Source organism: Mobula birostris, chromosome 25 (assembly GCF_030028105.1).
Source record: "Mobula birostris isolate sMobBir1 chromosome 25, sMobBir1.hap1, whole genome shotgun sequence".
In the NCBI taxonomy this organism is placed as follows: Eukaryota; Metazoa; Chordata; class Chondrichthyes; order Myliobatiformes; family Myliobatidae; genus Mobula; species Mobula birostris.
The window spans coordinates 2,719,379-2,781,849 of NC_092394.1; the positions used below are offsets into that span (position 1 = coordinate 2,719,379).

At 53.1% G+C, this 62,471-nt stretch overlaps 1 protein-coding gene across 1 annotated transcript; it reads left to right on the forward strand.

Moving 5' to 3' along the window:
* The first annotated feature begins 20,310 nt into the window (after nucleotides 1-20,310).
* Nucleotides 20,311-59,622, forward strand: wdr81 (WD repeat domain 81). Its single transcript, XM_072242853.1, has 12 exons — nucleotides 20,311-20,404; nucleotides 28,307-31,621; nucleotides 32,058-32,165; nucleotides 39,059-39,246; nucleotides 39,834-40,015; nucleotides 40,353-40,518; nucleotides 46,190-46,340; nucleotides 47,862-48,515; nucleotides 50,598-50,743; nucleotides 52,093-52,272; nucleotides 54,182-54,512; nucleotides 57,662-59,622. The coding sequence occupies exons 2-11, from the start codon at nucleotides 28,384-28,386 to the stop codon at nucleotides 54,500-54,502; spliced, it is 5,334 nt and encodes a 1,777-aa protein (XP_072098954.1). The 5' UTR covers nucleotides 20,311-20,404; nucleotides 28,307-28,383; the 3' UTR covers nucleotides 54,503-54,512; nucleotides 57,662-59,622.
* The last annotated feature ends 2,849 nt before the right edge of the window (nucleotides 59,623-62,471 follow it).

A 62,471-nucleotide genomic window follows, 5' to 3' on the forward strand; every position in this document is an offset into this window, starting at 1 on the left:
TGTCTGGATTAGAGAGGGTGCAGAGGAGATCTACCAGGATGCTGCCTGGATTAGAGAGGGTGGTGAGGAGATTCACCAGGATGCTGCCTGGATTAGAGAGGGTGCAGAGGAGATTCACCAGGATGCTGCCTGGATTAGAGAGGGTGCAGAGGAGATTCACCAGGATGCTGTCTGGATTAGAGAGGGTGGTGAGGAGATTCACCAGGATGCTGTCTGGATTAGAGAGGGTGGTGAGGAGATTCACCAGGATGCTGTCTGGATTAGAGAGTGTGGTGAGGAGATTCACCAGGATGCTGCCTGGATTAGAGAGGGTGCAGAGGAGATTCACCAGGATGCTGCCTGGATTAGAGAGGGTGGTGAGGAGATTCACCAGGATGCTGCCTGGATTAGAGAGGGTGGTGAGGAGATTCACCAGGATGCTGCCTGGATTACAGATGGTGCTGAGGAGATTCAGCAGGATGCTGTCTGGATTAGAGAGGGTGGTGAGGAGATTCACCAGGATGCTGTCTGGATTAGAGAGGGTGGTGAGGAGATTCACCAGGATGCTGCCTGGATTAGAGAGGGTGCAGAGGAGATTCACCAGGATGCTGTCTGGATTAGAGAGGGTGGTGAGGAGATTCACCAGGATGCTGTCTGGATTAGAGAGGGTGGTGAGGAGATTCACCAGGATGCTGCCTGGATTAGAGAGGGTGCAGAGGAGATTCACCAGGATGCTGCCTGGATTAGAGAGGGTGGTGAGGAGATTCACCAGGATGCTGCCTGGATTAGAGAGGGTGGTGAGGAGATTCACGAGGATGCTTCCTGGATTAGAGAGGGTGGTGAGGAGATTCACCAGGATGCTGCCTGGATTAGAGAGGGTGCTGAGGAGATTCACCAGGATGCTGTCTGGATTAGAGAGCGTCGTGAGGAGATTCACCAGGATGCTGTCTGGATTAGAGAGGGTGGTGAGGAGATTCACCAGGATGCTGTCTGGATTAGAGAGGGTGGTTTATGAGGGTAGGTTGAGTGAGCCACGGCTTTTCTGTTTGGAGAGGAGGAGGATGAGAGGTGATTTGATAGAGGTGTTCAAGATGATAAGAGGTGAAGATAGAGTGGAAAGTCAGAGACTTATTCCCAGGGTGGAAATGGCCAATATGAGGGGCCATAATTTTATGGAGATTGGAGGGAATTACGAGGAGGATGTCAGAGGTAGTTTTTTTTACACGGTGAGTGGTGTGTGTGTGGAACTCCTTGCTAGGGGTGGTGGTAGAGGCAGATACATTATGGACTTTTAGATAGGCACATGGAAGACAGACAAGTAGAGGGTTATGTGGGAGGGAAGGGTTAGATTGATCGCAAAGTGGGTTATAAGTTTGGCACAACATTGTGATCTGAAGGGCCTGTACTGTTTTAAATATTGTTATTGTCCCTGCCTTAATCATTTCTGGCAACTCGTTACGTACACTGACCACTCCCTGGGTGAAAATGTTGCCCCTCAGCTTCTCTCCTCTCCTACTTTAAATCTGTGTCCTTCAGTTCTTGATTTCCCAACCTGGGAAAAACATTGTGCCCATTCACCCTATTGACTTCATACACCTCTATAACGTCAGCCCTCATTGTCCACAGTCCAAACCTGCTCAACCTGTCCCTGTAAGTCAGTCACTCGACTACTCGAGTGCTGGCAACATCCTGGAAAATCTCCTCTGCACTCTTTCCAACTGAATATTGAATTCCAATAGCCAGTACTGAGCACAGCTTTCAACCTCAAGTTCAAATTCATTCTCATCTGAGTGTACAACCAAATGAAACAATGTTCCTTCAGGCCACAGTGCACCCACAAAACATAACACACACCTAAACCAAAATACTACCAGAAATGTTCGTAAAATATCATTCAAAGTGTACAGCACAGGTAAACATTGAACAGCTCACTGTCTGAGTGACAAAACCTTGGTGGTGATAGGGTATTCATTAATCCCACAGCATGGCAGAAGAAGCTGTTACCCAGTCTGGTGGTCCGCGGCCTAATGCTCCTGTACCTCCTTCCTGACGGTAGTGGGTCAGAAAGATTGTGGGCTGGGTGGTAGGGATCCTCAGCAGTGTCTCAGGCCCTTCGTCTCTAACATGTGACAATAAGTGAGCAGGGACACCCGGTTTGACTACTGTCTTTAAGGGCTACGTGCAGCTTCAGGTTCTGAGAGTGAGAGTGGATTGACCACCCCCCTCAGTCACTGCTCGTTCTTGTGTGTTAATCAAGTGCCAGCCTCTCATGGTGTTTCAGAACATGCTTCACGTTCTGCTTGGTGTCTGGAAGAGCCACGGGAGGTGAAGGGTGCATGGAAATGAGAGAGTTAACTGGCTGCACAGCGGTGGACGTGAAGTTTTGTCCTGCACTGGACAAAACAACAGATTTCACGCTGCACGTCATTGATAATGAACCTGATTCTGATGTCAGCAGAAAGTGATGTTGCCTTTTGGATGGGACAGAGGGCGATTAAATCCCAGGAGTGGGTGGGCAAAGTCCACATCGTCACAGTGACCAATCCATGTTCTTCTGGTGTGTCACCAAAGACTCCAGCAAATTTCTACTGAAGTACCATGGAGAGCATTCTGACTGGTTGCATCACCGTCTGGAACGGAGGGGCCACTGCACAGGATCAGGAAAAGCTGCAGAGGGTTGTAACCTCAGCCAGCTCCATCATGGGCACCAGCCTCCCCAGCATCGAGGGCATTTTCAGTAGGTGATGCCTCAAAAAGGCAGCATCCATCATGAAAGACCCTCAGCATCAAGAACATGCCTTCTTCACGATACCACCCTCAGAGAAAAGGTACAGAAGACACCACACTCAACGACCGAAGACACACACTGAACAATTCAGGAACAGCTTCTTCCCCTCTACCATCGGATTTCTGAACGGACATTGAATGCATGAACACTTCCTTACTACTTTAGCTCTCTTGCACCAATTATCTTGAAATTCAGCTACAGATTGGTAAGTATGACGTTGTGCCCATCTCTGAAACTCGGCTAAAGGATGGGAGCTGAACGTCCAAGGATATGCAATGTATCGGAAAGATAGGTTAGTAGGCAGAGGGGGTGGTGTGGCCCTATGTATAAGAAATAATATTAAATCATTAGAAAGGGATGACATAGGATCGGAAGGTGTAGAGTCTCTATGGATTACGTTAAGAAATGGCAAGGTTAAAAGGACCCCAGTGGCAGTTGTATACAGGCCTCCACACAGCAGCCAGGGCGTGGATTACAAATTATAGCAGGAGATAGAAAAGGCGTGTCAGAAAGGCAACGTCATGATAGTCATTGGGGATTTTAACTTGAAAGTGGATTGGGAAAACCAGGCCAGTACTGGACCTCAAGAGAGAGAATTTGTAGAATGTCTATGGGATGGCTTTTTAGAACAGCTTGTTGTTGAGTCCACTAGGGGATCAGCTTTACTGGATTGGGTGTTGTGCAATGATCCGGAGGTGATAAGAGAGCTTAAGGTTAAGGAACCCTTAGGGAACAGTGATCACAATATGATCGAGTTCATTTTGAAATTTGAGAAGGAGAAACTAAATTCCAATGTGTCGGTTTTTCAGTGGAACAAAGGAAATTACAATGGCGTGAGAGGGGAACTGGCCAAGGTTGACTGGAAAGGGACACTAGTAGGAAGGACAGCAGGGCAGCAATGGCTGGAGTTTCTGTGAAAAAAGAGAGAGGTGCAACACAGATATATTCCAAATAAGAAGAAATTTTTGAATGGAAGAAGGACACTACCATGGCTGACAAGGAAGCCAAAGCCAGTGGGAAGATAGAGGATTGGGAGGCTTTTAAAATCTTGCAGAAGGAAACTAAGAAGGTCATTAGGAAGGAAAGGGTGAATTATGAAAAGAAGCTGGCGACTAATAGCAAAGAAGATACTAAAAGCTTTTTCAAGTACTTAAAGAGTAAAAGAGAGTTGAGGGTGGATATAGGACCAATAGAAAATGATCCTGAAGATATTGTAACGAGAGATGCAGAGATGGCAGAGGAACTGAATGAGTAGTTTGCATCAGTCTTCACAGTGGAAGATTTCTACAGTATACCAGACATTCAAGAGTGTCAGGGAAGTGAAGTATGTGCAGTGACAAGTATGACTGAGAAGGTGCTCAGGAAGCTTAATGGTCTGAGGGTGGATAAATCTCCTGGACGTGATGGAATGCACCCTCGGGTTCTGAAGGAAGTAGCTGGAGAGATTGCGGAGGCATTAACAATGATCTTTCAAGAATCGATAGATTCTGGCATTGTACTGGAGGACTGAAAAATTGCAAATGTTACTCCGCTATTTAAGAAGGGTGGGAAGCAGTAGAAAGGAAACTATATACCTGTTAGCCTGACGTCAGTGGTTGGGAAGTTGTTGGAATCGATTGTTAGGGATGAGATTATGGAGTACCTGGAGGCACATGACAAGATAGGCCAAAGCCAGCATGGTTTCTTGAAAGAAAAATCCTGCCTGACTAACCTACTTCAATTCTTTGAGGAAATTACAAGCAGGGTAGGCAAAGGAGATGCAGTAGATGTGGTGTACTTGGATTTTCAGAAGGCCTTTGACAAGGTGCCACAAATGAGGTTGCTTATTGAGTTAAGAGTCCATGGAATTACAGGGGAGTTACTAGCATGGGTGGAGCATTGGCTGATCGGCAGAAAACAGAGAGTGGGAATAAAAGGATCCTACTCTGGCTGGCTGCCGGTTACCAGTGGAGTTCCACAGGGGTCAGCGTCGGGACCACTGCTTTTTACGATGTACGTCAATGATTTGGACTATGGGATTAAAGGATTTGTGGCTAAATTTGCTGATGATACAAAGATAGGTGGAGGAGTGGGTAGTGTTGAGGAAACAGAGAGCCTGCAGAGAGATTTAGATGGTTTGAGGAAGTAGAGAAGCTGCAGAAGGACTTATACAGATTAGGAGAATGGGCAAAAAAGTGGCAAATGAAATACAATGTTGGAAAGTGTATGGTCATGCACTTTAGTGGAAGAAATAAACAGGCAGACTATTATTTAGCTGGGGAGAGAATTCAAAATGCAGAGATGTAAAGGGACTTGGGAGTCCTTGTGCAGGGTACCCTAAATGTTAACCTCCAAGTTGAGTCGGTTGTGAAGAAGGCAAATGCAATGTTGTCATTCATTTCTAGAGGTATAGAATATAAGAGCAGGAATGTGATGTTGAGGCTCTATAAGGCACTCGTGAGACCACACTTGGAGTATTGTGTGCAGTTTTGGGCTCCTTATTTTAGAAAGGATATTCTGAGATTGGAGGGGGTTCAGAGAAGATTCATGAGAATGATTCCAGGAATGAGAGGGTTACCGTATGAGGAACGTCTGGCAGCTCTTGGGCTGTATTCCCTGGAGTTCAGGAGAATGAGGGGGGATCTCATAGAAACATTCCAAATGTTAAAAGGCCTGAACAGATTAGAAATGGCAAAGTTATTTCCCATGGTAGGGGATTCTAGAACAAGAGGGCATGACTTCAGGATTGAAGGACGTCCTTTTAGAACTGGGATGTGGATAAATTACTTTAGTCAGAGGGTGATAAATCTGTGGAATTTTTTGCCATGAGGGGCTGTGGAGGCCAAGTCATTGGGTGTATTTAAGGGGGAGATAGATAGGTTCTTGATTAGCCAGGGTATCAAAGGGTATGGGGAGAAGGCAGGGGAGTTGGGGACTGGAAGAGTGGATCAGCCCATGATTGAATGGTGGAACAGACTCGATGGGCTGAATGGCCTGCTTCTGCTCCTATATCTTATAGTTTTATTATTTATTTTTAATACATTACTTATTGTAACTTAGAGTGATTTTCTGTTACTATAAGCTCCTAATACTGGACTGCTGGCATAAAACAACAAATTTCAGGTCGTGTACCTGTGACATTAAGCCTGATTCTGATTGTCAGTAACAAGTCATGGTACAAAACGCAAGGCTGTGAGGTTACAACGGGACATTCTGCAGCAATAAAAGAGTTAATAAGCACAACTATCTCTGGTGTGTGAACTCGAGTGGAAAGCATGAGTCCCTGCCCTGTGCACAGCCTCGATACACGCTGATGTTAACTGAGATAGCAAGAGAGCGAGCATGGTGACACAGGATGTGGGTTCTGTCTGCCAGGTGACCGCTTTATAATTCTGACCCCAGATACATATATCCCACACTCACTCACAGGGTGCCCAGATGCACACGTTCCTTGCAACCCCCAGAGATATCTAGGACAGTGACGTGGGTCACATAGGCCTGGTCTGGGACAGTGATGTGGGTCAATAGACAATAGACAATAGGTGTAGGAGTAGGCCATTCGGCCCTTTGAGCCGGCACCACCATTCACTGTGATCATGGCTGATCATCCACAATCAGTACCCCGTTCCTGCCTTATCCCCATATCCCTTGACTCCGCTATCATTAAGAGCTCTATCTAACTCTTTCTTGAAAGCATCCAGAGAATTGGCCTCCACAGCCTTCTGGGGCAGAGCATTCCACAGATCCACAACTCTCTGTGTGAAAAAGTTTTTCCTCAACTCCGTTCTAAATGGTCTACCCCTTATTCTTAAACTGTGGCCTCTGGTTCTGGACTCCCCCAACATCGGGAACATGTTTCCTGCCTCTAGAGTGTCCAATCCCTTAATAATCTTACATGTTTCAATCAGATCCCCTCTCATCCTTCTAAATTCCAGTGTATACAAGCCCAGTCGCTCCAAACTTTCGACATATGACAGTCCCGCCATCCCGGGAATTAACCTCGTGAACCTACGCTGCACTCCCTCAATAGCAAGAATGTCCTTCCTCAAATTTGGAGATCAAAACTGTACACAATATTCCAGGTGTGATCTCACCAGGGCCCTGTACAACTGCAGAAGGACTTCTTTGCTCCTATACTCAACTCCCTTTGTTATGAAGGCCAGCATGCCATTAGCTTTCTTCACTGCCTGCTGTACCTGTATACTTACTTTCAGTGACTGATGAACAAGGACACCTAGATCTCATTGTGCTTCCCCTTTTCCTAACTTGACACCATTCAGATAGTAATTGGCCTTCCTGTTCTTGCCACCAAAGTGGATAACCTCACATTTATCCATATTAAACTGCATCTGCCCACTCTCCCAACCTGTCCAAGTCATCCTGCATTATCTCAACAACTGGGACAGTGATGTGGGTCAGACACAGACCTGTTCTGGGACAGTGATGTGGGTCAGATGCAGGCTTGGTCCGGGACAGCGATGTGGTTCAGACACAGGCCTGGTCTGGGACAGTGAAGTGGGTCAGACACAGGCCTAGTCTGGGACTGTGATGTGGGTCAGACACAGGCCTGGTCTGGGACAGTGATGTGGGTCAGACACAGGCCTGGTCTGGGAGAGTGATGTGGGTCAGACACAGGCCTGGTTAGGGAGAATGATTTGGGTCTGACACAGGCCTGGTCTGGGACAGTGATGTGGGTCAGACACAGTCCTGGTCAGGGAGAATGATTCGGGTCTGACACAGGCCTGGTCTGGGAGAGTGATGTGGGTCTGACACAGGCCTGGTCTGGGACAGTGATGTGGGTCAGACACAGGCCTGGTCTGGGACAGTGATGTGGGTCAGACACAGTCCTGGTCAGGGAGAATGATTTGGGTCTGACACAGGCCTGGTCTGGGACAGTGATGTGGGTCAGACACAGGCCTGGTCTGGGACCGTGATGTGGGTCAGGCACAGACTGATATGGGTCAGACACAGGCCTGGTCTGGGAGAGTGATGTGGGTCAGACACAGGCCTGGTTAGGGAGAATGATTTGGGTCTGACACGGGCCTGGTCTGGGACAGTGATGTGGGTCAGACACAGGCCTAGTCTGGGACTGTGATGTGGGTCAGACACAGGCCTGGTCTGGGACAGTGATGTGGGTCAGACACAGGCCTGGTCTAGGACCGTGATGTAGGTCAGGCACAGACTGATATGGGTCAGACACAGGCCTGGTCTGGGAGAGTGATGTGGGTCAGACACAGGCCTGGTCTGGGAGAGTGATGTGGGTCAGACACAGGCCTGGTCTGGGAGAGTGATGTGGGTCTGACACAGGCCTGGTCTGGGACAGTGATGTGGGTCAGACACAGGCCTGGTCAGGGAGAATGATTTGGGTCTGACACAGGCCTGGTCTGGGACAGTGATGTGGGTCAGACACAGGCCTAGTCTGGGACTGTGATGTGGGTCAGACACAGGCCTGGTCTGGGACAGTGATGTGGGTCAGACACAGGCCTGGTCTGGGACCGTGATGTGGGTCAGGCACAGACTGATATGGGTCAGACACAGGCCTGGTCTGGGACAGTGATGTGGGTCAGACACAGTCCTGGTTAGGGAGAATGATTTGGGTCTGACACAGGCCTGGTCTGGGAGAGTGATGTGGGTCAGACACAGGCCTGTCTGGGAGAGTGATGTGGGTCAGACACAGGCCTGGTCTGGGAGAGTGATGTGGGTCAGACACAGGCCTGGTCTGGGAGAGTGATGTGGGTCTGACACAGGCCTGGTCTGGAAAAGTGATGTGGGTCAGACACAGGCCTGGTCAGGGAGAATGATTTGGGTCTGACACAGGCCTGGTCTGGGACAGTGATGTGGGTCAGACACAGGCCTGGTCTGGGACAGTGATGTGGGTCAGACACAGGCCTGGTCAGGGAGAATAATTTGGGTCAGACACAGGCCTGGTCTGGGACAGTGATGTGGGTCAGACACAGTCCTGGTCCGGGAGAATGATTTGGGTCTGACACAACCTGGTCTGGGAGAGTGATGTGGGTCTGACACAGTCCTGGTCCGGGAGAATGATTTAGGTCTGACACAACCTGGTCTGGGACAGTGATGTGGGTCAGACACAGGCCTGGTCTGGGAGAGTGATGTGGGTCAGACACAGGCCTGGTCTGGGAGAGTGATGTGGTTTAGACGCAGGCCTGGTCTGGGAGAATGATTTGGGTCTGACACAACCTGGTCTAGGAGAGTGATGTGGGTCTGACACAGGCCTGGTCTGGGACAGTGATGTGGGTCAGACACAGGCCTGGTCTGGGACCGTGATGTGGGTCAGGCACAGACTGATGTGGGTCAGACACAGGCCTGGTCTGGGAGAGTGATGTGGGTCTGACACAGGCCTGGTCTGGGAGAGTGATGTGGGTCAGACACAGGCCTGGTTAGGGAGAATGATTTGGGTCTGACACAGGCCTGGTCTGGGACAGTGATGTGGGTCAGACACAGGCCTAGTCTGGGACTGTGATGTGGGTCAGACACAGGCCTGGTCTGGGACAGTGATGTGGGTCAGACATAGGCCTGGTCTAGGACCGTGATGTAGGTCAGGCACAGACTGATATGGGTCAGACACAGGCCTGGTCTGGGAGAGTGATGTGGGTCAGACACAGGCCTGGTCTGGGAGAGTGATGTGGGTCTGACACAGGCCTGGTCTGGGACAGTGATGTGGGTCAGACACAGGCCTGGTCAGGGAGAATGATTTGGGTCTGACACAGGCCTGGTCTGGGACAGTGATGTGGGTCAGACACAGGCCTGTCTGGGAGAGTGATGTGGGTCAGACACAGGCCTGGTCTGGGAGAGTGATGTGGGTCAGACACAGGCCTGGTCTGGGAGAGTGATGTGGGTCTCACACAGGCCTGGTCTGGGACAGTGATGTGGGTCAGACACAGGCCTGGTCAGGGAGAATAATTTGGGTCAGACACAGGCCTGGTCTGGGACAGTGATGTGGGTCAGACACAGTCCTGGTCCGGGAGAATGATTTGGGTCTGACACAACCTGGTCTGGGAGAGTGATGTGGGTCTGACACAGTCCTGGTCCGGGAGAATGATTTGGGTCTGACACAACCTGGTCTGGGACAGTGATGTGGGTCAGACACAGGCCTGGTCTGGGAGAGTGATGTGGGTCAGACACAGGCCTGGTCTGGGAGAGTGATGTGGGTTAGACACAGGCCTGGTCTGGGAGAATGATTTGGGTCTGACACAACCTGGTCTAGGAGAGTGATGTGGGTCAGACACAGGCCTGGTTAGGGAGAATGATTTGGGTCTGACACAGGCCTGGTCTGGGACAGTGATGTGGGTCAGACACAGGCCTAGTCTGGGACTGTGATGTGGGTCAGACACAGGCCTGGTCTGGGACAGTGATGTGGGTCAGACATAGGCCTGGTCTAGGACCGTGATGTAGGTCAGGCACAGACTGATATGGGTCAGACACAGGCCTGGTCTGGGAGAGTGATGTGGGTCAGACACAGGCCTGGTCTGGGAGAGTGATGTGGGTCTGACACAGGCCTGGTCTGGGACAGTGATGTGGGTCAGACACAGGCCTGGTCAGGGAGAATGATTTGGGTCTGACACAGGCCTGGTCTGGGACAGTGATGTGGGTCAGACACAGGCCTGGTCTGGGACAGTGATGTGGGTCTGACACAGGCCTGGTCTGGGACCGTGATGTGGGTCAGGCACAGACTGATATGGGTCAGACACAGGCCTGGTCTGGGACAGTGATGTGGGTCAGACACAGTCCTGGTTAAGGAGAATGATTTGGGTCTGATACAGGCCTGGTCTGGGAGAGTGACGTGGGTCAGACACAGGCCTGGTCTGGGAGAGTGATATGGGTCAGACACAGGCCTGGTCTGGGAGAGTGATGTGGGTCAGACACAGGCCTGGTCTGGGAGAGTGATGTGGGTCTGACACAGGCCTGGTCTGGGAGAGTGATGTGGGTCAGACACAGGCCTGGTCTGGGAGAGTGATGTGGGTCAGACACAGGCCTGGTCTGGGACAGTGATGTGGGTCAGACACAGGCCTGGTCTGGGAGAGTGATGTGGGTCTGACACAGGCCTGGTCTGGGACAGTGATGTGGGTCTGACACAGGCCTGGTCTAGGACAATGATGTGGGTCAGACACAGGCCTGGTCTGGGACAGTGATGTGGGTCTGACACAGGCCTGGTCTAGGACAATGATGTGGGTCAGACACAGGCCTGGTCTGGGAGAGTGATGTGGGTCAGACACAGGCCTGGTCTGGGACAGTGATGTGGGTCAGACACAGACTGATATGGGTCTGTGATGAGGCCACACTCAGGTTGGAGGATCAACACCTTATATTCCTTTTAGGCTGCCTCCAACCTGATGCATGAACATCAATTTCTCGAACTTCTGGTAAAGGTCACCCACCCCTCATCATTTCCCATCCCCTTTTCCCTCTCTCACTTTATCTCCTTGCCCACCCATCCCCTCCCTCTCTCTGGCACTCCTGTCCCCCTTTTCTTTCTTCCATGGCCTTCTGTCCTCTTCTGTCAGATTCCCCCTTCTCCAGCCCTGTACCTCTTTCACCAATCAACTTCCCAGATCTTTACTTCACCCCTCCACCTTCAGATTTCACCTATCACCTTGTGTTTTTCTCTCTCGTTCCCCCCCCCCTACTAAACCTACTCCTCAGCTTTTTTTCTCCAGACCTGCCAAAGGGTCTTGGCCTGAAACGTCAACTGTACTCATCTCTATAGGTGCTGCCTGGTCTGCTGAGCATTTTTCATCTTTGCTTGTAATAGTAACTGCACTCACTTCTATCTCCTCACACCCTTCAACACCTGGCACACTGCTGGTATCTTGCACAGTGAAGACTGATGCAAAATACTCATTTAGTTCATCTGCCATCTCCTTGTCCCCCGTTATCCCTGCTTTGTGAAATGTGTTTATGTGTATTGTGCTTTACATCCTGGTCCAGAGAAATGTTGTCTCACTTGGCCTTACTTGACCCATCCTGGTGGTGAGACAGAGACTGATGACTGTTTGGTTGTGACAACACACAGTCTGCTGAGGGATAGAGGGAGGGCCACGGTAGCAAAACGGTTAGTGTAACTCTGTACCGTGCCTGTGGCCCGTGGCCCTGATTCAACTCGTTGCTGTCTGTAAGGAGTTTGTACGTTCTCCCTGTGACTGTGTGGGTTTCCTCCGGGTGCTCTGGTTTTCTCCTACAACCCAAAGATGTACAGGTTAGGTTTAGTGCGCTGTGGGCGTGCAATTTTGGCGCCAGAAGCTTGGTGACACTTGCGGGCTGTCCCCAGCACAAGTTCAGACTGTGTTGCTCCTTGACACAAACCACACATTTCATTGTATACTTTGATGTACATGTGACAAACAAGAGTAATTTTTAATCTTTTGACATGACAGGGAGGTGCTGACTGGACCCAGAGTAGTGGGCACAGATTTAAGGAAACAGTGCGGAAGGGTGATGAAGCTGACATCGGGGGGTTGGAGTTGGGGAGGGTTTGCAGGCTGGGTGATCAGTGGGGGCAACTAGAACATCAGGGTTGGATCACTCGTGTCCAATGGTGATAAGAAGGAATTTCTTCCCTCTGAGAGTGGTGAGTCTCTGGAAATCTCTCCCCTGATGTCAATGGACGTATTCAAGAGCAACTGTACATCTTTGGCCCAAGTCAATTGGAAAAGTAAACTAAATGGAGGGACGGCAGAGCAGAATTGGATGAAATTCCTACAAGAAATAAGGAAAATGCAGGAAAAATATATTCCAAGAAAAATGAAAATCATGAATGGAAAAATGGCGCAAATGTGGCTAACGAGAGAGGTTAAGGCAAAAATAAAAGCAAAAGAAACGGCGTACAAGGAAGCAAAAATTAGTGGGAAAAATGAGGACTGGAAGACCTTTAAAAACTTACAGAAAGAAACTAAGAAAGTCATTAGGAAAGAAAAGATGAATTATGAAAGGAAGTTGGCGATTAACATAAAAAAGGATACTAAGAGTTTTTTTTAAATATATGAAGAGAAAAGAGTGACAAGGGTAGATATGGGACTGTTTGAAAATGATGCTGGAGTAATTATAATGGATAACAAAGAGACGGCGGAGGAACTGAATGAGTATTTTGCATCAGTCTTCACAGTGGAAGACATGAGCAATATACCTGATAGCCAGAGGTATCAGGGAATAGAACTAGGTACAGTCAAGATTACTAGAGAGAAAGTGCTTGGGAAGCTATGTGGATTAAGAATAGATAAGTCTCCCGGCCCGGATGAGGTGCACCCAAAGGTTCTGAAGGAGGTGGCTTTGGAGATTGTGGAGGCATTGGAAATGATCTTCCAGGAATCAATAGACTCTGGCATGGTTCCGGAGGACTGGAAGGTTTCAAATGTAGTTCCGCTATTTAAGAAAGGAAGGAGGCAGCAAAAAGAAAATTACCGACCTATTAGTCTGACATCAGTGGTTGGAAAGATATTGGAGTCAATCCTCAAGGACGAGGTTATGAAATACCTCGAGGTGCATGACAAGATAGGTCGAAGCCAGCATGGTTTCATGAAGGGAAGATCCTGCCTCACCAACCTTTTGGAATTTTTTGAGGTAATCTCGAATAAGATTGACAAGGGAGAGGCTGTGGATGTTGTGTATTTGGATTTTCAAAAGGCCTTCGATAAGGTGCCGCATATGAGGCTGCTTAATAAGATGAGAGCCCATGGAATTACAGGAATGATATTGGAATGGGTGGAGCATTGGCTGATAGGCAGAAAGCAAAGGGTGGGAATAAAGGGATCCTATTCTGACTGGTTGCCGGTTACCAGTGATGTTCCGCAGGGGTCGGTGTTGGGGCCGCTTCTTTTTACGATGTATATCGATGATTTAGAGTATGGATTAAATGGTTTTGTGGCTATGTTTGCGGATGACACCAAGATAGGTGGAGGAGCAGGAAGTGTTGAAGAAAGGGAAAGGTTGCAGAGAGACTTAGTCAGTTTAGGAGTGGGCAAAGAAATGGCAGATGAGATACAATGTTGAGAAATGTACGGTTGTACATTTTGGAAGAAGAAATAATCGGGCAGATTATTATTTAGATGGGGAGAAAATTCAAAAATCGGAAGTGCAAAGGGACTTGGGGGTCCTCGTGCAGGATACTTTAAAGGTTAACCACCAATTTGGATTGGCGGTAAGGAAAGCGAATGCTATGTTGGCATTCATTTCAAGAGGAATAGTGTATAGGAGTAAGGAGGTGTTGATGAGGCTCTATGGGGCATTAGTGAGACGTCATTTGGAATACTGTGTGCAGTTTTGGGCCCCCTATATTAGAAAGGATGTACTGATGTTGGAGAGAGTTCAGAGAAGATTTACGAGAACGATTCCTGGAATGCAGGGGCTAACATATGAGGAGCGTTTGTCGGCTCTTGGATTGTATTCATTAGAGTATAGAAGAATGAGAGGGGATCTCATAGAAACGTTTCGAATGTTGAAAGGGTTGGACAGAGTAGATGTGGAAAGGTTGTTTCCCTTGGTGGGTGAATCCAGGACAAGAGGCCATAGTCTTAGAATTAGAGGGTACCCATTTAAAACGGAGATGAGGAGAAATTTTTTTAGCCAGAGGGTTGTGGATTTATGGAATTCGTTGCCACATACAGCTGTGGAGGCCCGATCATTGAGGGTGTTTAAGGAGGAGATTGACAGGTATCTAATTAGTCAGGGTATCAAGGGATATGGGGAAAAAGCCGGAAATTGGAACGAGATGGGTGAATAGTTTGGCTCATGGGGGAGCTGCGCAGCAGACTCGATGGGCCGAATGGCCTACTTCTACTCCTTTGTCTTGTGATTTTGTCTTGTAATAGGTGGGATCACTGGACAAAGGACAGGGAGCGATTTGGGAGAAGACCCTGACCCGAAGTTTCCCCTCTTGGTCTAGGGCTGATTAACAGGGTGGAGTAGTCAGAGCCCTCCCCCAATCACCCCTACCCTTTCCCTTATTTGGCAGACCACCTCTCTGTCTCTTTCTGCCCCCTCCTCCCTATCCACCATCCCTGACTCCTCTCGGCAGGAATGCAATCACTCCATTTGAGCACGATGTTCTCACAGGGGGTCTATTGCTGTGTCCTCGGGAGCTGTAGAGGCCGATCCAGGATTCACGTACTTTGGTGTAATGTGGGCAAGGGTAAGTGGTGGCCATGGTCAGTGTTTGGGTCTTTTGGTTGCTCAGTCTCTCCTTTCTCAGCTGCCGCCTGTTCCCAGCGGCGCAGAGGAGGTCGCTCTCCTGTAGCGCAGCTCCCTCTTGAACAGATTCCTCCAGGTGAGTGCAATGTCTTCCCGGTTTTTGGATGTAATGTTGAATTTCTTCAGGCTGATTTTGACGTTATCTTGGAAGCGTTTCCTTTGCCCACCAGGGGCTTACTGACCTTCCTTCAACGGGGAGTAAGGGATCTGCTTGGGGAGACGCGGGTTTGGCAGCCATAAGATAAAGTAGCAGACGTGACCTATCCATGTGCTGGAAATGTTGTTCATATTGGCCTCCTCCAGTCAGATCCCCGCCAAACGTGTCCCACCCTCCTCTTCCGCTTTCCCCTCCACCGAGTTCAGACAGCCCGCGGGAGGCTCGGCGGCCCGGCGCCTCTCATCTGCTTCCGAGTTCCGGGTCACGTGCCCCTCTGGAGCGAGACTCGTGTCACGTGACCAGTCATCTGAGCTGCTCTCGCCAGCGGCTGTCCCAGCTGCGGAATTAGCGGCGCTCGGTGAGTTCCGGAGGGGTGGGGGGTGCAGACAGGCCCGGAGAGCGGATTGTGCGGGACGGGACCCGCCAGGGTAGGAACCATTAGAGAGAGAAAGACACGGCAGCTTCACACACTAATCTGTGCAAAGCACACCCCGGGACTGTGACATGCAAGTAGCAGCTTCACTGTTTGTGTACGCCAGGAGTGTGTGATGGGACAGTGTAAAGGGAGCTTCACTCTGTGTCTGACCCCGGGAGTGTGTGATGGGACAGTGTGGAGGGAGCTTCACTCTGTGTCTGACCCCGGGAGTGTGTGATGGGATGGTGTAAAGGGAGCTTCACTCTGTGTCTGACCCAGGGAGTGTGTGATGGGACGGTGTGGAGGGAGTTTCATTCTGTGTCTGATCCCGGGAGTGTGTGATGGGACTGTGTGGAGGGAGTTTCACTCTGTGTCTGACCCCGGGAGTGTGTGATGGGACGGTGTGGAGGGAGTTTCACTCTGTGTCTGACCCCGGGAGTGTGTGATGGGACGGTGAGGAGGGAGATTCACTCCGTGTCTGACCCTGGGAGTGTGTGATGGGACGGTGTGGAGAGAGCTTCACTCTGTGTCTGACCCTGGGAGTGTTTGATGGGACAGTGTGGAAGGAGTTTGTGATGGGACGGTGAGGAGGGAGCTTCACTCTGTGTCTGACCCCGGGAGTGTGTGATAGGATGGTGTAGAGGGAGTTTCACTCTGTGTCTGACCCTGAGTGTGTGGAGCTTCACTCTGTTTATCTTTTCCTCTCAACCCCATTCATCTGCCTTCTCCCTCTAACTGTTGACACTCTTAAGGACCTATTAACCTCTATTTTAAATATACCCAATGACTTGGCCTTCACAGCTGTCAGTGGCAATGAATTTCACAGATTCCCCACCTTCTGATAAAACAAATTCTTCCTCATCTCTGTTCTAAATGGATGCCCCTCTATTTTGATACTGTGCCCTCTGTTCCTCGACTCCCCTGGTATCAGAAACTTCCTCTCCACTCTATCCAGGCCTTTCAATATTCAATAGGTTTCAATGAGATTCCCCTCATTCTTCTAAACTCCAGCGAGTGCAGGCAAAGAAGTGGCAGGAGTATAGGGAAGGGCATGGTCATGCACTTTGGTAGAAGGAGCAAAAGTGTGGACTATTTTCTAAAGAGGGGGTGAATTCAGAAATTGGAGTTGCAAAGGGTCTTTGGAGTTACTTGTGCAGGATTCCGTAAAGGTTAACCCACCAGTTGAACTGGTGGCAGGGAAGGCAAACGCAATGTTGGCATTCATTTTGAGAGGACTAGAATATAAAAGCCAGGATGTAATGCTGAAGCTTTGGTCAGACGCAGTTTAATGTGGATAAATGTGAGGTTATCCACTTTGGTGGTAAGAACGGGAAGGCAGATTATTATCTAAATGGAGTCAAGTTAGGAAAAGGGGAAGCACAACGAGATCTAGGTGTTCTTGTGTATCAGTCACTGAAAGCAAGCATGCAAATACAGCAGGCAGTGAAGAAAGCTAATGGCATGCTGGCCTTCATAACAAGGGGAATTGAGTATAAGAGCAAAGAGCCCCTTCTGCAGCTGTACAGGGCCCTGGTGAGACCACACCTGGAGTACTGTGTGCAGTTTTGGTCTCCAAATTTGAGGAGGGACATTCTTGCTGTTGAGGGAGTGCAGCGTAGGTTCACAAGGTTAATTCCCGGGATGGCGGGACTGTCATATGTCGAAAGATTGGAGCGACTGGGCTTGTATACTCTGGAATTTAGAAGGCTGAGAGGGGATCTGATTGAAACATATAAGATTATTAAGGAATTGGACACGCTGGAGGCAGGAAGCATGTTCCCGCTGATGGGTGAGTCCAGAACCAGAGGACACAGTTTAAGAATAAGGGGTAGGCCATTTAGATCGGAGTTGAGGAAAAACTTTTTCACCCAGAGAGTGGTGGATATATGGAATGCTCTGCCCAGAAGGCTGTGGAGGCCAAGTCTCTGGATGCTTTAAAAAAAAGAGATGGATAGAGCTCTTAAAGATAGCGGAATCAAAGGTTATGGGGATAAGGCAGGAACTGGATACTGATTATGGATGATCAGCCATGATCACAGTGAATGGTGGTGCTGGCTCAAAGGGCCGAATGGCCTACTCCTGCACCTATTGTCTATTGTCTTTTGTCTGTAGATCACACATGGAACATCGTGAGCAATTTTTGGCCCCTTATCTAAGAATGGATATGCTGGCATTGGAGAAGGTCCAGATGAGGTTCACAGGAATGATCCCAAGGAATGAAAGGGTTAACATGTGAGGAGTGTTTGATGGCTTTGGGCCTGTACCCACTGGAGTTTCGAAGAATGAAAGGGGATCTCATTGAAACCTATTGAATGTTGAAAGACTGAGATAGAGTGGGTGTAGAGAGGTTGGTCCCTATAATGGGGGTGTCTGCTAAGACGTTTTGTAATACTGTTCTGGAATTTCAATGTGCATCTCCTGCCACCCAACATTTCCAATGTGATATGGTTGAGAACCGTTTAAACCAGGGGACCCTAACCTGGCTCAATCGTAGGGATCCATCAACCTCACCACGTTCTCCAGTTCCTGTTCTTTCCCTGATTATCTCCTCGCCTTTAAAACGTTTTGCAAATGTCCTTTACTGATATTTAAAGATTAGCTTTAGTTGTTACATGTACAGCAAAAGGCGTTGCCTGTGTCCAAGGATGCGCTGGGGGCCGCCCACGAGTGCCACCAACTTCACCGCTGAGGTTCACCGGCACGTGTCAGGACTGTGGGAGGAAACCCAGGCGGTCACGGCGAGAACATACAAACTCTTTACAGGCAGCAGTGGGAATTGAACCACGGCCTGACCGCTGACGCTAGCTTCTCTGCTAATGTGCTGCCCCTTTATTGCCTGTCTTTTGTTCTCTCATTCTCTTTTCAGTTACCCTCTTCCCTGCCTTACACTTTCTCTTCTGATGACTTCCTCCTTTCACTTCTGTAAAGCTGCTTCCCACCTTTCACCCCATAGGAGCAGAATGACCCTGAACTCCGACCACATCCTCCATTGTCTATGTCACATTGTGAGATGTAGACCACCTTGGAATTCACCTCTCCCTGTCCACTTCTGACAGACCACCTGCTGACATTGAACACGGCCTCCCACTGATCTTGGAGCCATCTTTATCCCTTCCCGCGTTGTCCTGCAAAAACACACGAGAGACGCTGGAAATACACCCAAAATGCAGGTGGAATTTAGCAGGTCAGGCAGCGTCTATGGAGAGGAATAAATGGTACACAATTCAGGCTAGGGGCCTCCGTTGGGAGTTGCTGAGTTCCTCCAGTATTTTTTTGCGTGTGTTAGAACATACAGCACACTACAGGCCCTTCAGCCCACAATGTTGTGCTGCTCTTTAATCTACTCCAAGACCAATCTCCCCCCTTCCCTCTCACATAGCCCTCCATTTTTCTATCATCCATGTGCCCATCTAAGAGTCTCTCACATGCCCATAATGTGTCTGCCTGGTACTTTGGACTGAGTTCAGGAGCAGAGAAGGTGGGGCTGTTGGGACAGTTTGTCTGGAAGCCCCTTTGGGTTGAATGTCCTCAGTGTGATAGGTCAGTGGGCTGTGACTGGGGTGTGGTTCTGGAAATGTCAGTGCCTGGGCCATAGCCACTAGCCATCCACAGCAATAGCTGCAGTGTTCAGCCTTGCCGGTGACGGGATAGTGAGTGGGAGCAGGGTGCAGTGGGGCTTTTGACGACTATTGACAAGCTGACTGAGTGGGCGGGCTCAGGTCAAATGGAGTATAATGTAAGAAAATGCGAGGTTGTCCACTTACAACAGCCCATAACATATAGGAGTAGAATTAGGCCAACGGCCCATCAAATCTGCTCTGCCATTCGAACGTGACTAAGTTTCTCAATCTCATTCTCCTGGTTGCTCCCCATAAACTTGTCAATCAAATCCTATCTATCTCTGCCTTAAATCCAGCGACTTGGCCTCTAAAGCCCTCTGTGCAAAGTTAATTCCACACTGAATAATTTCTTCAATAAAAACAGTATAAATAAGCCAGTTCTAAAATCTGCAGACAAATCATCACAAACTCCATGTTGTCAACACCGTCCACACCAGAAATGTGATCGTGCACAATCGTGAAATATACTTAACTCACCGACGAGGTAGAGGGTGACAGCCTTTTGTGTGCAGTTTAAAGTCCTTTGTGCGCTCGTAGCAAGAGTGTGCACGGGTGTGAACGTTGCTTTAGGCTCAGTGGCTGGGTGAATTCACAATCTCAGCAATGCAGAATAGAAACGGGCCTTTTGACTCAGCAAGGTTCCCACTGCACTGATCTCATTTCCCTGTGTCTCAACCAATTCCCTTCAAACTATCCTTTCCGTAACTCTTTCCAAATGTCGTTTAAACACTGGGCCATGGAGGCGTAGTGTTTAGCACAGCGCTGTTATAGTTCAGGGTGTCAGAGTTCGACCCCGGTGTCCCGTGTCAGGAGTTGGAGCAACCTCTGTGTGGAATGCGTGCGTGTCCTGCGGGAACTCCACTTTCATCCCACAGTGCAAATACGGAGGTTTGTTGTAAATTGTCCTGTGACCAGGCTGGTGTTAAATCAGGGGTGGCCGGGTGACATGGCTCGATGGGCTGGAAAGTCAATAAACGTACCCACTTCCAGCACTTTCCCTGGGAGCTCATTCCACACTTGCACCACCCCCAGGGAAAAGCTGTCCTCCTCACGTTAAATCTGTTGTCTCTAGTCTTAGACACAACTACCCTGCGGAAAACACTGTGACTACCCGACTGTCTGTGCCTTTCACAACCTTCAAAACACAGCAAGAGCTTTCTGGGCATGAAGGGAAACAAGGAGAGTGGACACGGAGTGTTGGTGGAGCGGTCACTCTGAGTGCTGGAACCCTCAACAGGGTTGGCTGACCAACTCGGACACAGGTAGTGTGATGGGACGGTTTGAGGGAGCTTCACTCTGTGTCTGAACCCGGGAGTGTGTGATGGGACGGTGTGGAGAGAGTTTCACTCTGTGAAGGGACGGTGTGGAGGGAGTTTCACTCTGTGGAGAAACAATGTGGAGGGAGTTTCACTCTGTGAAGGGACGGTGTGGAGGGAGTTTCACTCTATGGAGAGACAATGTGGAGGGAGTTTCACTCTGTGATGGGACGGTGTGGAGGGAGTTTCACTCTGTGGAGGGACAGTGAGGAGGGAGCTTCACTCTGTGTCTGAACCCGGGAGTGTGTGATGGGACGGTGTGGAGAGAGTTTCACTCTGTGAAGGGACGGTGTGGAGGGAGTTTCACTGTGGAGAGACAATGTGGAGGGAGTTTCACTGTGAAGGGACGGTGTGGAGGGAGTTTCACTCTGTGGAGAGACAATGTGGAGGGAGTTTCACTCTGTGAAGGGACGGTGTGGAGGGAGTTTCACTCTGTGGAGGGAGTTTCACTCTGTGGAAAGATGATGTGGAGGGAGTTTCACTCTGTGAAGGGACGGTGTGGAGGGAGTTTCACTCTGGAGAGACAATGTGGAGGGAGTTTCACTCTGTGAAGGGACGGTGTGGAGGGAGTTTCACTCTGTGGAGAGACAATGTGGAGGGAGTTTCACTCTGAAGGGACAGTGTGGAGAGAGTTTCACTCTGTGAAGGGACAGTGTGGAGAGAGTTTCACTCTGTGAAGGGACGGTGTGGAGGGAGTTTCACTCTGTGGAGAGACAATGTGGAGGGAGTTTCACTCTGTGAAGGGACAGTGTGGAGGGAGTTTCACTCTGTGGAGAGACAATGTGGAGGGAGTTTCACTCTGAAGGGACAGTGTGGAGAGAGTTTCACTGAAGGGACAGTGTGGAGAGAGTTTCACTCTGTGAAGGGACGGTGTGGAGGGAGTTTCACTCTGTGGAGAGACAATGTGGAGGGAGTTTCACTCTGTGAAGGGACGGTGTGGAGGGAGTTTCACTCTGGAGAGACAATGTGGAGGGAGTTTCACTCTGTGAAGGGACGGTGTGGAGGGAGTTTCACTCTGTGAAGGGACGGTGTGGAGGGAGTTTCACTCTGGAGAGACAATGTGGAGGGAGTTTCACTCTGTGAAGGGACGGTGTGGAGGGAGTTTCACTCTGTGGAGAGACAATGTGGAGGGAGTTTCACTCTGTGATGGGACGGTGTGGAGGGAGTTTCACTCTGTGATGGGACGGTGTGGAGGGAGTTTCACTCTGTGGAGAGACAATGTGGAGGGAGTTTCACTCTGTGAAGGGACGGTGTGGAGGGAGTTTCACTCTGTGGAGAGACAATGTGGAGGGAGTTCCACTCTGAAGGGACAGTGTGGAGAGAGTTTCACTCTGTGAAGGGACAGTGTGGAGAGAGTTTCACTCTGTGAAGGGACGGTGTGGAGGGAGTTTCACTGTGGAGAGACAATGTGGAGGGAGTTTCACGGTGTGGAGGGAGTTTCACTCTGTGGAGAGACAATGTGGAGGGAGTTTCACTCTGTGAAGGGACGGTGTGGAGGGAGTTTCACTCTGTGGAGAAACGATGTGGAGGGAGTTTCACTCTGTGAAGGGACGGTGTGGAGGGAGTTTCACTCTGGAGAGAGTATGTGGAGGGAGTTTCACTCTGTGAAGGGACAGTGTGGAGGGAGTTTCACTGTGGAGAGACAATGTGGAGGGAGTTTCACTCTGTGATGGGACGGTGTGGAGGGAGTTTCACTCTGAAGGGACAGTGTGGAGAGAGTTTCACTCCGTGAAGGGACGGTGTGGAGGGAGTTTCACTCTGTGGAGAAACAATGTGGAGGGAGTTTCACTCTGTGAAGGGACGGTGTGGAGGGAGTTTCACTCTATGGAGAGACAATGTGGAGGGAGTTTCACTCTGTGATGGGACGGTGTGGAGGGAGTTTCACTCTGTGGAGGGACAGTGAGGAGGGAGCTTCACTCTGTGTCTGAACCCGGGAGTGTGTGATGGGACGGTGTGGAGAGAGTTTCACTCTGTGAGGGGACGGTGTGGAGGGAGTTTCACTGTGGAGAGACAATGTGGAGGGAGTTTCACTGTGAAGGGACGGTGTGGAGGGAGTTTCACTCTGTGGAGAGACAATGTGGAGGGAGTTTCACTCTGTGAAGGGACGGTGTGGAGGGAGTTTCACTCTGTGGAGGGAGTTTCACTCTGTGGAAAGACGATGTGGAGGGAGTTTCACTCTGTGAAGGGACGGTGTGGAGGGAGTTTCACTCTGGAGAGACAATGTGGAGGGAGTTTCACTCTGTGAAGGGACGGTGTGGAGGGAGTTTCACTCTGTGGAGAGACAATGTGGAGGGAGTTTCACTCTATGGAGAGACAATGTGGAGGGAGTTTCACTCTGTGATGGGACGGTGTGGAGGGAGTTTCACTCTGTGGAGGGACAGTGAGGAGGGAGCTTCACTCTGTGTCTGACCCCGGGAGTGTGTGAAGGGACGGTGTGGAGGGAGTTTCACTGTGGAGAGACAATGTGGAGGGAGTTTCACTGTGAAGGGACGGTGTGGAGGGAGTTTCACTCTGTGGAGAGACAATGTGGAGGGAGTTTCACTCTGTGAAGGGACGGTGTGGAGGGAGTTTCACTCTGTGGAAAGATGATGTGGAGGGAGTTTCACTCTGTGAAGGGACGGTGTGGGGGGAGTTTCACTCTGGAGAGACAATGTGGAGGGAGTTTCACTCTGTGAAGGGACGGTGTGGAGGGAGTTTCACTCTGTGGAGAGACAATGTGGAGGGAGTTTCACTCTGAAGGGACAGTGTGGAGAGAGTTTCACTCTGTGAAGGGACAGTGTGGAGAGAGTTTCACTCTGTGAAGGGACGGTGTGGAGGGAGTTTCACTCTGTGGAGAGACAATGTGGAGGGAGTTTCACTCTGTGAAGGGACGGTGTGGAGGGAGTTTCACTCTGTGGAGAGACAATGTGGAGGGAGTTTCACTCTGAAGGGACAGTGTGGAGAGAGTTTCACTCTGTGAAGGGACAGTGTGGAGAGAGTTTCACTCTGTGAAGGGACGGTGTGGAGGGAGTTTCACTCTGGAGAGACAATGTGGAGGGAGTTTCACTCTGTGAAGGGACGGTGTGGAGGGAGTTTCACTCTGTGGAGAGACAATGTGGAGGGAGTTTCACTCTGTGATGGGACGGTGTGGAGGGAGTTTCACTCTGTGATGGGACGGTGTGGAGGGAGTTTCACTCTGTGATGGGACGGTGTGGAGGGAGTTTCACTCTGTGAAGGGACGGTGTGGAGGGAGTTTCACTCTGTGAAGGGACGGTATGGAGGGAGTTTCACTCTGTGAAGGGACGGTGTGGAGGGAGTTTCACTCTGTGGAGGGAGTTTCACTCTGTGGAGAGACGATGTGGAGGGAGTTTCACTCTGTGAAGGGACAGTGTGGAGAGAATTTCACTCTGTGAAGGGACGGTATGGAGGGAGTTTCACTCTGTGAAGGGACAGTGTGGAGGGAGTTTCACTCTGTGGAGAGACGATGTGGAGGGAGTTTCACTCTGTGAAGGGACAGTGTGGAGAGAGTTTCACTCTGTGAAGGGACGGTATGGAGGGAGTTTCACTCTGTGAAGGGACAGTGTGGAGGGAGTTTCACTCTGTGATGGGACGGTGTGGAGGGAGTTTCACTGTGATGGGACGGTGTGGAGGGAGTTTCACTCTGTGAAGGGACGGTGTGGAGGGAGTTTCACTCTGTGAAGGGACGGTGTGGAGGGAGTTTCACTCTGTGGAGAGACGGTGTGGAGGGAGTTTCACTCTGTGAAGGGACAGTGTGGAAAGAGTTTCACTCTGTGAAGGGACGGTGTGGAGGGAGTTTCACTCTGTGGAAAGACGATGTGGAGGGAGTTTCACTCTGTGAAGGGACAGTGTGGAGAGAGTTTCACTCTGTGAAGGGACGGTGTGGAGGGAGTTTCACTCTGTGAAGGGACTGTGTGGAGGGAGTTTCACTCTGTGAAGGGACGGTATGGAGGGAGTTTCACTCTGTGAAGGGACGGTGTGGAGGGAGTTTCACTCTGGAGAGACAATGTGGAGGGAGTTTCACTCTGTGGAGGGAGTTTCACTCTGTGAAGGGACGGTATGGAGGGAGTTTCACTCTGAAGGGACGGTAGGGAGGGAGTTTCACTCTGTGGAGAGACGGTGTGGAGGGAGTTTCACTCTGTGATGGGACGGTTTGGAGGGAGTTTCACTCTGTGATGGGACGGTGTGGAGAGAGTTTCACTCTGTGAAGGGAAGGTGTGGAGGGAGTTTTACTCTGTGGAGAGACAATGTGGAGGGAGTTTCACTCTGTGAAGGGACGGTGTGGAGAGAGTTTCACTCTGTGATGGGACGGTGTGGAGGGAGTTTCACTCTGTGGAGAGACAATGTGGAGGGAGTTTCACTCTGTGAAGGGACGGTGTGGAGAGAGTTTCACTCTGTGATGGGACGGTGTGGAGAGAGTTTCACTCTGTGATGGAACGGTGTGGAGAGAGTTTCACTCTGTGAAGGGACGGTGTGGAGGGAGTTTCACTCTGTGATGGGACGGTGTGGAGGGAGTTTCACTCTGTGATGGGACGGTGTGGAGAGAGTTTCACTCTGTGAAGGGACGGTGTGGAGGGAGTTTCACTCTGTGATGGGACGGTGTGGAGGGAGTTTCACTCTGTGGAGAGACGATGTGGAGGGAGTTTCACTCTGTGATGGGATGGTGTGGAGGGAGTTTCACTCTGTGATGGGACGGTGTGGAGGGAGTTTCACTCTGTGAAGGGACGGTGTGGAGGGAGTTTCACTCTGCGGTGTGGAGGGAGTTTCACTCTGTGATGGGACGGTGTGGAGGGAGATTGAGAGCACGTGCTGTGGGTGTGAGTCTGGTGACCTGCCTTTGCAGGGTTGGGTGGTGACGCTTGTCGGCAAGTTTTCGGCTGACGAGCAGCCATGTTCTGACGTGGTTGTATTGTGGGGCTCCTCACCTTGTCTGGAACGAGTCTCTGTGTGTTGCATCTGTGTTCATTCGAAAGGCCAGTGATGTTGTGGGGATGGAACTGGACTCTCTGACGGTGGTGTCTGAAAAGAGGATGCTGTCTAAGTTGCATGCCATCTTGGACAATGTCTCCCATCTACTACATAATGTACTGGGTGGGCACAGGAGTACATTCAGCCAGAGACTCATTCCACCGAAATGCAGCACAGAGCGTCATAGGAAGTCATTCCTGCCTGTGGCCATCAAACTTTACAACTCCTCCCTTGGAGGGTCAGACACCCTGAGCCAATAGGCTGGTCCTGGACTTATTTCATAATTTACTGGCATAATTTACATATTACTATTTAACTATTTATGGTTCTATTACTATTTATTATTTATGGTGCAACTGTAACGAAAACCAATTTCCCCCAGGATCAATAAAGTCTGACAATGACTGTGTACATTTCACAGTTCGATGATCCCACCACCCCGGTTTGATTTCACCCCCAGATTCTCACTGGAGTCTACAGGGTAATGTGAGTTTAGTAGCACACTGCTGAGGGTGTGGTGTAGTGTGGGGACGTTGTGCTGAATCCTTCATCCTGTTGAGGAGTGTTCGATGTCCAAACTGGCCCCAGTTTCCCGGCCACTCTCTGGTCACTTAACCATCCGCTCTGTGCCCTTCCTCCCCTCCTTCACCTCTCCCTCCTCCTCCCCTACTTCACCTCTCCCTCCTCCTCTCCTCCTTCACCTTCCTCTCCCTCCTCCTTCTCTCCTTCCTCTCCCTCCTCCTTCTCTCCTTCCTCTCCCTCCTTCTCCCTTCCTTCCTCTCCCTCCTCCTCCCCTCCTTCCTCTCCCTCCTCCTCCCCTCCTTCCTCTCCCTCCTCCTCCCCTCCTTCCTCTCCCTCCTCCTCCCCTCCTTCCTCTCCCTCCTACTCCCCTCCTTCCTCTCCCTCTTCCTCCCCTCCACCCCTCCCACCTACTCCCCTCCACTCCTCCCTCCTACTCCCCTCCCTCCTCCTCCCCTCCTTCACCCCACCCTCCTCCTCCCCTCCTTCACCCCTCCCTCCTCCTCCCCTCCTTCCCCTCCCTCCTCCTCCCCTCCTTCCCCTCCCTCCTCCTCCCCTCCTTCCCCTCCCTGCTCCCCTCCCTGCTCCCCTCCCTCCTCCCCTCCCTCCTCCCCTCCCTCCTCCCCTCCACTCCCTCCTCCCCTCCCTCCTCCCCTCCCTCCTCCCCTCCCTCCTCCCCTCCCCTCCCCTCCCTCCTCCCCTCCTCCCCTCCTCCCCTCCTCCCCTCCTCCCTCCCCCTCCCCCTCCCCCTCCCCCTCCCCTCCCTCCTTCCTGTCCCTCCTCCTCACCTCTTCTTCCTTCCTCTCCCTCCTTCACCGCCCCCTCCTTCACCGCCCCCTCCTTCACCGCCCCCTCCTTCACCCCCCTCCTTCACCTCCCCCTCCTTCGCCCCTCCCTCCTCCTCCCCTCCTTCACCCCTCCCTCCTCCTCCCCTTCCTTCACGCCTCCCTCCTCCTCCCCTCCCTTCACCCCTCCCTCCTCCTCCCCTCCCTTCACCTCTCCTCCCTTCACCTCTCCCTCCTCCTCCCCTCCCTTCACCTCCCCTCCTCCTTCCCTCCTTCACCTCCCCCCTCCTGCTCTCCCTCCTTCACCTCCCCCTCCTTCACCTCCCCCTCCTTCACCTCCCCCTCCTTCACCTCCCCCTCCTTCACCTCCCCCTCCTTCACCTCCCCTCCTCCTCCCCTCCTTCACCCCTCCCTCCTCCTCCCCTCCTTCACCCCCCCTCCTCCTCCCCTCCTACACCCCTCCCTCCTCCTCCCCTCACCCCTCCTCCCTTCCCCCCTCCTCCCCCTCCTCCTCCTCCTCCTCCTCCCCTCCCGCTCCTCCTCTCCCTCCTTCACCTCTCCCTCCTTCACCTCTCCCTCCTTCACCTCTCCCTCCTTCACCTCTCCCTCCTTCACCTCTCCCTCCTTCCTGTCCCTCCTCCTCACCTCCCCCTCCTCCTCACCTCTCCCTCCTTCCTCTCCCTCCTTCCTCTCCCTCCTTCCTCTCCCTCCTTCCTCTCCCTCCTTCCTCCCCCTCCTTCCTCCCCCTCCTTCCTCCCCCTCCTTCCTCCCCCTCCTTCACCTCCCCCTCCTTCACCTCCCCCTCCTTCACCTCCCCCTCCTTCACCTCCCCCTCCACCCCTCCCTCCTCCTCCCCTCCTTCACCCCTCCCTCCTCCTCCCCTCCTTCACCCCTCCCTCCTCCTCCCCTCCCTTCACCTCTCCCTCCTCCTCCCCTCCCTTCACCTCTCCCTCCTCCTCCCCTCCCTTCACCTCTCCCTCCTCCTTCCCTCCTTCACCTCCCCCTCCTCCTTCCCTCCTTCACCTCCCCCTCCTCCTCCCCTCCCTTCACCTCCCCCTCCTCCTCCTCCCCCTCCTCCACCTCCCCTCCTCCTCCCCCCTTCACCTCTCCCTCCTCCCCTCCACCTCCTCCCCCTCCTTCACCTCCCCTCCTCCTCCCCCTCCTTCACCTCCCCTCCTCCTCCCCCTCCTTCACCTCCCCTCCTCCTCCCCCTCCTTCACCTCCCCTCCTCCTCCCCTCCCTTCACCTCCCCTCCTCCTCCCCTCCCTTCACCTCCCCCTCCTCCTCCCCTCCCTTCACCTCCCCCTCCTCCTCCCCTCCCTTCACCTCTCCCTCCTCCCCCCCTCCTCCACCTCCCCCTCCTCCCCTCCCCTCTCCTCCCAGTCATTGTCCTCATGCTATGGTACCTCCAGAGGATGGTAGGGGGTGAAAGAGATTCTGAAACGGGTGGGAGGGTTCATTGATGGTGCTAAGAGCGTTACGGTTGTTGGATGCGCTGGTGGTGTGGGAGGACGGAGTGGTCAGTTTGGGTGGGGATATACAGAATGGGTCTGAACCGGCCTGGCTTTGTGTCCCACAGGTGGGCTCCATCAGCTGTCGATTGACGGGCCACCGTCTCCCCAGGGTGCGACACGCTGTCTGAGGGGACCGGAGAGGATGGAGTGGCTGCTGACGGCAGTGCAGACGGACCTGGGCATTGATGGTGGGCAGCTGGCGCTGGGCGAGGGGGGGCAGCTGGTGGCTCTGGTGCCGGTGAGGTGGCTGGGCAGCCTGCGGCAAAGCTGGCCTGGGCCCTGTCCCAGGCCTGAGGGGCTGAACCAGGCCGAGCTGTCCACACTGCTGCAGCCCTCTGTCAGCAAGCTGCCTTCCGGCTGGGCCCGCATCTCCATCCAGGGCCTGAGGAAGAGGCGGCTTGCGTGCTGGCTGCCATCGGAGCCCCTGGCCCCCGACCCCGACCCCGACCCTGACCTTGACTCCTTCTGCGGCTTCATGAGCCACGTGGCTGAGCAGAACTACCAGAACCTGTGGCGGGAGGCCCACGAAAGGTTTGCCAGGCCGGTGGGGCCTGAACCCAGAGCCAAGGTTTGGGCAACTCCCTGCTTGCAGGCCCTGAAGGCCTCCCTCAGCAGGGTACTGGGCTGCAACTTCACCTGGGTGGGGCCAGGGGGAAGCCCTGAGCAGGAGGATAGCCCAGACCAGGCCCCGGGGAGCCCGCATCCCAACCTGCTGCCCGCTGAGGCCCTCCTGGAGTCAGCGGAGGCCCTGTACCTGGTGCAGCTGCTGCCTAGCCATACCCTGCGTGATGTGCTCACTTTCAGCCCTGCCAAGCTGGCGGGCAGCCACGCCAAGGTGCTCTTTGTGCTGTACCAGGCCCTGCAGGCGATGAGGGCCTGTCACCATCACGGCCTGGCCTGCGGTGCCCTCACCCCCGCCCACCTGTCGCTGGACGAGCGCCTCTTCACCCACCTGCGCCTCAACCTGGCTGACTACGAGGGGCCGGATGGTGGCGGGGAGCAAAGCCAGGCGGCGATCACGCCCGAGGAGGGAGAGGAGGGCTCGTGCCGAGAGTCTGGGTCCTTGCGGGAGCTGGTCACCGACTGGGTACACGGGCGGCTCAGCAACTTTGCTTACCTGATGGCGCTGAACCGGCTGGCGGGCCGGCGTTGGGGCGACCCCAACTACCACCCAGTGCTCCCCTGGGTGACGGACTTCACCTCGCCGCACGGCCGTCTCCGCGACCTCCGCAAGTCCAAGTTCCGGCTCAACAAGGGCGATCGGCAGCTGGACTTCACGTACCGGGAGGCCGCTGCCGGCCCAGGGAGCAGCGAGAGGCTGCACGTCCCGCACCACATCCCCGACGTGCTGTCGGACATCACCTACTACGTGTACCGGGCCCGGCGCACGCCGCGCTCGCTCCTCTGCCGCCACGTCCGCTCGCAGTGGGAGCCTCACGAGTACCCGGGCAGCGTGGAGCGCATGCAGGCGTGGACGCCGGACGAGTGCATCCCCGAGTTCTACACCGACCCCACCGTTTTCCAGTCCGTCCACGACGACATGCCAGACCTGGAGGTGCCAGCCTGGTGTGGCACGCCCGCCGGCTTCGTGGCCGCGCACCGCCGCCTGCTGGAGTCACCGGAGGTCTCCCTCCACCTGCATCACTGGGTAGACCTGACCTTCGGCCACAGGCTCTCGGGCAAGGAGGCGGTGCGGGCCAAGAACGTCTGCCTGCCTCTGGTGGACGCACACACGCACCTCACCAGCTACGGCGTGGTGCAGCTCTTCGACCAGCCCCACCCCCAGCGCCTGGCGGGGCCCGGCTGGGAGCCGCCCGCCGTTACCCGCCGACTGCGGCAGGGACAGGGGCAGTGCCGCCTCGCCAGGCCGGTGCCCGAGGAGGAGGAGGGAGAGGCAGCGGGCCGAGAGCCGGCGGCGGCGGAGGAGGCAGGAGACCTCGAGGAGGGGACTGAGGCTCTGGATTCCCTCTCAGGCCTAGAGGAGGCCCCTGGTAGGGTGGGCCAGGGCCAGAGGGAGGGGGAGGAGGAAGAGGGCCGTCTGCTGCTGCCGCAGGGTTTCAACCCACTGCAGGCTCTGGAGGAACTGGAAAGACTGGGCGGCTTCCTGACCCGCGGCCTGCAGGTCCCCCCGCCCCAGGCCCCACCCCAACCCAGCGATGGCCTACGCCTGCCACGCCTGCGCCACCTGCTCCAGCGCGACATGCAGGCCTTCGGTGTGCTGGTGGCCGAGATGTTCTTCGCCCCGCGGCTGCGGCTCCTGGGGCCCGAGGCCTCGCTGGACGAGCGCCTGCAGGCTGCCCGCCAGCTGGCCTGCTCCCGGTTGCAGGAGGTGGCCGGGCCCCTGCAGCAGGCCGTGGTCACCTTGCTGCAGCTGGAGGGTGAGCAGCCGGCCCCCAGAGCCGAGATGCTGCCCCTTCGCTACCCGGCCGTGCAGGAGGGGCTGCCTCCGCCCAGCCCCGACCTGCTGCTCAGTCCCTGCTGCCCCACTATCCCTTTTCCGGCCTACTTCCCCGGCCTGTACCGGCTGGCTTGCAGCTTCCCGGCTCCAGGTGAGGCCGCTGCACTGCTGGGCCGCGACTTTGTCTTCTTGCTCTGGCAGCAGCTGGAGCAGCTGCTGGATCTGCTGGAGCCCGAGGGTCTGGACATTCTGCTGCCCTTCGTGCTGGAGCTGCTTTCAGCTGACGCCACTGCCATCTATGCCGCCTGGTACTTGTTTGAGCCTTTGGCACGGGCCTTGGGCCCCTGTGGCACCCAGCGCTGTCTGCTCGGCCCACTCTCAGCCGTCTACGAGAGGCCCGGCTCCCTTCCCGGCCGTTTCTACCTCTACACCGACTGCTTTGTGCTGCAGCTGCTAGTGCGGCTCGGCCTGCGACCCTTCCTCACCGGCCTGCTGCCCCACATTTTGCAGGTGCTGACCGGCCTAGAGGGCCCAGCAGACAGTCCGGGCTTGGCCGCCAGCCTGGAGGATGAGGCGGGGCCCACAGAGGGCAAGGCTGCTGCCGACTACCTGGGTAGTGGGCCTGAGCTAGCTGAGAGCGGGGAGCTGCCGCCAGCCATCTTTCCAGCCGAGGCCGAGGCTGAGGCCGCTAGTGGTAGTGGCGGCAGCAGCAACAGCGAGGCCTCGGTTGACGAGCTAGGCCCCGAGCCCGATCCCGAGTCCAGGGACGGGCTGCAGCTCCCCTCGCCCGGTGGACAGGAGCTGAGGCCACCCGAGGAAGATGAAGAGGAGGAGGATGCAGAGGAGGAGGAGGAGGAGGCAGAGGCCACAGCTGTGTTGTGTAGCACTCCGGAGGCAAGAGCGTGTGAGGAACTGAGGCAGAGTGTGGAGGAGGAGGACGACGAGGAGCTGAGCGAGAACAAGGAGCAGAAGATATTACTTGGTAAGGGGGCGGCTGGTCTCATGGGGGAGAGGACAGGGCTGTGGGATGGAAGGGAGAAATGGCCAGTTAGCCTATGAATGGGCCTGGATCAGATGCCCACCAGGGCTGGTCCCACGTGCCCAGGACGGCACTCTTGGGTGGGCTGGTGATGTAAGCGTGAACACTGGCCGTGGACGGGCACACCCTGGTGCCCGAGGAAGGGGTTGTTCCATCTGAGAGGAGGTGGGTATGGGTGATGCTGGGGGTGTAGATTTGGTTAGGGGGTGTGTGAGTGGGTAAGGGATGGGATGGGTGAAGGTATTGCCTGGTGTGAGGAGAAGGGAGGGATTCGGGGTGGGGTCTGTGAGGAGAGAGTGAGAGACGAGGTGAGATGGGGGCAGCACCTGAGCTTGGTGGGACGTCCAGCACTGATACTGTTGTCCCCTCCACCCCGCAGACACGGCCTGTAAGACAGTGAAGTGGCTGTCGGCGAAGCTGGGCCCCACCCTCAGCTCCAGGCACATTGTCCGCACCCTCTTACGCCTTCTCGTCACCTGCTACTTCGGTAAGTGATGGCATGGGGTACTCGCGGTGGGAGGGGCTGCTGCCGTGGGGGCCAGTTGGGTGGGGGAAGTGTCTGCAGACACCCTCACCTTCTCTTCTCCCACACCGCCCATGTTCGTGAGCGGACAGGACACCCCGCCTGGTGCAGGGTTGATGGAGGGGGAGTCGGCCCGTGTTCCCCACTCAGTGGACTAGCTTGTCTCTGGGTGGGCAGAGACAGTAAACGTGTCCACTTCTCTGACCAGTTAGAGCGACCTCTGCCACAGGCCACCCTAACCGAAGAGTCAGTGGTGGGACGCAGCACCAGGAGGTAGCCTCAGGGTCAGGTCTGATGGGTGGGTGTCCACCCTTCCTTTCGCTGTAGCCTCTCGCTCTCGTATTAATCCCCCCCTCTGTATTTCCTAGTCTCCCCACCCTTAACAGTCTTCATGACCTGGACCTCATCTCCCGTGTGTTCCTCCACCCTCCAGTTCAAGCACAAGTTCATCGGCACCTGTCTGTACACGTATACAGCCAAACGCAACAACATTCCCCCAGAGCCCGGAACACCACTCAACGTGTATCACACACAACACATGAAACAAAATATCACCACAAATAAGTCAATAAACTATAATTCAAAGTGCATGTGAAGTGCAGCACAGGTAAACAGTAAACAGCTCACTGTTCCAGTGACGAGACCCGGAGGTGGCAGGGTATTCATTAGTCTCACAGCCTGAGGGAAGAAGCTGTTACCCAGTCTGACAGTCCGAGTCCTGATGCTCCTGTACCTTCTGCTTGACAGTAGTGGGTTAATGAGGTTGTGGGATGGGTGGTAGGGAATCCCAACGATACCTTGGGCCCTTTGTATAAACTCTTCTGCTCTGTCTGTGAAGCTTTGATCACAGGGATAAACAGTTGTGTCACACCTCGGTGGGATTATGAATGCTTCTGGTCTTCCTGCCTGAGGAAGGACGTGGAGGGAGTACAACAGGAGCTCTCTGCTCAGCTTTCAGGGATGGCAGGTTTCCCTGTGAGGAGCAGTTGGCCAGGACACATCTCCAGGAAGTGAGGGGAGAGGGAACCTTCGTGAAATTTAAAAACTCTTCTTGCGTTTGATGGGCTGGACGCAGTGAAATGCTGTCCCTGGCTGAGAGCACCAGGACAAGGTGTGAGGATAAGGGACTGGCTGTTCAGAACAGAGGTGAGGAGAGATGTCTGCATTCAGAGGCAGGTCGCTCCTCATCAGAGCTGTGGGGGCTCAGTCAGTTGTGTGTTCGATCTACACATGATGTCTTTCTTAAGCGATCAGCCCCACTGGGGCAAACAGCAGCTCCCAGTCCTCTGTCTGGGCCAGACATCCAAGGTGTCCTTAGGTGTCGCCCATCTTCAAAGCGCCTTCCTCTCGCAGGGATGAGGTCTCTGGAGCTTCTGTTAGTGTTTCTGTAGCTCTGGGTTTTGATGGGTTGGGGTTGCTAGTTCCATGCACAACCTCCCTCCTTTTGTGGCCGGGTTTGGGGACCATCTCTGGCAGAGTTAGAAGGTCCTTCAGAAGTCAACAATCAGGCAGAAATCTTATCATCACAGCTGTTTTATGTTTATCTTAGTACAGGTCAGATAGGGTCACCTGTCTTTGAACTGAATTGACTTTATTACTTACATCCTTCATATACATCAGGAGTAAAAATCTTTATGTTCCGTTTCCGTCTAAATGTGCAATGTGTAATTTATAGTAATTTATAATAAATAGCATGTACAACAGGACAGTCAATATAACACAGAAATACAGTTGTGTCAGCATGAATTAATCAGTCTGATGGCCTGGTGGAAGAAGCTGTCCCGGAGGCTGTTGGTCCTGGCTTTTATGCTGCGGTACCGTGTCCCGGATGGTAGCAGCTGGAACAGTTTGTGGTTGGGGTGACTCAGGTCCCCAATGATCCTTCAGGCCTGTTTTACACACCTGTCACTGTAAATGTCCGGAATAGTGGGAGGTTCACATCTGGAGATGCGCTGGACTGTCCACACCATTCTCTGCAGAGTCCTGTGATTAAGGGAAGTACAGTTCCCATACCAGGCAGTGATGCAGCCAGTCAGGATGCTCTCAATTGTGCGCCTGTAGGAAGTTCTTCACCAGCAAAGGAGGTAAATAACAAAGTTCAGTCTGAACAGCGGCAGGCATCCAAGTTTCGGTGCTCCAATTCCCCGAGGAATGGTTAGCTACCACTGTCCCTTTAAAACTCAGACTGCCAGTGATTGCCTGCCACATTCCTTCAGGGAAAGTCTGTACTTAAGGGCCTCGTGCTGAGCAGTCAGTGCTCAATCATAGAGTTCCATCTCTAGTTCTACCATTTGTGGTTTTGCCTTTCGATTTAATTGCCGTCGTGTTTATTTCCAGTCTGAGTTAATTCTAGACCTTACTCTGCACAAATCCTGGTTATGTGGCCACTGATGCCAGGCAGACAATCTCTGAAGAGTATTGGTAATGGCTGGGGTCACCTGTCTTGTAAAGACACTGCCCAGAAGATGGCAACAGCAAATCACTTTGCAGAAAAATTTGCCAAAAACAATCAAGGTCACGGAAAGACCATGATCGCCCACGTCATACCATATGGCACATAACGAATGAACTCCGCACTGGGTTCTCCAACGTGCATCGCTTTCTCTTTGTAAAGAGCATATGGTGTCCTTTTATACTGCAAACCAGTCTGAAGTGAGTTCGGTAAGAAACCTGGGAGCAGGTAATGACTGAGTCACACTTTACCTTTGCAAAGAGTTAGAGATACTGTGGGATCTGTTCCTGTGCTGTCCTGTCCTACATTCTACGTGCTAATGCATTTCCAAAGCTTTCCACTGTTTTGGAGTGGACTTTACATTTCAATACGGCCACTTCTATCAGCAATTGTACAACATCCATGAATTCTTGCAGCAACTGGCCATTCTTGGTGGCAGTTCTTCCAGCTGTAAGAAATCCCCTTTGCCTCTAGAACTGTTCAGAATTGTGAACCGCACCAAAAGCTATCAGGATCTGTGTCGATGTCAGCTGCTTTCATTCTGCCATCTTACAAGTTCCATCAGTTTTGCCTGTTGTACAGAGGTACCAGGAGCCAATCTTCCTCATGCCAATATTTCAGTTCCAGAGAAAGCAACTGCCCATCAACAAGATGGTTAATGGTTCAGCTACCAGAGGAGTGAACCTGTTAGTGTGTTGATTGGCTGCCCTGTCAGCCACTGTCAGTCTCCCGGAGCCATTCAGTTCCTTAACTGGCCAAACCGGTTTGATGGGTTATGTCTCTTGACAAGAATTCCCCTTTCCCTAGCTGATTAACGTTGGGTAAATGATCTTCCTCAGATACTTTGCTGAGAGGACTCTGCTTTGTCCCTTTCCAGTAAACATATGAACAGTTTGCAAGACAAGCTTTTCACTTGATGATAATAAACCAATTCCAGTTCTTTGCACTGAGGTTGTTGTTAGGGGACCTTGGTCCAGGGGCTCCATTACACATCTGTAGAGTGAGGCGAGCATGGGTTTGCAAAGTCCAGCCCTCTTCATCCGCCTCAAAGTAGGGGCCCTGGTGAGCTCTCCTGACTGTGCAGAATGTGTTCTAGGACCGTGAGAGGTTGTGTGAGATGGAGTTTGACACTGCTTGCTGACGTTGTAAGTGACTGCACCACCTCTTTCTCAGTTGTGATAAGGCTGCAAACGTCCAATCAGTTCTGTTTTCCCTCTTGGACATTTTCTGGATTTTACCCAGGCCTTTTTACTATCAGCCGGCAGGCACCCAGCACTGATGATGCACCCTCAATGCACCTCATTCTTTTTCTTCCCCACTTAGAAAACCTCTAGTTAGAAAGTTTAGATGAGAACTCAAACCCTCAGTCTGTTGTTCAAACGTAACATCTGGAGATTCCTTCGCTCTGTCCCCTACAACAGGCAGGGTTTCCTGAAGGTCACCCATACTAATTCTACTCCTCCTTTCCGTTACGACCTGCCGGTCCAGGGCCTCTGCTGTCACAATGAGGCCACACTCACACTGGAGGAGCAAAGCCTCATATTCCATCTGGGTAGCCTCCAACCTGATAACATGAGCATCAAATTCTCTAACTTTCCATAATCCCTCCCCCTCCCCCTTTTCTCTTTTTCCATCTCCCAGTCTGGCTCCTCTCCTCGTCTGCCATGGTCTCTTCCTGGTTCCCTTTCTCTCACGGTCCACCCTCCTCTCCTTTCAGATTCCTCCTTCTTCAGCTCTTTACCTCCTTCCACCTGTTCCCTGCCAGCTTCCTTCTTCATCCTTGTCCCTCACCCAACCCCTTCTCGCTCACCCGGTCTCACTGATCATCTGCCAGCTCGTACTCCTTCTCCCCCCACCTTCTTATTCTGCCTTCCTCCCCCTTCCTTTCCAGTCCTGATGAAGGGTCTTGGTCTGAAACATTGACTGTTTGTTCCTCTCCGTAGATGCTGCCGTACCTGCTGATTCCCTCTGGCACTTTTGTGAGGTTCCATTCCCTGTTTTCCTGCAGTAGGTTACTTCTGTAGTTGGCCGAGACCCTGATTCTCCTCCCCACTGTGTGTGTGTAGGTTTAGAACAATTGTTCACTGACTGGAAGGCAGTGATGCTCACCATGACTCCCCAGCTTCAAGGACATCTTGGCTGCACAGGATCAGGAAAGGCTGCAAACTCAGACAGCTCCACTGTGGACACCAGCCTCCCCAGCATCCAGGACACCTTCCAAAGACGATGCTTCAAAAAGTCCATCATTGAGGACCCCCATCACCCAGGGCATGTCCTTTTCTTATTGGAGCCTGAAGACGCACACTCAACGATTCAGGAACAGCTTCTTCCCCTCTGCCATCCGATTTCTGAATGGACATTGAACCCAAGAACACTATTTTTTGTCTATATATAAGATAGTAATTACATTTTTTACCTGTACTGTAATGTACCGCTGCTGCAAGGACAAGAAGTTTCAGGGCATACGCCGGTGATATTAAATCTGATTCTGATTATTGGGGGCCGAGGGCCTGAATCTATAGCCTGAGAAAACAGATTCTACGATGGACTGTGCGCAGCGACTACATCACACTGAATTGTTAAATTAATACACAACGCGTAGCCAAACAGTACTGCTTAATAAAGCAGAGCAGAGTGCAGTGAGGCAGGAACAGGACGCTTCTCTGACATTGAGGAAAGCCTTGCTCACTGACATTTCCTGTCACATCCTGGGTTATTTCTGTCCTTTACTCCTGTTCAGGACACCAAGTTGTTGGATGTGGAGGTGATGATGCCCAGAAGAATGAGGTGAGAATGATTTTCCTACTGCAAACTAGTCTGAAGTGGGTTAGATCAGCCTGTGAACTTCAGCTCAGCAAAGAAACTACAGGTGTACAAGAACCATAAACACAAGAGATCCTGCAGAAGCTGGAAACCCTCAGCAACACACACAAACTGCTGGAGTAACTCAGCAGGTCAGGCAGTGACTGTGGAGAGGAAAGGAGGCAGGGAATGGAGGGATACGGAATTTGTGTGCACGGGCAGTCCGTGCATTCCCAAGTCCCACGGTCCACTTCAGTGAACTTTCTCAACATCTTTGATTTTCTATCCGCTGTTCCACTTCCTGGTTGAGTTCATCTGGGCCTGGCCCAGAATCTCAGCACAATGTTCAATGGAATGATTACTTACAGGGAACAGGAACACATCCGCATTTGGATGATAGAATCAGGCACTCAGTGTCTGGCCCCGGGAGTGTGTGATGGGACACTAGAGAGAGTTTCACTCTGTGTCTGACCCCGGGAGTGTGTGATGGGACACTAGAGAGAGTTTCACTCAGTGTCTGGCCCCGGGAGTGTGTGATGGGACACTAGAGAGAGTTTCACTCAGTGTCTGGCCCTGGGAGTGTGTGATGGGACACTAGAGAGAGTTTCACTCTGTGTCTGACCCCGGGAGTGTGTGATGGGACACTAGAGAGAGTTTCACTGTGTCTGACCCCGGGAGTGTGTGATGGGACGCTAGAGAGAGTTTCACTCTGTGTCTGACCCCGGGAGTGTGTGATGGGATAGTGCGGAGGGAGTTTCACTCTGTGTCTGACCCCGGGAGTGTGTGATGGGACGGTGAGGAGGGAGTTTCACTCTGTGTCTGACCCCGGGAGTGTGTGATGGGACGGTTTGGAGGAGATTCACTCTGTGTCTGACCCCAGGAGTGTGTGATGGGACGGTGTGGAGGAAGTTTCACGCTGTGTCTGACCACGGAAGTGTGTGATGGGACGGTGAGGAGGGAGATTCACTCTGTGTCTGACCCCGGGAGTATGTGATGGGACGGTGTGGAGAGAGTTTCACTCCGTGTCTGACCCCGGGAGTGTGTGATGGGACGGTGTGGAGGGTGTTTCACTCTGTCTGACCCCGGGAGTGTGTGATGGGACGGTGAGGAGGGAGATTCACTCTGTGTCTGACCCCGGGAGTATGTGATGGGACGGTGTGGAGAGAGTTTCACTCCGTGTCTGACCCCGGGAGTGTGTGATGGGAAGGTGTGGAGGGTGTTTCACTCTGTCTGACCCCGGGAGTGTGTGATGGGACGGTGTGGAGGAGATTCACTCTGTGTCTGACCACGGGAGTGTGTGATGGGACGGTGAGGAGGGAGATTCACTCTGTGTCTGACCCCGGGAGTGTGTGATGGGACGATGTGGAGGGAGTTTCACTCCGTGTCTGACCTCGGGAGTGTGTGATGGGACAGTGTGGAGGGAGCTTCGCTCTGTGTCTGACCCCGGGAGTGTGTGATGGGACGGTGTGGAGGGAGTTTCACTCTGTCTGACCCCGGGAGTGTGTGATGGGACAGTGTGGAGGGAGCTTCACTCTGTGTCTGACCCCGGGAGCGTGTGATGGGACCGTGAGGAGGGAGTTTCACTCTGTGTCTGACCCCTCAGGTGTGGAGAAGCAGCAGTTTGTGGTGAGCGGTGAAGAGGATGTGCCATGTGTGGGCAGTGTCTACAAGCAGCAGATGGTACTGGGTGACGTGGTGGCGCGGCCTGTGTTGGATTGCCTGGTCCACGTGTCTCAGCTGTATGGGGAGCCTGTACTCACCTACCAGTGCCTGCCCTACGTCGCCTACCTGGTAAGCGCGCTCCAGGCGTCATCCCGATCCTGCAATGGGGTGGGGGCGTTTGGTCTGGCTCCTTCTGGCAGAAGTGACCAGGGAGAATGGTGGGTTTCGAGGGCCCGGTCACGTGAGGTTGGCCTGTTGTCCCCTCCCTCTCTCATTTATATTTCTGGTCGAAGGACTCACCAGTCCCTGCACCCAGAAAATTGGTGATGGGGAGCAGGAATGTGTGCATTTGGGTGGCAGGATACCATTGAGATGCAGCCCAGGCCCTTTAGCCCAACTCATCTGTACTGACCACCCAGTTGCACTGATCCCATGGTGTCAGACTAAGGAAGGGGTGGTCTTGTCACGGGCTGAGGCTGCAATGTCCTCTCTGCTGCAGAGGGAGGGAGGGCAGCTGAGGGACATGACGCATGGTACGTGCTGGGGGATGGAAACCATGGAAACGAGCCGGGAGCCGACCGGCTGAACCTATGATGGGATGGGATGGGGTCCCGGATTGTGTGACCGTCCCTGAGCCAGCAGAGTGGACACAGCTAAGGTCGGTGTGGAGGGAATGGTACTGGCTGCACTCTGACCCCGTAGGTTGTGTCCCACAGGTTGCCCCTAGCAACAGCCGGCGGCTGAACAGTCGGAAGGAGGCAGGGCTGTTGGCAGCAGTGGTCCTGATGCATAAGATCATTGTCTACCTATCGGACACCACGCTGATGGACATCTTGCCCAAGATTAACCAGGACCTGCTGCTACCTGTGCTGGACGTGCTCATCTCACCCCTTGCCAGGTGAGTCCATCCTGGCCCCACCCCTTCGCCAGGTGAGTCCGGCCTGGCCCCACCCCTTCGCCAGGTGAGTCCGGCCGGGCCCCACCTCTTCGCCAGGTGAGGGTCTTGCATGTGGGTCACTGTCTCTGTGTGGGTGGTGGGTTTTGTGTACCGGTCACTGTCTCTGTGTGGGTGGTGGAGACTGTGTACCGGTCACAGTCTCTGTGTGGGTGGTGGAGACTGTACCGGTCACAGTCTCTGTGTGGGTGGTGGAGACTGTGTACTGGTCACTGTCTCTGTGTGGGTGAACAGACTATCCTGGGCTCTGGCTGTGTTGCTGACGGTACGAGTGTCTCAGTTTCCCAGGTGGGGCACAGACTCGCTCGGTGTTGGGGGTGAAGACCCTCGGGCTACTTGCTCTGGTGTGCTTGCGCATTGGCCAGGAGATGGTGATGCAGCACATGACCGAGATGTTGGGCCGATTCTTACAGGGATTCTCCGTTGTGCCTGAGCTGCGGGAGAAGGTGAGTGCAGGGGAAGTGGGCGAGGCGAGGCACGACTGGGGGCAAGGAGCTCCAGTTTGACAGTCCCACTCAGTCACACCCTGAGGGAGGGTCACACTGTGGGGGGTGGTACTGAGGGAGGGTCACACTGTGGGAGGGGTGGTACCGAGGGAGGGTCACACTGTGGGGGGGGGGTGGTACTGAGGGAGAGTCACACTGTGGGAGGGGTGGTACTGAGGGAGGGTCACACTGTGAGGGGGTGGTACTGAGGGAGCATCACACTGTGGGAGGGGTGGTACTGAGGAGGTGGTCACACTGTGGGAGGGGTGGTACCGAGGGAGGGTCACACTGTGGGAGGGGTGGTACCGAGGGAGGGTCACACTGTGGGAGGGGTGGTACTGAGGGCGGGTCACACTGTGGGAGGGGTGGTACTGAGGGAGGGTCACACTGTGGGAAGGGTGGTACTGAGGGAGGGTCACACTGTGAGGGGGTGGTACTGAGGGAGCGTCACACTGTGGGAGGGGTGGTACTGAGGAGGTGGTCACACTGTGGGAGGGGTGGTACCGAGGGAGGGTCACACTGTGGGAGGGGTGGTACCGAGGGAGGGTCACACTGTGGGAAGGGTGGTACTGAGGGAGGGTCACACTGTGAGGGGGTGGTACTGAGGGAGCGTCACACTGTGGGAGGGGTGGTACTGAGGAGGTGGTCACACTGTGGGAGGGGTGGTACCGAGGGAGGGTCACACTGTGGGAGGGGTGGTACCGAGGGAGGGTCACACTGTGGGAAGGGTGGTACCGAGGGAGGGTCACACTGTGGGAAGGGTGGTACTGAGGGAGCGTCACACTGTGGGAGGGGTGGTACTGAGGGAGGGTCACACTGTGGGAGGGGTGGTACTGAGGAGGTGGTCACACTGTGGGAGGGGTGGTACCGAGGGGGGGGGTCGCACTGTGGGAGGGGTGGTACCGAGGGGGGGTCGCACTGTGGGAGGGGTGGTACCGAGGGGGGGGGTCACTCTGTGGGAGGGGTGGTGTCACACTGTGGGGGGGGGGTGGTACTGAGGGCGGGTCGCACTGTGGGAGGGGTGGTACTGAGGGAGGGTCACACTGTGGGAGGGGTGGTACTGAGGGAGGGTCACACTGTGGGGGGGTGGTACTGAGGGAGCATCGCACTGTGGGAGGGGCTGTGAGGGAGCATCACACTGTGGGAGGGCTGGTACTGAGGGAGGGTCACACTGTGGGAGGGGTGGTACTGAAGGAGCATCGCACTGTGGGAAGGGTGGTACTGAGGGAGGGTCACACTGTGGGAGGGGTGGTACCGAGGGAGAGTCACACTGTGGGAGGGGTGGTACCGAGGGAGGGTCACACTGTGGGAGGGGTGGTACCGTGGGAGGATCACACTGTGGGAGGGGTGGTACCGAGGGAGGGTCACACTGTGGGAGAGGTGGTACTGAGGGAGAGTCACACTGTGGGAGGGGTGGTACTGAGGGAGGGTCACACTGTGGGAGGGGTGGTACTGAGGGAGGGTCACACTGTGGGAGGGGTGGTACTGAGGGAGGGTCACACTGTGGGAAGGGTGTTTCTGAGGGAGGGTCACACTGTGGGAGGGGTGGTACTGAGGGAGCGTCACACTGTGGGAGGGGTGGTACTGAGGGGGGTCACACTGTGGGAGGGGTGGTACTGAGGGAGGGTCACACTGGGGGGGTGGTACTGAGGGAGCATCGCACTGTGGGAGGGGTGGTACTGAGGGAGGGTCACACTGTGGGAGGGGTGGTACTGAGGAGGTGGTCACACTGTGGGAGGGGTGGTACCGAGGGAGGGTCACACTGTGGGAGGGGTGGTACTGAGGTGTGCCCTCGCAGCTGGTGAGCGGCGCCACTGCAGAGGGACGGTGTGGAGAGGCAGGCTTCCCTCAGCTGAGTGTACACTTGGAGCACGTATTCCCCGGGGAAAGGCAAAGTCCTGGAGAATGTGGATCGCCTGTGGGTACAGCGTCACCGGTCCGATTAGTTTCCCAGATTGTTGCCTCAGTCGAGGCTAAGTGCCCTGCTGAGGGGCATCTTGTCCACAAGGGGAACCACGTAGCCTGGGATCACCATCCTGAGTAGCTAATCACAGGGACTGTGTCCCAGGACGTGAGGAAGTTGGGGACTCTCCTCGTGCTGGTTCCAAGGAGGGTGACAAGGGTGTGGAGATGGGCACAACCCAGCCGGCTCGTGCTCTGGCTGTGGGACGGGTCCTGGATCCAGAGGTGGCGGGTGCTCCCTCTGCCATTGGTCCTGGGGATGGGGTAGTGCCCGTGGAAGACCAGAAGGTGTTTCGAAAGCTGAAAGGTCTGAAGGTGGATCGGTCACCTGGATCAGGTTGTCTACATACCGTGGTTCTGAATGACGTGGCTCAAGAGAATTTTGGAGGCATTAGCAATGATTTTTTTACATGAATCATGAGGTTCTAGAATGGTTCTCGACTGGAAAATTGCACGTCACTCCACTCTTCAAGAAGAGAGGGGAGCAGAAGAAAGGAAATCATAGGCTAGTTAGCCTGACTTCAGTGGTTGGAAAGATGTTGGAGTCCATTATTTAGGATGAGGTTTTGGGGTACTTGGAGGCACATGATAAAATGAGCCAAAGTCAGCATGGTTTCCTCAAGGGAATATCTTGCTTGACAAATCTGTTGGAATTCTTTGACAAAATAACAGGCCAGATAGACGGTGGATGTTGTTCACTTGGATTTTCAGAAGGCCTTTGATGTGGCTGCTTAACATGATACGAGCCCATGGTATAAGAGGGAAAATAGTTGCATAGATAGAGCATTGGCTGATTGTCAGGAGGCAAAAAGTGGGAATGAAAGGAGCCTTTTCTGTTTGGCTGCTGGTGACTACTGGTGTTCCGCAGGGGTCGATGTTAGGACTACTTCCTTTCACATTATATGTCATGATTTGGATGAAGGAATTGTTGGCTTAGTGGCCAAGTTTGCAGGTGATATGAAAATAGGTGGAGGGGCAGGTAGTTCTGAGGAAGTAGAGAGGCTACAGAAGGACTTAGACAGATTAGGAGAATGGGCAAAGAAATAGCAGATGGAATACAGTGTTGGGAAGTGTATGGTGATGCACTTTTGCGGGTGGAATGAAGGTGTGGACTATTTTCCAAATGGGGAGAAAATCTAAAAATCTGAGGTGCAAAAGGACATGGGAATCCTTGTGCAAGAATCTTAAAGGTTAACTTGCAGGTTGAGTTAGTGGTAAGTAAGGCAAATGCAAAGTTAGCATTCATTTCAAGAGGACTAGAATACAAAAGCAAGGATGTGAAGCTGAGGCTATATAAAGCATTGGTCAGACTGTACTTGGATCATTGTGAGCAATTTTAGGTCCCTATCGAAGAGAAGGTATGCTGGGATTGGAGAAGGTACGGAAGAGGTTGACAAGAATGATTCTGGGAAAGAAAGGGTTAACCTATGAGGAGCGTAGGATGGCTCTGTCCCTGTACTCACTGGAGTTTAGAAGGATGGGGGGGATCTCATGAAAGACCTGGATAGAGTGGGTGTGGAGAGGATGTTTCCTGTACTGGGGGAGCTCAGGACCAGGGGGCTCAGCCTCAGAACAGAGGGACGTCCATTTAGAACAGAGATGTGGAGGAGCTTCTTTAGCCAGAGGCTGGTGAATCTGTGGAATTCGTTGCCACGGACGGCTGTGGAGGCCAAGTCATTGGGTAGATTTAAGGTGGAGCTTGGTAGGTTCTTTATTTTTCAGGATGTTGAAGATTACAGAGAGAGGGCACGAATATAGAGTTGGCAGGGATAATAAATCAGCCATGATGGAATGGCAGAGCTGACTTGATGGGCCAAATGCCCTCATTCAGCTCCTATGTTAAATGGTCCATGGAACATTACAGCACAGTTCAGGCCCTTCAGCCCACAATCTTGTGCTGACTTTTTAACTTACTCCAAGTCCGATCTAACCCTTCCCTCCCAAATAGCCCTTTTTTCCATCATCCATGGTCCTATCTAAGAGTCTCTTAAATGCCCCTAAATTCCACCACCCCTGGCAACATGTTCTACGCACCCTCCACTGTCTGTGTAAAAATCCTACCTCCGACACCTCCCCCTGTACTTAGCTCCAACGCCTTAAAATGATGTCCCCTGGTATTAGACATTTCTGTCCTGGGGGGAAAAATCTCTGGCAGTCCACTCGATCTACGCCTCTTATCATCTTGTACACCTCCAACAAGTTACCTCTTATTCTCCTCTCCAAAGAGAAAAACCCTGGCTCGCTCAACCTGTCCTCATAAACCACCCTCTCTAATCCAGGCAGCATCCTGGTGAATCTCCTCTGCACCCTCTCTAATCCAGGCAGCATCCTGGTGAATCTCCTCTGCACCCTCTCCAATCAGGCAGCATCCTGGTGAATCTCCTCTGCACCCTCTCTAATCCAGGCAGCATCCTGGTGAATCTCCTCTGCACCCTCTCTAATCCAGGCAGCATCCTGGTGAATCTCCTCTGCACCCTCTCCAATCAGGCAGCATCCTGGTGAATCTCCTCTGCACCCTCTCTAATCCAGGCAGCATCATGGTAAATCTCCTCTGCACCCTCTCTAATCCAGGCAGCATCCTGGTGAATCTCCTCTGCACCCTCTCCAATCAGGCAGCATCCTGGTAGATCTCCTCTGCACCCTCTCTAATCCAGGCAGCATCATGGTAAATCTCCTCTGCACCCTCTCTAATCCAGGCAGCATCCTGGTAAATCTCCTCTGCACCCTCTCTAATCCAGGCAGCATCCTGGTGAATCTCCTCTGCACCCTCTCCAATCCAGGCAGCATCATGGTAAATCTCCTCTGCACCCTCTCTAATCCAGGCAGCATCCTGGTAAATCTCCTCTGCACCCTCTCTAATCCAGGCAGCATCCTGGTGAACCTCCTCTGCACCCTCTCCAATCAGGCAGCATCCTGGTGAATCTCCTCTGCACCCTCTCTAATCCAGGCACATCCTGGTGAACCTCCTCTGCACCCTCTCCAATCAGGCAGCATCCTGGTGAATCTCCTCTGCACCCTCTCTAATCCAGGCACATCCTGGTGAACCTCCTCTGCACCCTCTCCAATCAGGCAGCATCCTGGTGAATCTCCTCTGCACCCTCTCCAATCTAGGCAGCATCCTGGTAAATCTCCTCTGCACCCTCTCTAATCCAGGCACATCCTGGTGAATCTCCTCTGCACCCTCTCTAATCCAGGCAGCATCATGGTAAATCTCCTCTGCACCCTATCTAATCCAGGCAGCATCCTGGTAAATCTCCTCTGCACCCTCTCTAATCCAGGCAGCATCATGGTAAATCTCCTCTGCACCCTCTCTAATCCAGGCAGCATCCTGGTGAATCTCCTCTGCACCCTCTCCAATCCAGGCAGCATCCTGGTAAATCTCCTCTGCACCCTCTCTAATCCAGGCAGCATCCTGGTGAATCTCCTCTGCACCCTCTCCAATCAGGCAGCATCCTGGTAGATCTCCTCTGCACCCTCTCTAATCCAGGCAGCATCATGGTAAATCTCCTCTGCACCCTCTCTAATCCAGGCAGCATCCTGGTGAATCTCCTCTGCACCCTCTCTAATCCAGGCACATCCTGGTGAATCTCCTCTGCACCCTCTCTAATCCAGGCACATCCTGGTGAATCTCTGCTGGTGACCTTGCTGAGTTTTGTGCTGTTCCCTGCAGTTGGGGCTGAGCGCAGATGCCCAGGACTGGACAGGAGTGTCCGAGACAGAGCTTGGAGGAGGCTGGGATCTTGCTGCCCTCGAGGAGCTTGAGGAGGCGTTCAGCCCGGAGATGGCCTACTCTGCCTACGTCCTCTTCAACTGTCTGATCGGTAGGGTGCTGGGAGAGTCTTGGTTGGAGAGCTGGGGAAGAATGGTTGCAGGATAGGAGAGGGTAATGGTGGGCCCCCTCAGTGAGATGCGTGGGGGAGTGGGGGGAGGGATTAAATAAGAGCAAGGGTGTAATGCTGAGAGTTTAGAAGGCATTGATCAGACCCCATTGGGTGTATTGTGGTCAGTTATGGACACCATATGGAAAGGATGAGCTGGCATTTGAGAGTGTCCAGTGGAGGTTCATGGGAATGATTCTAGGAATGAAAAGGTTAATGTATGAGGTGCGTTTCATAACTCTGGACCTGTATTCACTGGAGTTCAGAACAATGAGGGAGATCTCATTGAAACCTATTGGAGATTGAAAGGCCTGGAAAGAGTGGATGTGGAGAGGATGTTTCCTATAGTGGGAGAGTCTAGGACCAGAGGACACAGATAGAGTGGGTGTGGAGAGGATGTTTCCTGTAGTGGGAGAGTCTAGGACCAGAGGACACAGATAGAGTGGATGTGGAGAGGATGTTTCCTGTAGTGGGAGAGTCTAGGACCAGAGGGCACAGATAGAGTGGGTGTGGAGAGGATGTTTCCTATAGTGGGAGAGTCTAGGACCAGAGGACACAGATAGAGTGGGTGTGGAGAGGATGTTTCCTGTAGTGGGAGAGTCTAGGACCAGAGGACACAGATAGAGTGGATGTGGAGAGGATGTTTCCTGTAGTGGGAGAGTCTAGGACCAGAGGACACAGATAGAGTGGATGTGGAGAGGATGTTTCCTGTAGTGGGAGAGTCTAGGACTAGAGGACACAGACTCAGAATATAAGGATGCCCCTTTAGAACAGAGAGGAGGAGGAATTTTCGTAGCCCGAGGGTGGTGAATCTGTGGAATTCATTGCCACAATGGCTGTGGACACCATGTCATTGGGTACATTTAAAGTAGGTGTGAGTGGTCCCTGCCTGCTCCTGGATCAATGTGGCCGGTACTTGTTCTGGGTCAGTGTGGGTGGTAGCTGTCCTGTCCTGGGTTTGTGTGGGCGGGATCTGTTGTGTCCTGTTTTCTCAGCCTTAGAATAGAAGGATATCCCTTTAGAAAAGAGGTGAGGAAGAGTTTCTTTCGCCAGAGGGTGTTGAGTGAGTGGGATTCATTTCCAGAGATGGCGGTGGAGGGGAAGACATTGGTATGTTTAAAGCGGAGTTTGATATGTCCTTGATGAGGCAGGGTTTTTAAAGGGGAGACGGCAGGAGAGTGGGTCGAGAGGGAAAATACATCAACCGTGATGGGATGACAGAGCATCAATGGGCCGATTGGCCTAATTCTGCTCTTATATCCGATGGTAGAGAGCAGGGTGAGAGGGTCATGTTGAACTGGGTGGCAGGCTGGGGAAGGGAAGATTGAAGTATTGGGGGGGGGAGAGGAGTCTGTGTTCCCATTGGGTGGGGTCAAGTGGGTGTTGGGTTGGAAGGATTGGGCAGTGTTGTGGCATGGAGGTGGTCTTACCCCTGAACTAACCCTGCCCTTTGCTCTACTGCAGGAGACAGCCCCTCTCAGCAGCCGCGGTGGGATGACAGGTGGGTGCGTGCCCTTGCTGCCCGCTACCAGGAGGAGGTCAGCGCCTGCCCCACCCCACCCTCGCCGGACGCCAGCCAGTCCCCTTTGTGGTGGGGTGCGGGAGCTGAAGATGGGCAGAGCGGCATCTTCGGCAGCGGCGTTGTGGGCAACCGGATTGAGGTGGCGTGGGGTTCCGCAGGCTGGCCGGGAGCAGGGGTGGCTTCGGGGTCACGAGCGGCCCCTCCCCACGAGCCTGGCGGCCTGAAACAGGAGCTGGTTCGGAGCGGCCGCTGGCTGGACGGCAACTGGCTGGCGCACTGGCAATACGAGGTGGGCCGGGCGCACCAAGACCACCGCTGCCACTTCCATCAGATCCCCCTGCAGTGTTTCCGCGGTCACACCAGTGCCGTTCGTGCTCTCTGCCCCCTCCCCGCTGAAGACTTCTTCCTGAGCGCTGGTCGCGACCGGACCGTGCGCCTGTGGCCCCTCTACAACCGGGGGGATGGGAACGACGCCATGGGCCCCCGCCTCACCTATGCCCAGCACCGCCGCCCCGTCTTCGCAACACAACATCTGGACACCCTACAGCAAGTGGCCAGCTGTGATGGAACCATCCACATCTGGGACCCTTTCACAGGTGAGACCCCCCCATCTGGAGAGGGGGTGGGGGGTAGGGTAACTGACAATCCACATCTGGGACCCTTTCACAGGTGAGACCCCCCATCTGGGGAGGGGGTGGGATGAGGTAATTGGACTATCCATATCTGGGACCGTTTCACAGGTGAGACCCTGGCCTGGGGAGGGGGTGCGGATGAGGTAATTGGACTATCCACAACTGAGACTGTTTCACCAGTGAGACCCCCCCCATCTGGGGAGGGAGTGTGGAATAGGGTAACTGATAATCCACATCGGGGACCCTTTCACAGATGAGACCCCCCATCTGGGGAGGGGATGTGGGATGGGGTAATTGGACTATCCACATCTAGGACTGTTTCACAAGTGAGACCCCTGGCCTGGGGAGGGGGTCAGGCAGGAGCAGGCCTTTCAGACCAATCTCTGTTCTTTTGCCCCATGTTCCTCGATGTCACCCCCCCCCCCCCCGCCCCAGAACCCCCAGAGTCTCTTTGACACCATGTTATGCTGGATTTCGGGCTGTAGTAGACAGCATGAAAGGCTGTCATGGCTTACAGAGGGCTCTAGACCAGCTGGAAAAATGGACTGAAAAATGGCAAGTGGAACTTAATGCAGACAAATGTGAAGTGTTGCATTTCAGTAGGGCCAACCAGGGTAGGTCTTACACAGTGAGTGGTAGGGCACTGAGGAGTGTGGTAGAACAAAGGGATCGGAGAATACAGATCCGTAATTTTTTGAAAGTGGAGTCACAGGTAGATAGGTTCATAAAGAAAGCTTTTGGTACATTGGCCTTCATAAATCAATGTATTGAGTACAAGAGTTGGGATGTTCTTTTGAAATTATATAAGACGTTGGTGAGGCCCAATTTGGATTATTGTGCCGATTTTGGTCACCTACCTACAGGAAAGATATCAATAAGATTGAAAGAGTGCAGAGAAAATAGAAAAGGATGTTACCAGTCTGGAGGAACTGAATTAAAAGGGAAGATTGAATAGGTTGGGACTTCATAAAAGATTGAGGGGAGATTTGATAGAGGTACACAAAATTATGAGGGGTATAGACAGGGTAAATGCATGCAGGTTTTTTTCCACTCAGGTTGGGTGGGACTACAACCAGAGGTCGTGGGTAAGGGTGAAAGGTGAAAAGTTTGGGGGAACATGACGAGAAACTTCTTCACTCAGAGGGTCATGCCAGCTCAAGGGGTGGTGGCGAGCTCGGTTTCAATGTTTAAGCAAAGTTTGGATAGGTATAGAGGGCTTGGGTCCTGGTGCAGATCAATGGGACTAGGCAGTTTAAATGCTTTTGGCATGGACTAGATGGGCCAAAGGGCCTGTTTCTGTGCTGTACTTCACTTCACTTTGACTCTACCTGTAGAGTGAAGTGGAGAAAAGAGGTCCAGAGGAGCAGAGGTCCCCACAGCCTGAAAGGACTTTGTTGTAATGGATGTGCAGAAGGTAGGAGAAGATTCCCACCTTCTCCACGTGGAGAGATTAGCAGTGGAAAGGGTGAGCAGTTACAATTCCCTGGGCGTCAACATGTCTAAAGATCTATCCTGGGCCCAACATATTGATGTAGTTAAAAAGGACTCGTGACAGTGTCTGTATTTCATCAGGAATTTGAAGAGACTTGGTATGTCACCAAAGACACTTGCAAAATTTCTAAAGTGTACAAAAAAGTGACTGGGGTCCCCTTACCTACGCATCCCCTTACCTTCAACGTATACCCACTAGTGTCAAACCTGCTCACCCTGGGGGACTGAACCTTGCTGGGGCAGCCCCACCCCGGGAGCTCACGGTGAGGAGACACCTGGTGGGAGAGCCTTGCGTACCTGCGGGGGGGGGGGTAACACCCGTAACGGGGGCCACCCAGTGGGCTGGGAGCTATGGGGTGGCGGGGTAGGGGGGAGAGTGGTCACCACCCCCACATCTTCCTTTGTTGGGGTGGGGCAGTCACCAGGCCTGCCACCCCACCCCCTGCAGATCGGTGATCTCACCAATTCCCAATCCAACACCAGTGTCTCCCCCTCCCACCTTGTCCCGCAGTCGTTTCCACTCCCCCCCCTGGCTCTGACACTTGTGTTTTCCAGGAAAGTCGATCCGGGTATTCGATGGTTTTGATTCTCGGAATCCGATCACAGCTCTGACAGCCATGCCCTCCCCTCACTGCAGCCTCCTGGTGGGAACGTCAGACTCTGTGCTTCACTTCATCGACCCCCGCAAACCCGGACTGCAGGTGGTACCGAGGGAGGGGCACACTGTGGGAGGGGTGGTACTGAGGGAGGGTCACACTGTGGGAGGGGTGGTACCGAGGGAGAGTCACACTGTGGGAGGGGTGGTACTGAGGGAGGGTCACACTGTGGGGGATGGTACTGAGGGAGGGTCACACTGTGGGAGGGGTGGTACTGAGGGAGGGTCACACTGTGGGAGGGGTGGTACCGAGGGAGAGTCACACTGTGGGAGGGGTGGTACTGAGGGAGGGTCACACTGTGGGGGATGGTACTGAGGGAGGGTCACACTGTGGGAGGGGTGGTACTGAGGGAGGGGTCACACTGTGGAAGGGGTGGTACTGAGGGAGGGTCACACCGTGGGGGGGTGGTACTGAGGGAGGGGCACACTGTGGGGGGGGTGGTACCGAGGGAGGGTCACACTGTGGGAGGGGTGGTACCGAGGGAGGGTCACACTGTGAGTGGTGGTACTGAGGGAGGGTCACACTGTGGGAGGGGTGGTACCGAAGGGGGGTCACACCGTGGGGAGGGTGGTATTGAGGGAGGGTCACACTTTGGGGGGGGGTGATACTGAGGGAGGGTCATGCCATGGGTGGGGGTGGTACCGAGGGAGGGTCACACTGTGGGGGGGTGGTACCGGGGGAGGGTCACCCTGTGGGAGGGGTGGTACCGAGGGAGGGTCACGCCGTGGGAGGGGTGGTACCGAGGGAGGGTCACACTGTGGGGGTGTGTTCGTGTCCGGCTGTCCTTGGAGAGGGAGCATGCTGTCACGTTGGGTACAATGGGGAATTTCCGGTAGTGGTGGGCCCCTCAGTATTGACTGTAGTAATCATATCTGAATGTGAATTATTCACTGCCTTATAAATAATGAATGTTTGTTCTTTGTGCATTTGTCATGTAAATAAACTTTTATAGTTTTGTTTAAAAAGTGGGTGGGACGGAGGATGCGGGTGGTGTTGGGGATGGTGCATAGGGAGGGGAGGTTGGATGGGGAGGTGAGATGGTGCATAGGGAGGGGAGGTTGGATGGGGAGGTGGGATGGTGTGTAGGGAGGGGAGGTTGGACGGGGAGGTGGGATGAAGGGGAGGTTGGATGGGGAGGTGGGATAGTGCATAGGGAGGGGAGGTTGGATGGGGAGGTGAGATGGTGCGTAAGGAGGGGAGGTTGGACGGGGAGGTGGGATAGGGAGGTGGGATGGTGCGTAGGGAGGGGAGGTTGGATGGGGAGGTGGGATGGTGTGTAGGGAGGGGAGGTTGGACTTTTTTGGGAATTGTTTCTAGTCTTTTGGAATTCCTTGGCCGGGGAAGGGGTGTGCTGTAGGACATGGTAGACTGATGAGTATGTCGTTCCCTGGCAGCATGAGTTTCGGCTCGGGATGAACGCCAGTGCTGGACTAATCCGCTGTATGTCCGTCAGCCCCGGTGGACGTTCGGTGGCCGTGGGCTTTTCCTCGGGGTACATTTACCTGCTGGACATCAGGACCGGCCTCATCCTGAAGGTGTGGCCAGCCCATGAGAGTGACATACTTCAGCTGAAGGTAGGGGTGGGGTGGGGGTGGCTGGGGTTGTGTTTGAATGATGGACATACTGTCGACTATCTAGTTCCCAACTTCTCAACTTGCCTGGGCACCTTCAGAACCACTAGAGTCCTGGGCCCATCTGTATTTGTCGTAAGTGTGAGCTGATGCATTTAGGAAAGTCAAGCCAGTGTAGGCCTTGTACTTTGAATGGTCAATGTAATGGAACAGCAAGACCGAACAGTACAAGTGGATAGCTTCTTGAAAGTGGCATCACAGGTAGACAGGGTGGTAAAAAAGATCACGAGACCTTAAAATATAGGAGTGGAATTAGGCCATTTGGCCCATCGACTCTGCTCTGCCACTTCATCATGGCTGATCCATTTTTCCTCTCAGCCCCAGTCTCCTGCCTTCTCCCTGTATCCCTTCATGCCCTGACTAATCAAAAATCTATTAACCTCTGCCATAACTATCCATAAAGACTTGGCCTCCACTATCACATGTGCTAACAAATTCCCAGATTCACCAGTCTCTGGCCAAAGAAATTCCTCCTAATCTCCATTCTGAAAGGATGCCCCTCTATTTTGAGGCTGTGTCCTCTGGTCTTAGACTCTCCCAATACAGGAAACATCCTCTTCACATCCACTCTGTCAAGGCCTTTCACTATTCGATAAGTTTCAATGAGGTCACCCCTCATTCTTCTGAATTTTAGTGACTACAGGCCCAGAGCCATCAAATGTTCTTCATATGACAAGCTGTTCAATCCTTGAATCATTTCTGTGAACCTCTTTTGAACCCTCTATAGTTTCAGTACACCTTTTCTAAGATAAGGGGTCCAAAACTGCTCTTAGCTCTCCAAGTGAGTTCTCTCCAGTGCTTTATAAAGCCGCAACGTTAAATCCTTGCTTTTATATTCTAGTCCTCTCGAAATGAATGCTAACATCGAGTTTGCCTTCCTCACCACGGACTCAACCTGCAAGTGAACCTTTAGAGAATCCTGCACAAGGTCTCCTCTCTCCCTCTGCACCTCAGTTTTTGTTCTATTTTCTCTTCATTTAGATAATAGTCTACCTTTTAATTTCCTCTACCCAAGTGCATGACTATACACTCTCGGCGTGGTATTCCATCAGCCACTTCTCTGCTTGTTCTCCGAACCTGTCTCAGTCCTTCTGTGGCTTCTCTACTTCCTCAAAACTACCTACCTCTCCACCTATCTTCGTATCATCTGCAAACTTGGCAGCAAAGCCATCAATTCCGTCATTGACATAGAACATAAAAAGAATTGGTCCCAACACAGACCCCTGTGGAACACCACTAGTTACTGCCCCCAACCAGAAAAGGCACCTTTATTCCCACTCTTTGCCTCCTGCCAATCAGCCACTGCTTTATCCATGCTATAATCTTTCCTGTAATACCATGGGCTCGTAGCTTGTCAAGCAGCCTCACGTGTGGCACCTTGTCAAAGGTCTTCTGAAAATCGAAGTACGCAACTTCAACTGATTCTCCTTTGTCTAGCCTGCTTGTTACTTCTTCAAAGAATTCCAACAAATTTGTCAAGCAAGGTATTCTCTTAAAGGAATTATGCTGACTACGGCCTATTTTATCATGTGCCAACAAGTTTGGACATTGTGTTGTAGTTGACAAGTCCTTGGTGAGGCTGCTCTCCCTCATCCCGCTCTCCCTCGCCCCTCCCCGCTCTCCCTCGCCCCTCCCCGCTTTCCCCACCCCTGCTTTCCCCGTCCCCGCTCTCCCTCCCCCCCCGCTCTCCCTCGCCCTCTCCGCTCTCCCTTCCACCCCTCCCTTTCTCTCCCTCCAGTCCAGTTGGTGGTGACCAGCGCTGAGGGGACCTGCTTTGGGGAGGTGAGGGTCTGGTTGGGCAAGTGCCCCTCTGTCCCTGACTGTGCTCTCTCTCTCTCCCCCCCCCCCCCAGTGTGCCGAGGGGAACGTTCTGGTCAGCTCTTCAACTGACCACTCCCTTACCGTGTGGACGGAGTCCGAGCCGAAACCTCTGCAGCTCTACAAGTCGCCCTCTGACCCTGTGCACACCTTCGATCTCTATGGTGACGAGATCGTGGCGGGCACGGTGGCCAACCGGATCGGGATCTACTCGCTGGACGGTGCCGTCCCCGCGGCCAGCAGCAAGCTGAGTCTGGAGAACTTCCGCGGAGTGCTGACTTCCCTCGCTGTGCTGCCAGCCAAGCGGCTGCTGTTGCTCGGATCAGATAATGGCTCCGTGCGTCTGCTCGCCTAGTCCAGCCGAGGTCAGCCACCGGGGGAGGGGTCAGGGTCAATCACCAGGCCAGGATCTCCCACCGGAATGCAGCCAGGGGTCACCCGCTGTTTGGGGTCACCCGTGCATTTGGGCAGTCCCACCAGCTACAGTCAGTCACTGGCCTCGGCTCGGCCACAGGAATGGGCTCCGGGTTCAGCCACAGTGAGATCTGGGGTCACACTGGCTCAAGGCTCAATGTGGAGCCACAGAGAGAGAGCTTGGCCTCGTCAGCAAAGCCTGAACTGGTGGAGGAAGACAGACAGAGACACAGACTGATAGACAGACACAGACAGGGCCACAGACAGACAGACAGACACAGACAGGGCCACAGACAGACAGGGCAATAGGCAGTCAGGCAGACAGACAGACAGAGACACTGACAGGCAGGGCCACAGACAGACAGGCACAAATAGACAGAAACAGACAGATAGACTTGCTCTGGTCTCTAGCCCCTCAGTCCAGTCTCCTGCACAGTCCCAATCAGGGGCCATGGGGATGGAATTCTTTTGTGAATTTTGGTTTCCCTGTATTGCAGAGTTTGGACAGTTGGCCAGTGTTCCTGGGACAGTGAGACCCCGTTCTGCGTCGCCCCACCCCCCCGACCCCCCGATGAGTCGTGTCCCAGCAGTGGGATCAGTGGCCGGGGGCATTCCCCGAAACCACTGACTTGGAGATAATAGACCAGCACGGTCGGTGAACAGAGAGGGTGTTCCTTCCGCTGACCACGGAGGGAAGGTGGGTGGGTGGTGGTGAGGCAGAGGTCTGCAGGAGGGTTTTAAAGTGTGTCTGGCAGGAGCTAGGCACATACTGTTTTATTTTCTGTCGAGAATCCAAGGGTTTGCCCACTGTGTGGGATTCCAGGAGTGGTTGGGACTGTCACAGTGTGTGGGGGGGGTGGTGTATGGAGGGGCTGTGTCTCTGTCATGTTCCTCAGGCACTGCCCACCCTTGTCTGGGTACCAGGGCCACAACGCCCCTCCCCGAGTGAGGGAGCTCCACGCTCACCCCTCCCCGAGTGAGGGAGCTCCACATCCCCCCTCCCCACGTGAGGGAGCTCCACATCCCCCCTCCCCGAGTGAGGGAGCTCCACATCCCCCCTCCCCACGTGAGGGAGCTCCACATCCCCCCTCCCCGAGTGAGGGAGCTCCACATCCCCCCTCCCCACGTGAGGGAGCTCCACATCCCCCCTCTCTGAGTGAGGGAGCTCCACACTCACCCCTCCCCGAGTGAGGGAGCTCCACACTCGCCCCTCCCAACATGAGGGAGCTCCACATCCCCCCTCTCCACATGAGGGAGATCCACACTCGCCCCTCCCCGAGTGAGGGAGCTCCACGCTCACCCCTCCCCGAGTGAGGGAGCTCCACATCCCCCCTCCCCACGTGAGGGAGCTCCACGCTCGCCCCTCCCTGAGTGAGGGAGCTCCACGCTCGCCCATCCCCGAGTGAGGGAGCTCCACGCTCGCCCCTCCCTGTGTGAGGGAGCTCCACCTCCCCCCTCCCTGTCTGTCCCACACACTCATAGCACAGTATGAGTGTACCTACACACTGATGTGTGCAATCTATCCACGCTGACTGTTGATACACTGTGTACTTTGTATATGTGTACACACACACACACACACACACACACACACACACACACAGCCCTGATGGTGTTCTACACATTTAATGGGACGTGTTCCGGGTGCTGGGGGGGAGGGGGATGCTGGATGTGAGTTGCTGGGTGGACGTAGAGATTTACACAATAATGTCTTCCACTGGTCTGACCCTGTCCCCGTTCCTGTTCCTGTCCCCGTCCTACCTCTGGAGAGTGCTGGGTCACCACCCCCTACCTCTATCCCCCTCATCTGCTCTCTGAGGGTTGGCGGGTAGCTGCCTCTCTGGGAGACCAGGACAGACTGCACCCTCACACCTTCCGTGTGCACCTGTGGGTCTTCCCTGTGATCCACCTGTGAATATTTATGAAATAAAATTCTTTATACCGAGGAGTGTATGTGCTGTCAGTTGGGAGGGACTGTGTGGTTGGACCATTGAGCAGGAGGTGGGTGGGGGGATGTTATGGGATCCCGTTGAAGGCTCCAATCGCTGGATGTTATGTCATGAGTTCTAAGTCCACTACCCCAATGGGGGCACAGGATACCGAGACCAGCTCGTCTGAGTCCTCTGTCCATCACCCCCACTGGGGCATAGACCAGCTCAGAGTCCTCAGTCCATCACCCCCACTGGGGCATAGACCAGCTCAGAGTCCTCAGTCCCTCACCTCCACTGGGGCATAGACCAGCTCAGAGTCCTCAGTCCATCTCCCCCACTGGGGCATAGACCAGCTCAGAGTCCTCAGTCCATCACCCCCACTGGGGCATAGACCAGCTCAGAGTCCTCAGTCCCTCACCCCCACTGGGACATAGACCAGCTCGTCCGAGTCCTCAGTCCATCATCCCCACCTGGGCATAGACCAGCTCAGAGTCCTCAGTCCATCACCCCCACTGGGGCATAGACCAACTCGTCCGAGTCCTCAGTCCATCACCCCCACTGGGGCGTGGACCAGCTCAGAGTCCTCAGTCCCTCACCTCCACTGGGGCATAGACCAGCTCGTCCGAGTCCTCAGTCCATCATCCCCACCTGGGCATAGACCAGCTCAGAGTCCTCAGTCCATCACCCCCACTGGGGCATAGACCAACTCGTCCGAGTCCTCAGTCCATCACCCCCACTGGGGCATAGATCTGACCCATGACCCCCCCACACCAAGTTGGGAATGGTGAGGCTCCACAGATTGTGCTGTTCTCAGCCACGTGGGAGCCCAGCACACCAGTGCAAAAAGAAACGCGAGATTCTGCAGATGCTGGAAATCCAGAGCAACACACACAAAATACTGGAGGAACTCAGCAGCTCAGGCAGCATCTTGGGGGGGGGGAATAAAGAGTCGACGTTTCAGGCTGAGACACCTCATCAGGACTCGAGAGGAAGGGGGAAGAAGGTGGGGGAGTGGAAGGCGTACAAGCTGGCAGGTGATAGGTGAGACCAGGAGAGGGGAAAGGTGGGTGCGTGAGGGAGGAGGTGGGTGGAAGATAACTGCCTCCTTCCTTTCCAGTCCTGGTGAAGGGTCTTGGTCTGAAACATTGATTGTTCATTCCCCTCCATAGATGCTGCCTGACTTGCTGAGTTCCTCCAGCGTTTTGTGAAGGCAAAGGGAATCACAAACTTTTGCAAGAATCTTCAGCCAGAAGTACTGAGTGGGTGAGATCCTCCGAGCTGCCCAGCACGGTAGACACCGGTCTTCAGCCAGTTCTGTTCACTCCAGCTGCTACAAACCTGCGGCCAAATTTTATTTGGAGTCTGAGGAGATTTGGCATCTTATTAAAAAACTCTTAACGAATCTCTACAGATGTACCATGTAGAGCATTTGAACTGGTTGCATCTCTGTCAGGATGGGAAAAGCTGCAGAGAGTTGTAAACTCAGCCAGATCCACCATGGGCACCAGCCTCCCCGGCACTGAGGGCATCTTCAAACGGCAATGCCTCAGAAACGGTGGCATCTATGTTAAGGACCCCCATCACCCAGGACGTGCCCTCTTCTCATTGTACCACCAGGGAGGAGGTACAGGAGCCTGAAGGCTCACACTCAGTGATTCAGGAACAGCTTCTTCCCCTCTGCCATCAGATTTCTGAATGGACACTGAACCCATGAACACTACCTCAGTATTATTATTCATGACTATTTTGCACTACTTAATTAAATTTTTATAAACATTTATTACAAATTTTAGTATATTTGTTTGGAACAGTACTGTTGCCACAAAACAACAAATTTCATGACTCGTCAGTGATATTAAATCTGATTCCAATAAGACACCATGAAAGGCATTAGTTCTGCACAAGCTGTGGCCCTGTTAAACATTCAGCACCAGCACTGAAAACCTGTGCTCAAGCACTGGCCACACCCTCAGTCACCCTGTTCCAGAAGACCTGTGCTCCCGAGTTGTCCATGCCCTTGGTCATCCTGTTCCAGTACCACTACGCCACTGGCATTCACTCAGCAATGTGGAAACTTGTCCAGGTATGTCCTGTCCACGAGAAGCAGGACAAATCCACCCTGGCCAATTACCACCCACGTGCTCTGTGCACCATCCTCAGCAGAATGATGAAAGGAAAATTGACTATGCTGCTGAGCTGCCCTTGTTCAACAAAAATCATGTTGCTAATGTTCTGTTTGTAAGAAAGGCACTCAGAATAAGATGGAAAATTATAGGGTGAAAGTGTGAAACGAGTGCCAGCAGAAATGGTTGATGCGGTTTTGATTTCAGCATTTAAGAGAAATTTGGATAGGAAAATGGATGGAACGGGTATGGAGGGCAATGGTCCGGGTGCAGGTTGATGGGACAAGGCAGAATGATCGTTTGGCATGGACTATATGGGCCAAAGGGCCTGTTTCTGTACTTTAGTGCTCTATTACTTTAACCTGGTCACGAGCTCGTTCTGGACTCACCCCTTGACTGCATTAGAACCCTGGGGAAGGGAGCTGAACTTGGAAGGGAAGTGCGAGATGCTGCTCTCAATATCAGGTCAGCATCCCGGAAAGCTGGATTAAATTGGAATCAGATGGGGAGAACACTCTACTTGCTGGAATTGTACCCTACGCAAATGAAGGAGGCATTATTATTATTGTTGGTTGATCGTTAGTACTGAGGTACAGTGAAAAGCTCGTTTTACACACTGTTCATACAGATCAGATGATTACACAGTGCATTGAGGTAGAATGAGGTACAATAACAATGCAGAATAAAGTGTATGGGCTACAAAGAAAGTGCAGTTCAGGTAAACAATAAACTGCAAGATGATAAGGTACCACAGTGTCCCTTGCTTAGAGTTCAGCTGCAGCCCCCTCCACCTGTAAGGAGTTTGTACATTCTCTCTGTCACTGTGAACGTTTCATTGTTCTTCTGCAATGTCCATTCTCCTTCAGTCCCGCACTGTCTCGTAGAAATGTCAACCAGACAAATTGTATGGGCTAATTCAACAAGCCTAGCTTAATCAACTTTTTTTTTTATTTACAGCAAAAATGAAATACTTGATTGTACAGTGTAATTAAAATAACATTGCATTTTTGAGAAAATCCACAGAAAATAAAATACCCAACTGCATAACTGTATTAATAAAATAATGCATGGCCTTAAACCAGGGTATTACAGTCAGATAGTGAAGCAATTCACAATTAAATGCAGTAACAGCCAGACAAATCTTGGTTCTGTCCTTCACCTTCCTTACAGAATATATTCCATCTGCATTCCCTGTCACCTCCCAGCCTCGCACTCATTCCCCTCGTCACCTCTTTATGGTGCCTCTCTCTTACACCGGCTGCAACCTAAATCCCGGCAGGGGTTAACCAACCATTTCCTCTCTCTCACACTGGCCACAGCCTACATCCCGGCAGGGGTTAACCAACCATCTCCTTCTAAGCGTCCAAGTGAAAAGTTAAAACATTGACAATCTATTCCCCTCCACAGATGCTGCTGGTCCACTGGGTTCTTTCAGCACTTTGTTGCTGCAGATTGCAGCATCTACCATCTCTTTTGTCTCCTGGACAATATCCAGGACTGGTCTGGTGGTGACAGTAACAATCACCCCAAACAGTGCCGGACAATGACGATACAGAAAATCCAACCCTCGCCCCCTGACACTCCACAGCACTGTTCCCTGCAGCACTGTCACAATGCCCTGGGGGTTCCCAGCGACCACAGACTGAACCGGAGTCACCATGTACACACAGCGTGGCCTCAGGAGCAGGTCAGATATTGAAAACCCCATGGTGTGTTACTCCCCAGAGCCTGTCCACTGTCTATACGGCTCCAGTCAGGAGGGTGATGGAAAATGCACACCCCACCTAGGTGAGCGCAACTTCCAAGTTCAAAGTCAACTTATTATCGAAGTACATATGTGTCACCACATACTACCGAGATTTGTTTTCGTACAAGAAACTAGAAAGAAATACAAGAGTATCAAAAAAAACGCACACAAGCCAGTGTACAAAAGACAACAAACGCTGCAAATGTCAACAGACAAAAGCAAACAAACTCAGAATAATAAATACGCGATGGATGTCAAGAACATGAGATGAAGAGTCCTTGAAAGTGAGTTCATAGGTTTGACAACAGCTCGATGATGGGACAAGTGAAGTTATCCCCTCTGGTTCAGGAGCCTGATGATTGAGGGCTAATAATCATTCCTGAACCTTAGTTTCGTACTCAAGATTTAAAAAGCAGCACTTTGTGGCAGTTTTTCAGAGTTGGAATGTGACCAATCACTCAGTGGAATAAATTATAAAGGGCAAATAAAAATTAGGCAGGCACAAGCAAAGCGGCTATTGTGTGAGTGGACCAGTGTTGGAGCAGCTATTGTGTGAGTGGACCAGTGTTGGAACGGCTATTGTGTGAGTGGACCAGTGTTGGAGCGGCTATTGTGTGAGTGGACCAGTGTTGGAGCGGCTATTGTATGAGTGGACCAGTGTTGGAGTGGCTATTGTGTGAGTGGACCGGTGTTGGAGCAGCTATTGTGGGAGTGGAGTGGTGTTGGAGCGGCTATTGTGGGAGTGGAGCAGTGTTGGAGTGGCTATTGTGTGAGTGGACCGCTGTTGGAGCGGCTATTGTGTGAGTGGACCGGTGTTGGAGTGGTTATTGTGTGAGTGGACCGGTGCTGGAGCGGCTATTGTGGGAGTGGAGTGGTGTTGGAGCAGCTATTGTGTGAGTGGACCAGTGTTGGAGTGTCTATTATGTGAGTGGACCAGTGTTGGAGTGGCTATTGTGTGAGTGGACTGATGTTGGACCGGCTATTGTGTAAGTGGACTAGTATTGAAGTGGCTATTGTGTGAGTGGACCAATGTTGAAGTGGCTTTGGCTCATCAGGCTTGGGCGAGGTAAGTATCGGTTAAGTTTCTTTTTCCTCTTTGCGCTTCACTTGTTGTCTGCTAGGCGCAGTAGGTGCAGTAAGAATAGCTCTGGGGCAGTGTTTTGTTGTGTGTGTGAGAGAGAGAGAATCCTGGGAGACCTCCAGCCTCACGAATAACTACATCTGCACTGAGTTGCAGCTCCTCAGAGAGAGTGTTCAGGAACTGGAGCTGCAACGTGAGAGAACAAGGAGGAGACAGATGGGAGCTACAGGGAGGTAGTCACTCCTAGGCTGCAGGAGGCTGGGTGACTATCAGGAGAAGGAAGGAAATTGTCAGCCAGTGCAGGGTACCTGTTCCCCTCAACAATAAGTGTACCACTTTAGAGACTGTTGAGGGGAACGATCTGCCGGGGGATGGGGGAGGGAACCACAGTGACCGGGTCTCTGGCTCTGAGTCTGGTGCTGTGGATCAGAAGAGCGCGGAGGTGAAGGGGACTGCAGTAGTTACAGGAGATCCCATAGGCAGAGGAACAGAGATGAGATTCTGTGGGTGTGATAGAGACACCCAAATGATATGTTGCCACCCAGGTGCCAGAGTCAGAGAGAGGTCTTGGACTGGATCCATCATATTCTAAAGGAGGAGGCTGAGCAGCCAGAAAGAAGTCTTGGTGCCAATATGTACCGGTGATGTAGATAGGAAGGGTGAGCAGGTCCTGAAGAGAGATTTTAGGGAGCTAGGTAGGAAGTTGAAAAACAGGACCTTCAGAGTAGTAATCTCCAGATTGCTGTCTGTGCCACACACCAGTGAGGGCAAGAATGGGATAATCAGGCAGGTGAATGTGTGGCTGAGGAACTGGTGCGGTGGGGGGGGGGGCAGGAGTTCAGATTTCTGGATCATTGGGATCTCTTCTGGGGAAGGTGTGACCTGTACAAAAGGGACAGGTTATTGCTGAACCCAAGGGGGACCAATATGCTTATGGGCAGGTTTTCTAGAGCTGTTCAAAGTGATAGGCCTGAGGATGCTGCAAGGAGATGGCAGATCAAACTAAATGAGTATTTTGCATCAGTCTT

Coding starts and splice junctions, on each gene's coding strand:
- wdr81 (XM_072242853.1), top strand. CDS start 28,384: ATGGAGTGGCTGCTGACGGCAGTGCAGACGGACCTGGGCATTGATGGT. Junction 40,016..40,352: donor CTCATCTCACCCCTTGCCAG/GTGAGTCCATCC, acceptor CGAGTGTCTCAG/TTTCCCAGGTGGGGCACAGA. Junction 40,519..46,189: donor TGCCTGAGCTGCGGGAGAAG/GTGAGTGCAGGG, acceptor TGTTCCCTGCAG/TTGGGGCTGAGCGCAGATGC.